This window comes from Quercus lobata, chromosome 1 (assembly GCF_001633185.2).
Source record: "Quercus lobata isolate SW786 chromosome 1, ValleyOak3.0 Primary Assembly, whole genome shotgun sequence".
NCBI lineage: Eukaryota > Viridiplantae > Streptophyta > Magnoliopsida > Fagales > Fagaceae > Quercus > Quercus lobata.
The window spans coordinates 27,924,743-27,996,831 of NC_044904.1; the positions used below are offsets into that span (position 1 = coordinate 27,924,743).

The following is a 72,089-nucleotide window of genomic DNA, read 5'->3' on the forward strand; positions in this document are numbered from 1 at the left end:
CAGTAGCAATGAAAGCAATGAAGTTTCCATCCTCGTCACAATCAGACTCATTATCAGAAATTTCACCATCACTAAGGGTTATAGCCATTGTCTTACCCTTAGACTTCAAATAGGTAGGACATTCAGATTTCATGAGAGCATACTCTTGACATCCAAAACACTAAGGACCCATAGAATTATTAGAAGATTGACCTATTTTTTCTCTAGGTTTATCATTATTGTTAACCTTAGTGGGATCATTCTTCCTAAAGTTTCTAGGTTCAGCAGTGTTCATGCCTCTTGTCTTTCTGTTACTATTCCTGAGAAAGTTTCTAAAATTCTTGGCAATGTAAGCAATCTCTGTAGCAGAGAGCTCATCATCAAATCTACCAACTTCAACATCATCAACTGACTTAAGAGCCATTGATTTGGATTTGTTCGTTTTAGGTAGGTCTAACTCATAAGATTGTAGATATCCTATAAGTTCATCAACAAGGATAGAGTCCACATCCTTGCTTTCAGTAATGGTAGTCACCTTGGGTCTAAAGTCTTCAATTAAAGATCTAAGAATCTTCCTAACAATTTTAGGTTGATCATATATTTCACCCAAGTTAAAAGCAGAATTAACAATATCATTCAATTTAGCTTAGAATTCATCAAAAGATTCATCATCAGACACCCAAATGCTTTCAAATTTAGAAGTCAATTACTGCAATTTATTGATTTTGACAGCCTTTGTATCTTCATTACCTTCATGTACAGTCTGGAGGATATTCCAAACAATATGAGCAACCTCAACATTAGAGATTCTCTTAAATTCCTCCATAGAAACAGCGTTAAAGTTTGCATTCATAGCCTTGCTATTGAAGCGGCTGCTTCTTTTTGAGAAGTTTCCCACTTACTAACAGAAGTAGTGGGCTTCTCCCATCCGTATTTAACGGAGTTCTAGACTCTCTCATCAATCGATTTCAGGAATGCTTTCATCCTTACTTTCAATTAAGCATAATTATTTCCATCAAAGTGAGGAAAAATAACTAGAGATTGTCCGTGTTCCATGACAACATAGGGGTCAAGGATCAACTCAGTGATCAAAATATCAACAACAAGAAAGCAACCCGCTCTGATACCACTTGATGGTTTTTAGACCCCTTAAAACACAATTGAATTAACCTAGGTAATTAGCCAAGTTGTTACTTAGTCCAATTTAACAAATCTAGGTTATCACAATTACAGAGATCATATCATACAAAGTAGCAGAAAGATAAATAATACAAAGATATGATCACCTAGAAAACCAAATCGGTAAAAACCTGGGGAGAATTTGACCTAGCTATCCTCAAGGTAAACTTCAATCCACTATCTTGAAAGAATCGAAATTCATACAATAAGACGTACAAGCCCCCACGCTCGGCTTCTTATTACTACCTACCAGTAGAACTTACTGACACAGCCACGTGCAAGCTCTGAATCCATAGACTCCTTCTTTCTTGGATTCACCACTAGATACAAGCACACCCGCTTGTGTTTATTTAAGCTTCAATGGCAGCAACCGAGTTGATCATCAAGGTGTAGATAAAATCTCCTCCTTGAAAACCCTAAGTTTGTGTAAAGGAAAGATCCTCTAAATCTCACAAGAGATTTACACAAACAGCAATATGAGCAACACTAAAACGTGGTTAGGGTTTCCTTTTATACTTAGAACAAATTAGAAAACCCTAAACGTTTTAAACAACTAAGGTTGAGTTGGAAATTTACAGAAAAACGCATTCTGCTCGAGATTCGATTGATCGAGCCAGGCCGAAATGCACAGTAACTTCTGCATTAGCTCGATTCCAACTTTACATAAAAGATACAACTTTAAGCAAGACAAAACACTTCTGAACATATTGTTTTGATCATGGTTTGCCAATAATACAAATTAGAGTTCTAAATACATAAATACCTAAGTCTTTAGAACCTAACAGTTTAGTTGGTTCTTGTTAATATCAAGTTCAAGTTTGATATTAACATGCTGGTCATAATCACAAATTCAAGTATCAGGTTTGGGTTGTGATAACTGCTCTTACTTCATGCACCTTTTTTCAAGTTCAGTATCAGTTAAATCAACTTCTAGACAAAAACAAAGAATACGTTGTTGCTAAACATCAAAATTTGTTGAGTTCTTCCAATTTTCTATTTGTAGCAAGCCTTTTCCTTCTCCTTCTAAAGAGGCAGCCAAATCCTCCAAATTCCAACAATAGTGTTTAGCTGTTTGAACTTCAAAAAATAAGCTTCTAGGGTTTAATGATTGCCTTGGTTGTTTTAATGAGTTGGCATGCTCTTTGCAAGGATAACTCTGTCTAGGGTTTAAAAAGTAGGCATGGCAAGTGCTTGAGGAAATTTCTGATAGAATTTTTAATAGGGATTTCTCAATTCAATTATTTATATGATAACTAAAAATATGTCATCATAGCCAACTAATAAGTTGCTATTAGTAACAACTTGGGGTCAAATGAATTATCAATGGCTTTTTCATTACCTCATATATTTATTAAAAATGTTACTAATATTAAAATGTAGCAGGTTTGAGAAAAAAAATAATTGGAAAAAATATTTTATGATCTTAATTCCAAATCCAAATTTAGGTATTCCAACAATGGAATTTCAAATAATGAATTTTAAATCCTTCGTTGTATAAAAAGACTAAAACAAGGAATTTTAAAATTGATGGATTTCAAATCAAGGCATTTAAATCCATTGATTTAAAATCCAAATCCAAATGTTACCATCTAAACACAACCCTAATTTTTTTTGTAGGAATTTCAAAATAAAACTTAAAAAATATAAAATCATAAGGTTTAGGTCAACACTAGGGCACTAAGTTGTGGTACTAACTACTAAATATATTAGTTAAGACAACCTCCCACACCCATGCGTAAGTGCATGTGTGTGTATACAAGATAGTTTTTTTTAAATAACTTATCATATTTTATATTTCAATTAGTATACAACAACTTAATGACAAAAGAAAATTTATAAGTTCCACCGAGACTTAGGGGGGGGGGGAGAGAGAGAGAGAGAGAGAAGTAAGTGGAGTGATTATATAAATTTTTTTTGTCATTTTGGTCTTGCAAATAAAGGTTGTATGGGGCATTTTGGTCATTTGCTAGATTTCAAGGGTCTTTTAGTCATTTTATTGGTTTCTAAAGGTAATTTGGTCATTTTTTAGGTTTCGGGGGCATTTTGGTAATTTTTTAGGTTTCGGGGGCATTACCATCATTTTTTAGGGTTTAGGGGTATTTTGGTAATTTTCTGGTTTCGGGGACGTTACCATCATTTTAGGGTTTAGGGGTATTTTGGTAATTTTTTAGGTTTCGGAGGCATTACAGTCATTTTCTTAGGTTTTAAGGGTTTTTCAATCATTTTGTAGGTTTCAGCCTTCAAGGTCATTTCGGTCATTTTTAGGTTTCACGGTTATTTCTGTCATTTTGTAAGTTCTAAGGGTATTTTAGTAATTTTAAGGGTTTCAAGGGGGTATTTTGGTCATTTTATAAGTTTCAAGAGTATTTTGGTTATTTTTTAGGTTTCAAGTGCATTACAATTATTTTTTAGGTCCTAAAGGTATTTCAATCACTTTTTAGGTTACAATGTCATTTTAGTCATTTTTTAGGTTTCAAGGTCATTTTTTAGGTTCTAAGAGTATTTTGGTCATTTTTTAGGTTTTAGGGTCATTTCAGTCATTTTTAAGGTTCTATGAGTATTTCGGTCATTTTTTAGGTTTCAGGTGCATTACAGTCGTTTTTTAGGTTCTAAGAGTATTTTAGTCACTTTTTAGGTTACAAGGTCATTTCGAACTTTTTTTAGATTTCAGGGTCATTTAGGTCATTTCAGTCATTTTCTAGGTTCTAAGGGTACATCAGTCATTTTATAGGTTTTAGGAGTATCATAGTAATTTTTGAGAGTTTCGGCTGCGGGGGTATTTTTGTCACATATGATGTTGGTACTGTCCAATATGACAATGAAATCATCAAATGTGAGAAAAAAATAAGGAAAGCATTGAATGTGATAAAAGTACGGTCATATGAGATATTGGTAATGCCCAATGTGACAATGAAATTGTCAAATGTGAGGAAAAAAAATAGGGTACCACCGAATGTGACAAAAGTACTGTTAGATGTGATGTTGGTACGGCTTAATGTGATAATGGAACTATCAAATGTTAAAAAAAAAAAATAAAAAAAAATAAAAAAAATGGAAACCACCAAATGTGACAAAATAGCAATCACATGTAATGTTGGAACTATACAATGTGAGAAAGGAACTGACAAATGCGAGAAAAAAAAATAAAAGAACCATTAAATATAACAAAAGTATAGTCACATGTGATGTTGATACTATACAATGTAAAGATGAGACTGTTAAAAGTGAAGGAAAAAAAAAAAAAAGCCACCAAATGTGACAAAAGTATTGTTAAGTATAATGTTGAAACTGTACAATGTGAGAATAAAACCGTCAAATATAAGTAAAAATAAATGTACTACCAAATGCGACAAAAAAACTGTCACATGTGATATTAGAACCGCACAATGTGAGGATAAAACTGTCAAATGTTAGAGAAAAAAATTAAGGGAATCACCGAATGTGACCAAAGAACTGTCACATGTGATGTTGAAACTACACAATGTGGAGATAAAATCGTCAAATGTGAGAAAAAAGTAAGAGAACCACCTAATGTGACCAAAGAACAGTCACATGTGACAAAAATAGAGCAGATGCAATATTAGTACTGCTTAATATGACAATGGAACCATCAAATTTGAGAAAAAAAAAAAAAAAAAAAAAAACCACTATATGTGACAAAAAAATTGTCAAATGTGATATTAGAATTGCACAATGTGATAATAGAACCGGCAGATGTGAGAAAAAAAATAAGAGAACCACTAAATGTTATAAAAGAATTGTTCAATTTGATATTGGAACTGCACAATATGAGAATAGAACCATCAAAATGTGAGAAAAAAGTAAGAGAACCATCAAATGTGAGAAAAGAATTGTCACATGTGACGTTGAAACTGCACAATATGAGGATGAAACAGTCAAATATGAGAAAAAAGAAACCTAGTATAGTAAGTTGACTACTAGTAGGTACTGTAGAATTACCCATAAACTAATACATCAACAAAATTAATTTATAAAACTATTAGTTGTAGACAAGATTATTGTGCAAGTTATAATCATGTCAAGATATAAAAAAGAACTTGAAATACTTGTATATCTGTCCATTCTTTCAGTTCTTTGTTCCCACTTAGTTCTTTCCTTTCGTTAGTATTTTTTTTTTTTTTTTTAGTATTTCCTATTAAATCGAACTTTCCTACATAATCGCTTACAAATACATGCAAATTGTTAAGAGCTGGCAATAATGTAATGACAATAAACAAAGTTTAGTTGAACATAATACTTCGCCTTATCTAAATTTAACTTTATTTCATATCCTTTCATTAACCTGGAAAAGATTCATTGGATTCTTAGAGAGGGGTGGCTCTACATAGAGAGTCTAGGGTGATCACAGGATCACCCTAACTTAGAAAAAAAAAAAAAACAATTACTATGTATAAATTTTAGAAATTTATGATTTTTTTATCATTAAAAAATCTTTGTAACCACCCTAAATTTTTTTAAGCCCAACATAATTAAATTTTAGACAAAATTTGGCAACAAACTTAGTTGTAGACTAAGCCTGCAACTCTATTCAATATTTTTTTAATTAAATGTGAATTTTAACAAATCCACCATTTAATTACATTTTCTTTTTAAATCCTTAATTTAATGAATCAAATGGTAAATAACATCCAATTCGCATGAAATTTTGACATGTTTTAAGAACATCGATTTAGTGACAATGTGTAACAATGTTAAGTCATTTAGTGAGCGTGACTAAAACTAAGTTTGTAGTCAAATTTTGTTCTTAAACTTTGGTCCCTCTAATAATACATTAAGTCCCTGCAAATAAAAATAAAAAGTCCAAGAAAAATTTTATTTAACTAAACTTTTGAATAGATGTAGTTTGCAACATTGATAATGAGACTATCATATAACAATTTCAAAATAAATAAATAAATAATTGTTGAAGGAAATTGTAAGATTTTAGTTATTTTCTTGTGTGTGTGTTTTTTGTCCATGTATATTCTTTTTTTATTAGATTTTGTATAATTTAAGTTTCTTAATGACCACCTTTAAAAAAATTCCTGAAACCGCCACTGATCTTAGAACATGCTTTTGTCTTACTGCATTTTTTGAAAATTGTTTTTCACATCGAAGTTCATAACTTCATCATGGTTTCTGTGAAATTTAACTAGCATCCTCATCCAATGCTAGAAAAAATCTACTTCAATGAAATTTACCCATCACTAAAATCACTTTTTTATTTATCAGTAATAACTTATCATGTAAAATTTATTTGTTATGAAAATGTTAGAAGTGTAGTATTTCTTTTAATTATCAGATAACTTGTAAGCCTAGCAGAGTTCTAATGGAACAAAATCTAAAATAGAGTAAATTTCATGGAGAACTACTACTTGATCCAAGGGTTTATGAAGACTGGTTGGTAGATTGCTATACCTTACTATTACCAAATCTGACATAACATACTTAGTACATAAACTTAGCCAATTTATGTCTAAGCCTAGAAAGCCCCCTTTAGATGCAGCTTATAAAGTTCGGCAATATATCAAAGTGATCAAGTTATTTTATACTCCTACTGTAACAACTCAAGGAAAAACGCTAGCCACATTTGCGCTATACCTCAAAAGAACTAGTCACAATTGAGATTTCTTGTAGTTGTAAATAAAGTCCAGATCTACCCAGTAAATACCCGATGTGGGACTCATCACACACCCACACACATCACACAATCAATCAAATTGGGGTATCACAATCTCCCTCACTTAAATCCATAATGTTCTCATTAAGGCCCACTTTTTGGGGTACTGTCTCTCAATCCACATGGGATTGCTAGGCCGGCTTTGATACCATATGTAACGATCCAAGGAAAAGCGCTAGTCACATCTGCGCTATACCTCAAAAGGACTAATCACAATTGAGGTTCCTTGTAGTTATTAATAAAACTCAGATCTATCCAGTAAATACTCAATATGGGATTCATTACACACCCACACACATCATACAATCAATCAAATTGGGGTATCACACCTACACATACACAATTGGCAGACTTGCTTACAAAAGCACTCAATGCTCTACAACTTGCTAATTTACTTACCAAGACGAGCATCATTAACATTCACAATTCTAGCTCTCATCTTGAGGGAGAGCGTGAAAATGCTCGAGATCAGAAGAAGAAAAAGAAGCAAATGCAGAAGTAGCGAGTTAAACAACAGAAAAGATGGTTAAACTACAAGTAGTCTAGATAAGCTATTCTTTATATGCCGTAAATTACACACGTGTATATGACACGTGCAGTAACTAACTCCCTCTGATATTTTGGTAGTATGTTTTTCACTTTCTGCTACTGATATATAGATGGTGAATTCCACTTTGTTGACTTTGACTTTTCAATCGGTCACTTGAACACGGAAGCTTTCAAGCAGAGACAAAGCAGGCAAGGTTGGCGCTTCGGTCAAGGGGCTAGCTAGCGTCCCACCTTCCTGTCTTGACTGGTAGGCACAATCGCTTGAGTCTAGTTCTTGAGTTCTAGGTCTTCTAGCTATTAGCGCTGGTATTTCTCCTTCTGGTAAATAGGATCTTGTACAGTCTTAATCTATTCAATAATATCTAAAAGTATCTCAATCTTTCTCTCTAGTTTTCTCTCTAGCTTTCAGACTTTCCTCTCCAGGTTTACAAATCTTACAGAATGGCTCAGCCCGATAACAGTAGATGGTCTCTTCAGGGCATGACCGCTCTTGTTACCGGTGGAAGCAAAGGAATAGGGTCCCTACTTTCTTTCCCTTGTGTTCCCTTTGTTGCTATTGTTTTTAACTAGAAAGCTTCATCAATAACTTATTCTTACTACTTATTCTTGCTAATATTTTCAATCATAATACTTTCATGCTAGTAGCTCTCCTTTATGCATGATAGTATAATATGTATCGTCAGTTCAATTATATCAAGTGATTCACCTCATAATAGTATATTTATTCAAAAGAAGCTTAAGCAATGTTCTCAACAAGTTGATTCGCGAAAACAATTGATCCCCTTTTATTATTTTGTGATTAGGCATGCTATTGTGGAGGAACTAGCAGGTTTTGGAGCAATTGTGCATACATGCTCTCGAAACGAAGTCGACCTTAATGAGTGTTTATGTGAATGGAGAAAGAAGGGTCTCCAAGTCACTGGCTCAGTGTGCGATGTATCCTCTAGAGCTGAAAGAGAGAATCTAATTAGCACTGCCTTTAATCTCTTTAATGGGAAACTTAACATCCTTGTAAGTCACCCCTTGGTTACGCTTATTTTTTGGTTAATCCCTCCCTTAAGGTTGTATTTCGGCACATATTTTTATGTATGCATTTGCATAACAATTTTGAAATAGTGATGCAAATAAGCTTTTAAAAAACAAATTATCCAGAAATTTATTTATTATGTCAATTTATTAATAACACTAGCTTTTACTAGCATTTTTTACATATTTCCTAATCGGTGCTGTTGTTCTATGATTGCATGGATATAGATAAACAATGTGGGGACAAACAAAACAAAACCGACCTTGGAGTATACGGCCCAAGATTTCTCATTTATCATGGCGACAAATTTTGAATCAGCTTTTCACTTGAGCCAACTTGCCCATCCTCTATTGAAAGCTTCGTCGGCAGGAAGCATTGTCTTTGTGTCTTCAGTTTGTGGGGTCGTATCAGTCAGTGTGGGCTCCATATACGGAGCAAGTAAAGGTAATCTAAGCTTGTCCCATCATTTATTGGATTGTATTAAAACCACTTTGAGCTACAATATTGAAGGTCTTTATAAGTATGCAGGGGCAATGAATCAGCTGACTAAAAATTTGGCATGCGAGTGGGCAAAAGATAATATAAGGACCAATTGTGTTGCCCCTTGGTACATCAACACCCCTTTAGTCCAACCTGTAATGACCTTTTCATCACACCCTTGTGCTTTATTTTTTTTTTATTTTTTTTTTTATTTTTTAGATATAGTAGAATTTTAATCTATCAACGTATCAAAATTAATTACTAGCTTACTAAATTATGTCATTATTATTATTTTCCTTTTTTATTGTAGTATAGGGATGATGAAAACTTTTTCAATGCTGTTATCTCTCGAACACCTATGGGACGCGTTGGAGAGCCCAAAGAGGTGTCTTCCTTGGTAGCATTCCTATGCCTACCGGCGGCCTCGTACATGACCGGGCAGACTATATGCGTTGATGGAGGTACGACGGTGAATGGCTTCATGTTCCCATAAGCATATATGGTTCAAAATTAGCACAAACAAATGCCAGTTTCCGTACTTTGTAATATTGCATAATAAGGCAATTTCAATTTAATCTCTTTTGCGTGTCCCTAATTAGTTTTGTTACATTAATAAACTATTATACTATTGCGTGCATAGATATGAGTCTTTTAGCAAGTGAAATTGATTTATTTCATGTTTTAGTTAATGTTGAAGGGTGGTTATTTTTGTGATCATAACACGTAGCACTCTGCTACTTGTTGGACCATTTGATTTGGATTCGTGAGGGGGATCTTAGGTTGCGTTTGAATTTTGAGAAACATAGCTTATTTTTCTTTTTAGCCTATTTTTACTCTTAAAGTGGATCCCATTTCACTGTTAAGTGAGTCACATTGCTCCAAAAATCAAGTTTTAGCTTTTTTCTACATACTTTTATCAAAATAAGCAGTTTTCAGTTTTCAGTTTCAGCAAAATAAGCGGTTCCCAAACAAACCAATAATCTTAAATTTCTTCCTTGCTAGGTGCTTCAAGTAGGTTCCTATTTTGTTCTCTAATAAAACTATGGTTGGTATTAGTGAACGTACGATAATCATGGTTAAGCAATGTAGGGAAAGTAACATGAAAAACCATTGGTTTTTTCTTTTTACACTAAAAGCTAAAGATTACTATTAGCTTTGAGATGGGTATTTGAAGAACAAATCCAATCTTGGGAATTCGTCTTTGTCTGGCCCCTTTTTCACTTAGCAGACGGCCTCAACTTGGCCTCGAGTATTCGTGTAATTCTAATTTCAAGCTTTACTTTTGAGTGGCCAAAACCCATGTCTTCTAACCTAAGTGATTAGGCCTTTGGCAGTTTTTTGGATCCGAATAAGTGAAGTTTATTTTTCTAGGCTTGTTGTGATAAGCATAAAAAAATTAAAAAATTAAAAAAAAAAAAAAAAAAACCATATAAATTCATATCAGCCTCAAACCGTGGACATGACACATTATTTTAAATTTTAGATGAGATATTATTAGATACAATTTTAAATTTATAATATTTAATTTAAACCATTAAATTGACCCATTTCAAATAGAGAGAATTTTTTACAAGAAGCACTTTCACTTCTATAAGTAAAGCGTACTCGTGTTTTTTGTTATTTGTAATTTTGTATATGTAATTGGAATAAATGACTCTTTGTTGTCCATCTTTATCTATTTCTCAAAAACACACATTAAGAAAGAAAAATTAAAGGTATTTTGACAAATTTTTACTTGACATAGTCAAATTAAAATCAATCGTAAATATATCAAACTTCATACTTTACATTGTATCCATTTTTTTTTCTTTTTTCTTAATAGACGTTGTGTCCATAATTTTAACTGTAGAGATTTCAAAACTTCATTCACATCTCAGTTAAACTTATTTTGAATAGAAAAATTATTATACAATGGAATTTTTAAAAAGTTTTGAAATACAACATGCATAAAGCTAATTATTTATTCAATTGAAGTGTATTTTTCGTTCTTAAAGTTTGGGGTTGTTTTCATTTTGACCCTTAATGATTCAAAAAGTTTCATCTTGACCCTAAAGGTTTGTTTCTATTTTTAAAAAGAGTTCTTTTAGTTCAACAAACAAACTCACAACTTTTACCACAACTCTTTTACGTGGCATACTGTGACTAATTAAATGTTACTTTCACATGAATTTACTACTTTTTTACTACCGATCACATTCAGCCACATGGAGAATCGTGACAAAAATTGTTCATTTTTTCGCAGTACTACATAAAAATTAGAAAATTCTGTTTGTGCTTACGCCAAAAACTAAACACCCCATAATTGAAATTCAAGAACCTAACAAAAAAAATTCAAAATCAAACAAAATCTATTACTAAGAAGCTTGAAAATAACGTACCCTTAAGTTTGCACGAGGCATCTACTGTGCTGTGGTGCATATGGGTTGGGCTTCTAGGGCGGCCACCTTAAAACTCCCGTTGCTTTCAAATTGTTGATATGGGCCCTTTATTTGGAACAATGGGTTCAACTCAAAAGGCCTAGTGGTGCGAGTGGGGCGATGAGTCCTAGACTCCTAGAGGTTATGGTCATCGGAGAGAATCTTGACCCTTTTTTATTTTTTTATTTTTCCTGATGTCAAGGTCAGCTACATCATTCAGTGATCCGAGACACTTGAAATTATGTTTTCAATTATAATTTTTACCATTTCATATATATATATATATAAAAGTAAAGTATAGAGAAAATTCAATTAAATTTTAAAATTAAAATCCAATTTTACACAATGTGTCTAAATTTATGTGGGATCACATCACAATTATCCACTTAAGTTTATGCCATGTGAGTTAATATCTATATATATATATATATATATATATATTTTTTAATAGGTAAACATGAGAAAAAATCCAATTGGGTTTTAAATTGGATTATAATTATTGTCTAATTTTGCGACATGTGTCCTATTTAAGGTTTTTTTTTTTTTTTTTTTAGGCGAGTTAATATGGTGCAAAAGACAAAGGGTCTAATATGAATAAATAAAAATCATCAAAAACTTTTTTAAAAAAAGTAAGCTCATGTGACATGTCTATCCAAAGAAATTAAAATAAAAAAAAATGAGAGAGAGAGAGAGAGAGAGAGAGAGAGAGAGAGTATAATTTGAATCCATATGTGTGTGTAATTGTAATTTTTTTTTTGTTAATTGTACCATGCATATGCACAAATTATATACTAATATATATATAAATAGGTCAAACTTAGAAAAAGTTTTATTAGAATTTGAAATTGGAATCAAATTTTGCGTTATGTGTCTTGTTAGGACATATGTGATTCAATGTGAAGAACATATGTCAACATTTTATGTAATTGGCTAATCCTTTGACAAAACGCACTTTACTTTTAATTGGGCAGATCTAAGATGTGTTTAGTACTTCAAGAAACAAGGTTTCAAATTCAAGTATTAAAGTCATGTAAGTCTGTCCAAGAATAAAGTGAAAAGTGCAGGATTTTAAAACTCGACAACTAGCATTTATCAAAGTTTAAAAGCTGCTAAAGCTCGTGGCTCGAGAGCTAGCTCAATAGATGGCTATCTATCGAGGTTTATGAAACTCGATTTTTATGAGTTGTTTTTTATTAATTCGTGAGTATGTGTTTAGGTCTACTTTTCTCACAATCCCAAACATATATAATGATTATATTAAGGACCGTCAAAGGTTACACACAGTTGCACAAGTGTGAAGCAAAATCTTGTTCATAGAAATTGTGACTGGAGATAGAATTTGCCCTAGTTCATCTTTCTCTTAAAGAAGCTGCTGTGTTTGTATACCATAGGGTTTTGTGACCAAGGACCTTCTTGATCTTCATCGTGTGATGAACTAAAGAACTTTGCAGCAAACATTCTTCTAAAGTTGGTGATTAAGTCGCATATTGGGATCCGCACAATTTGTTAGCCACGTATTGGGAGACGTGCATTGAAAGAAGAGATTGTCACAATAGAACAAGTCTAATTGGGTATTGGGGTAAGGGTTCAACTGTAGGTTAGTATAAAGTACTAAGATTCTTTTACTTATAACCTCTTATTTTGATAATAGTAGATTCTAGGGAATGGTGACCTTAAAATCACCCGGTGGGGTTTTTATCGTGTAGGTTTTTCCCATTCGTAAACAAATCACTGTTTCAATTTATTTTCCGTTGCATATTTAGTTTAATTAGTGATTTGTTTGTATTACCACACATCTTGCACGTTAATTTGATTAATTAATAAACTTGGCTAATTAATCAATTAATTCATCACAATGAGTCAATACATTCTTGGCCTATCAAGTGGTATCAGAGCGCAAGCACACTCTGATTAGGCTTAATTTTTGCTGTGTGATCCATTGACCCCTGTTTGTCATGGATAGAAGACAGTCTCTTATTATACCTCCTTTATTTTATAGCACTAACTATGCATACCAGAAAGTACGCATGAGAGATTTCTTGCAGTCTTTAGATGAGAAAGTGTGGCAAGTTGTGGAGATAGCCTGGACTAAGCCTACGGAAGCGCGGACTGATACGAATGATGCTAAGATCAAGGAAGCAAACTTTAACAGTAGGGCACTGAATGCTCTATTCAATGCAGTCACTAATGAGGAATTCAAGAAGATATCCTCTACTGAAACTGCTAAGGAAGCATAAACCATTCTCCAAACAACTTATGAAGGAACTAAGGCTGTCAAGGATTCAAAACTTCAGAGGCTTACTATGAGCTTTGAAGAGATCAAGATGGAGGAGGATGAGTCGTTTGATGAGTTTTATGCCAAGTTCAAGGAATTAGTAAACTCTTAGGGAAACCATTCCTGAACCTAAGATTGTGAGAAAGGTGCTCAAATCTCTACCCGAAAGATTCCATGCCAAGATCACCGTGATTGAGGAATCAAAGGATATTAACAAAATTCCTTTGACAGAGTTAGTTGGCAATCTGCAGACCTATGAGTTGGGTTTAACAAGGATCAAGAAATCGAGCAAGAGCAAGAGCATGGCATTGATGACCAAAAGCAGTGATATGATGAGTTTTCAGATGATGAAGATTCTAAAATGAAGTCCTACATTACAAGGCAATTCAAGAAGTTCATGAAAAATGCCGATGGGAATGGCTTCGGCAAGGACCGTAAGCAATCCAGTTCCTCACAGTTCAAGAGCCAAAATAAAGGGAAAAATGATGCTAGGGGTAGTGGTCAGTACACTATTCCCTCAGGACCAAAGTCCTTTAGGTGTCAATGTTTCAGTTATATGAAACAAGAGTACCCTACTTATCTCAAGACCATCGGAAAAAGAAAGGCACTTGCTGCTACCTTAAGTGACACTGAGCCTGAGGATGACTCCGATAATGAGGATGATGGAATCCTAAATGCCTTCACTGCAACTGTAAATCCTACTGATTGGATTGTTGAAAATGTGAATGAAGAAAAGGAATTGGTGGAGTCTAAGTTTGAGAAGATGGATGAACAAGATGACATCTACACAGCCTATGCAAAGTTATAAAAGGTCTCCGAAAAAGCATGAGAAGTTGTATAGGTTGATCACCAAGAAGCTTAGTGATGTGAAGCTTGAGTGAGAAGAAATATCTGCAAAGTTTAATGAAACCAATCAGACTATTGGAGCACTGAGATTTGAGAATAATTTTTTGGCCGAAAAGACTAAGAAGTTTGAGGTAGAGGGCAATATGGTGACCTAAAGGACAATGACGATGGAAAGGTTCAACCCTAATGCACACCCATCAGCCCAACAGTAGCAGGCCCCGGGTAAAGATTAACATCCTCCAATCACCCGAACCCATAAAAGGCAACACACTGCAAACCCTTCTCGAGTACAAGAAGAAGCCCCCACGAGGACTCCCCCGGTTGCCGCGATGAGTGGTGTGGTTATTCGGGAGCCCGTCGGCGAAGCTCACTTTACCCAGCAACTTGAATCCAACATGGCGTCTTCCTCCACATACTTGGCAGTAGGATAGCAGACCATTTTTAGGCTCAAGAATGAGCCCCTACCCGTGACTGCTAGTTTGAGAAACTGGGCTTAGGGTGAGGCTGCCCGAGTTGCTTGAAGCTTGGGCTAGGGCCTGCAGCTTCCAGAAGACATGCACTTCTTCTTGGGTGGTGTAAATGAATCCTTGTCCTCCCGTCTTCAGTGGCACACTATAGCGGTAATGCACTTTAGTTTTCTTTTGTTTCACAGGTAATTGTTTATACTTTTCTTTCACACGTGCTGACACATTGTTATTACAGACAGCATAACTAGCTTGCATGCTCGAGGACTGGCTAAAAGAGGCCATCGAGGATGCCGACCAAAAGCGAGCTTTGAAAGACGTTGCAGTGGCCACGGCAAAGGACAATGGTAAGGCGGCCGAGGATGCTGCAAAAGAGTGAGGGAAGCTGAAAAGGCCCAGGCATTGGCCGAGCAGAGCCTAGCAAAGGCAAGTGAGAAACGGGGGGGGGGGGGGGAGATGGAGCTTAAGCTAGCCGAGACGAAGAGCCTAAGTCTAGCACAGGCCACTGAGATAGCGGAGCTAAAGGTAGTCGTTGCAGCGGCTAAGGACAAATGGTACAATGCAGGCTTCACAGACACCGAAAATTCTGTGGAGCCCATCATTTACCAATCGCGGTGCCATGGGTTCAATGAAGGGTTAGTGGTTGCTTTATAAGCGATGGGGGTGAAAAATGATTCACCATTGAGAAACCCCGAGCAAATACCATAACCCGAGCCTTCTCTCCCCACAGTTCAAAATCCTACAGACGCTGAGGAAGAAGGAGACACCCCTAGCATGAGGGTGCTAGTGGTGGCAATTGACTCTCACGTGGAGTTAGTTGATCTCGAGATTACTAGCAACCCTAATGCCCTGCCGCACAATGTCCCATCCTCAACTCCAGATCCTGCCCTTCAACCCAACGAAGATGTCCAAGCCGAGCAAGGTGCTGACACTGCTCCCTGCCAACCTGATGATCCTGCCATTTAAAAGATTTTACTTATTCCTTTATCTGTTTTTATGGAAATTTCGTTTGATTCGTCTATGGTCACTGGGATGTGGTGACAGAACATTTGCCTTACTTCATCTTATGCCTATATTATTTAGCTTTTATATTCATTTTGGTTGATTTGCCTATGGTCACTGGGATGTGGTGATAGAACACTTTGTTTTAAATCTGTGGACAACTTTATTGATGTTTGCCACGATGAATGGTTTTTATTAATATATTTAAAGCTGAGCTACTTCAGCTATGTTTTTCTTTGCTTAACTAAATTATAAGGCTATTTTAAAAGGCAATCAAGGTTAACAGGCTTATGCTTTTAGATTAAATAAAGGTCAAGATTAGGTTTCCACCTATTCGTTCATGAGGGTTATACCGGGAATGGGTTTGTATACTCAGAAAAATAGACTAGGTTTCCACTACTTGGTGACAAAGATCGAATCGGGGACAGGCTTCTATCCTTAGATAAAATAGAGTTAGGTTTTTACCTGCCGGGTGATAAGGATCAAACTGAGGACTGGCTTCTGTCCTTAGATAAAATAGAGACTAGGTTTCCACCTCCCCGGTGATAAGGATCAAATCGAGGGTAGGCTTATGTCCTTAGATAAAATAGAGACTAGGTTTCCACCTGCCTGGTGATAAGGATCGAATCGGGGACAGGCTTCTGTCCTTAGATAAAATAGAAACTAGGTTTCTACCTGCCCAGTGATAGGGATCGAACCGAGGACTGGCTTCTGTCCTTAGATAAAATTGTGACTAGTCAACAAATTAATAATGCCAATGCTGAGAATGTGGATACACATGCATTCATATACATTGTTCACATATTCCATTGCATTCAACCCGAGTTACTACATTCCAACGGTCAGTGGTAAAATTTTTTCAAATTGTATATATTCCATAGCCGAGGAAGTGGTCTTGCATCCAAATCCTCCAGATAGTAAGCTCCTACTCCAACAATGGTAGTAATTCTATATGGCCCCTCCCAAGTTGGGGCTAATTTTCTCGTGCCAGCGTCCATCGCGTTTCCTACTACTTTCCGTAGCACCAAGTCCTCAACGCTAAATTCCCTCCTCTTCACATCCCTATTATACTGCCAGGCAAGCTTCTGTTGATACTCAGCTAGCCGTACAATCACTAATTCTTGTCATTCCTCTAACAGCTCTAGCTACTTCACCATTAATTCACCAATCTTGGTAGGGACAAATCCTGTAACCCAAGCACTACATTGGTTTAACTCGGCTTATATGACTACTTCCACTCCATACGTTAGAGAAAATAGAGTTTCTCCTGTGGAACTTCTAGGGGTTGTACAGTATGCTCACAAAACGTTGGGTAGCTCCTCAGCCCACCTACCCTTGATGCCCGCCAATCTTTTCTTTAATCCGTTTACAATCGCTTTGTTGGTGGCTTCAACTTGGCCATTACTTTGCGAATCTGTCAGGTGGAATGCCTGTTCTTGATATCGAGATCGCTATAGAACTTGCGAAAGGCTTTGCTATCAAATTACAACCCGTTATCAAATACCAAGGAATCTGGTACTTCAAATCTCGTTACTATATTCCTCTACACAAACTTCTTAATATCTACATCCTGGATATTAGCCAATGTCTTAGCCTCCGCCCACGTAGTGAAGCAGTCCACGGCCACTAGAACAAACCTGAGATTGCCTGTTGCCCAGAGGAACAGACCAACAATGTCCAGCCCCTACTGCGTAAAAGGCCATGGGCTACTGACGGGATTCAAACTTCCCGCTGGCTAATGGATCAACGAGGCGTGCTTTTGACACTGTTTACACTTCTGCACATATTCAACAACATCCTTCTACATCCAGGGCCACCAAAATCCCTAGGTCATTGCTCAGTGTGCCAATAAGCGTCCCCTAACATGACTACCGCACACCCCCTCATGGAGTTCACTCAAGAGCTCATTAACTTTATCTGGGTGCAAGCATAGAAGATACGGCCCCCCAAAAGACCTATGTTACAGCTTACGATCCGCTGACAACCAATTTCGAGCAGCTACCTTGCGCACTTTGCCCGCTTCTTTTTCATCATCCGGCATTCGATCATCGGCCAAAAAGTCAATGATTGGGTCCATCCAGCACAGCTCGGGTATTGCTATCACTGAAACACCTACCCTTGCGTTAATACTTAGTTCTGCCACCAACTCTACTTTAATAACCGAGGTACCTCCTCGGTCAGTGATGACGCTAAAGTGGCTAGAGAGTCTACGTGTCGATTCTGCCCCCTAGCCACTTGAACCACCTTTGGCTTCAAAAACTGGTTCATAACTTGCCTTACCAACCGCAAGTACTCCATTATCTGGGGATTCCTAGCTTCAAAACTACCTTGCACCTGATTAACCACCAACTGGGAATTCGAATAAGCCTCAACTTTCCAAGCATCCATATCTAGAACAGCCCTCAATCTAGCAAGCAAGGCATCATACTCGGTTTTGTTGTTGGAAGCCCTAAAACCCAACCTAAAAGAATGTCCCAATCTTATCCCTTCTGGGGTAATGATGACAATTCCAGACCCAGCCCCCATTGCGCTAGATGCGCCGTCCATAAATACCTTCCACGGGTGAACCTCCTTATGGCAAACCACCTCCATCTCCCTCATCGAGGAAAATTCTACAACAAAATTGGCGAGAACCGAGCCCTTCACCAAACTTCTAGGTCTGTATCTAATGTCGAAAGAGCCTAGATGAGTTCCCCAGTTACCTATTTTGCCCGTGAAGTTGGATCTCTTCAACAATGACTGCAAAGGATACTAGGTTAATACATAGATGGTGTGAGCTTGGAAATAATGAAGCAACTTCCATGTAGCATGTACTAGTGCTAATACCAACTTCTCTAGAGGCAAATACCTCATCTCAGCACCAACCAAGGTTTTGCTAACATAATAGATTGACTATTGCACTCCTTGATCCCTCAATAGCATGACACTTACGGCATGCTCAGACACCGAGTGATATATGAATAAATCCTCTCTGAGTTCTCGGGCTATCAACATAGGCGCCCGTACCAAATATTCCTTCAAATCCTGAAAGGCTTTCTCACACTCTTTGTTCCATTGGAATCCCTTCCAATTCTTTAAAAGTTGGTAAAATGGATGACATCGATCAGCAAACTTGGAAATAAACTGATTGAGGGCAGCTAGCATTCCGATCAACACTTGAACCTCCTTTGGATTGCTCAGAGGCTTAAGGCTTTCTACAGCTTCAATCTGATCGGGATTAACTCTATTCCTCGATTAGTGATCATATACCCTAAGAACTTGCCAGCCCCTACTCTGAAAGCATACTTGTCAGCATTGAGGTGCAACTTGTATCACCGGAGCACTTCAAACACCTCTTTAAGATCATCAATATGTTACGCCTCCCATTTGCTTTTAACCACCATATGGTCAATGTACACCTCCACCGTACGCCTAATCTTATTTCTAAACATCCTTATCATCATTCGTTGATAAGTAACCCCAGTATTCTTTAGCCCAAACAGCATTACGATATAGTGGTAATTAGCATCAAGGGAGATGAACGCCGTCTTCTCTTGATCCTCGATGGCTAGGGCAATTTGATGATAACCCTGGAAAGTACCTAGAAAGCTCATCCTCAAATGCCCGTACGTGGCATCCACTAATTGATCGATCTTCGACATAGGGAATGGGTCTTTTGGGCATGCTCGGTTCAAATCAGTAAAATCAACACAAACCCTCCATTTGCCATTCTTCTTCTTTACTACCACACCAAAAAAAAAAAAAAAAAAAAAACCTCCTTTGTTGCCCATACCTCCTTCAACCTCTTACTTGACGGCTTCAACGTGCTCCTTAGCCGATTTCCTTAGTTTCTTCTTTTTAGGAGGGAACAATGGGTCCACGTTAAGCTTGTGAACTATGAACACAAGGTCTACCCCGAGCACCTCATACAGGCTCCAAGCAAATACGTCCACATTCCGTATAAGAAATAGCAACATCCCCACCCTATCTTCATCCTTCATACTTGCTCCTATCTGGAAACTCCTATCATTGTTCGGCAATATCCTTACTCATATTAAGTCCTCGGCATAACTAGTCCCCCTTCGCTCCTGGGGTTCCTATAATTGCTATAAGGGTACCTCCTTGGCTAGTTCCTTTTGTTTGATCTCTCAATTTATAGCTGCCACCAAACACTGCTTAGCCACTTGTTGGTTTCCCCTTACTATAGCAATACCTTACTCGATTCAGAATTTAATCTTTACATGCAGGGTGGACAAGACAGCCTTCATTACATGAATCCATGGCCTTCCAAGGATTGTCGTATATGGAGAAAACGAAGCGACCACTATAAATGTCACTATTACTTCCTTACCTTCCATATATACGGGAAACGAAATCTATCCCTCTAGGACCACCATCTAGCCATCAAACCCCATCAGGGATGTGTCGTACTCAGAGAGATCCTCTTTCTTCAGGTCAAGCACTCTGAACAGATCGGGGTACATCACTTCAGCACCACTCCCCTAATCTATCAGAACCCTCTTCCCTATAAAACCATTTATCTGGGCTCTAAGCACCAAAGCATCATTATGCGATTGAATCGTTCCTTCTAGATCGTCGTCATTGAAGGCAATGGGCTCTCGAGTGTACTTCAAATTTTTCTTAGGAGGTTGTCTGCCCGAGCAACCTTCTACCAAAACCACGGCTAGTATCCCTCTCCTCTTGGATACCATGGTATACCTTAATGCCACGTGGATGACCTCTATCACTCCCACTGGGGGTGGGAGAGCATTACCCCTAGGTCGAGTACCCTGCCCGGCCTTCTGATTTCTAAGGTCCACCACAAACTTTTTCAAATACCCCACATTTACCAACTGCTCTAAATGATCTTTTAGCATCTTGCATTGTTCAGTGGTACGCCCCTTATTTCTATGGTAAGTATAGTACAGGTTCTGATTTCTCCTCAACAGGTCACCTCCCATCTTGTTCGGCTACCGACAGTATGGCTCGTTTTTATTCGATTCATGATCCTGTGCACCAACTCCTTCAACGTCACATTCACTTCCCCCACCTGTGTGCCTAGTTCTTGAATTTTCAAATCCTTCCAGGGCCTTGACAGAAAACCCCCTTGCCGAGAATGATTTGTAAACGGAGCCTTGCTTTTGTTCTGCTACTGGTCATCCTCCAATCTTTTATACTCTTTGATACACCTCATCAGCTGCCTCATATCCTCAGAAGGCCTCCTCGTCAATGAGTCTCGCAATTCAGAGTCCTTGGGCAATCCCAATCGAAAAGTTCTTGCTGCGATTTTTTCATTGTCTCCACCAATCTCGTTGTACAACTCCTAGTATGGACTAGTGTAGCTGTGAAGGGTTTTCCCGACTCCTATTTTCATAGATAGCAGCGCGTCCATTAGTTGTGGCACTCGACTGCAGGTCATAAACCGAGCACCGAACTCTTGTATCAACTTGGCAAAACTATGAATCGAGCCTTTCCTTAATCTATTGAACCATCTCAAAGCGGTGGGCCCAACACTCGAAGGAAATACCTTGCACATAAACGCATCGTTGTAAGTGTGCAAAGATATCATCTGAATATAATGACTTACATGCTCCATCGGATCCGTTTTCCCATCATAAGAGTTAAATGGAGGTTGCATAAATCTCTTCAGAATAGGAGCCTGTTCAATGTCCCTCGAGAATGGCAATCGAGCAGCACTGCGTAATGCTCGGCTCATAGCATCCATAGTGGCATTCCAAGGTCATCGCTCTTCTGGGGAAACTGAGTCCCAGTCTGCGTACTCTCGTGACCAATCCCGATGTCGGTAGGAATGGAATCGATGGGACCCTTCTCCATAGCGACTCCCCACACTAGCTGACCCTTATTCACGCTCCTTGTGATCCCATCTCCTACGCCTACCTTTTGCTTCCAACTCCAAATCTCTTACCAACCTATGCAAATGTTCAAGTTCCTCGTCCATCCTATTGAAATGCTCACACCTCGATGCACTTGATATCGTACGGTGTGTTTGAAACGACCCTTCTCCAAGGCCAGACTGCTCTTCCTCTTGCTTATGCTCCCTATCTTCATGCCTCTTCTGCCTTCTCTCTTGTGAAGTGGATCCCCAAGAAGACCTCTCGGTACCACTTTCAGCATAACTCCCTGATTGACCTTCATACATTTTCCCTATGCGAGTCTTAGCAGAACCATAGCTACATAGGAGATCCCCATAGACGGCGCCAATTGTGCGTACCCAAACTTCGCTTGATGGGTCGAGCTTAGAATGGGCTTACAATTTACTTGTATTAGTGGGCATAGTGTTTCCTGCTAAGGGTTGTTTCAGGCCAAGTGACCTGGTGGCACCCTTTATCCCCCATGAATTCTCGCTTTTCCCTTCCTGAGTGACACTCCCACTCTGTGTTACTCTTTCCCCTGGCAATCCTAGCTCTCTCTCTCTCTCTCTAGTTTTTTCTCCAACCCCCTTTCCATACACAATTCTTTTATTTATAGCTTGAGGTTTGTGGGAGTTTCATGATTACATTCTGATCTCACTTTTATGGGTGGGATTTGATGTGATTATTCCCGACATAGAATCTATCTCGTTCGGAATGGTGATGGTGATAGTGGCTTTGGAACTGATTTCCGCCTCCAAATGATTGCCAGGCCGCAATACTCCCCACGGCAATATTAAGCCACAATGAAGGTACGTTGTGCTTGGCATACACAATCCCGAACAGACAATGAATGGTTGGATAAGGACTTACTAATCATGCACTTAGGATGGATATGGACTCACTCTGAGATTTAAGCCCAGCTTTGATTCTTGAGAATGTTTGGGCGGAGGCCCGTTGAGCCCGAGGCCATACCCCGTACACTAGTAATTATAATGTACGACCATGAGTAACTCAGGGTGTGCAATAATAATTAGCATTTTAAATTTGAGTAATGCCACGAACACAATATTTTCATAATAATTTCACAAAAAAATTTATGTGGCAAGTTGTTACTAGTTCTAATCAAAACTCACTACTAAAATTACCTTTTTGCCTATCAATTACAACTAGTAAACACGAAATTTGAGTTTGTAAACATGAAATTTCCCAATTGCAAAAAATCAAACAATTGAAAAGAAATATGGTTTGCAAATATAAATTTGTATTGATGAATAATGAGTACAATCTCTATTTCAATTCTTTTACAAAAGAATACCTTCTGATTCTATCTTCTTTGAACTTGACTCAAACAAGAGATCTTGACTTTGGTTGGAAGATGGATTGAACGGTCTTCACAACAAATCTCTAGCTTTGACCTTATTTAGAGGTTTATTGTTCTTCAAATCTTCGAATGTGAAGGCTCTAGGGTTGAAGTTTTTCGAGGCTTTAGAGGCTTGATTCGTTGAGCTTCAATGATTTGAGTTTGTTGAGGTTTATGGAGGCTTTTTAGCTTAATTCCAATAGAACTTCAAAGAACTCGAACAAGAGATCTTCTTGGCTTTGGTTGGAAGATGAATTGAACAGTCTTCTCAATGAATCTCTAGCCTTAAGCTTGTTAGAGATTTGCTGTTCTTCAATTTCTTCAAAGATTCTTGAGACAAAATTTCTCCAGAGCTTGGACCCCTTCAAAACTTGGTGTTGAAAATGAGAGGGGATGTCCTCTATTTATAGTGATTTTAGAGGATAAGCTCCACTTTGAATTAATATACTTGAAAGTATGTAGTAAACTTTTGATCAGCCTAAATTCTTGTTAGAGATAATTATCTCTATTTATCTATTTTGATAAATATCATATTTTGATAAAGATAAATAATTATCTCTATTTAATTTATTTGAATAAAGATAATTACCTATCAATTTTGAATAGAAAATTTATCTTTATTTTATTTATTTATAAAGAAAATTATCCATAAATTTTGAATAGGAAATTTATCTATACCTTGTAGGCCAAATGACTCATGGCAAATTTCAATATGTTAATGTAATATCAATTTGAATGACACATGTCATCATTTGATTTAATTAATTTAATGATATTAATTCAAAATTTGCCACTAAATTTTGATGTGGCATTTTATAATTGGCTTAAAATTTTACCTCCTACAAGGATAATTATGGCTTAATTTTTGTTGTTGATCAAAAGACTGCATTTTCAATAAATTATTCAATTCTCGTGGAGGAGCATTTCAAAGATGCTTAATGCTGCTCCCATATCTAATAATATGATCATGTCGACTCATGCGTTCTACAAGATTGGACCACAACCTAAAATTTGGACGCGCAGGTGGATATTGTTGGGTCCAAGATTCGCTTTAGTAAATTGGTACGAATTCTACTCACTTTTACTTAGCTGATCAATCACTGAAAAGGGGACCCACAAGTGTGCTGTATGCTACTTAATTTGGTAGTGATATTGGGACCCGGTAAGGCATTTTGGTCTACGGATCTACCAAGGGGAGGCGCTAGCTTGGACTAATGACATTGAAAATTGAAATAGACAAGAAACTCAAGAAAGTGATTATTTTTACTATAGAAGATAATGAATGATAGGGATAAATCCCAAGGTAGACGGATCCAATTAATAGAGTTAGTCATAAGTGATGGTATTGTCAAAAGAGACGGTCTAGATGACCTAACAGTCAATGAACTGGTAGAGGAAATCGTGTCTCGAAAAAAAAGGCAGAGAGACGGATAGACTCTTTGAAGTGGACGGACTCAAGTAAGATGGACAAATTCTTCGTAGTGGACCGATTCCAACGAGACAGATGAGTGCAAGGGAGACGGGTAGCAAAGCCACGTATCACTTACGTGGCCCAAGTGTTCTCCAAGAAACCTAATATGGAAATGTCTTGCATCTCACGTTCAACCGTAATCAGAGGAATCCCTACAAGGAAAAAATCCCACAATATATGAAGCACTGAAGAGGATTTTCTCTACAAGGAAATACATTCTCCATCAAAAAACGGAGGTCAGCTCTATACTACTATAAAAACCCCCCCAAATCCTTCACAAATCGATGTACGCTTAATTTTTTCAACTCTGTCACTCTAAAGTTATAGAAATTCTCTCTAATTTAACATTCGGAGGATATTTGGCCGATACCACATTGGTACTCTCTGTAAGGTTTTCTTTATTTTTGTTTCATAAGTTTTGTCTAGAGCATGTGAGGATTGCGCAACTTATTGGTGATTTTTGCATCATTAATGAAAAACTGATTTTTTTTTTTTAAGCTAAACATAATGAAAAATTGAAAATGATTTATAGTCTAAATCTCATAACTAAAATAATTTTTGGGTAAAATTTAAAAACAACCCTGAACTTTAGGTTAAAATTAAATTGCCCTAGATTTTCAAAAAAATTAAATTAAATTGCCCTCATGAGCTTCTAATTTAAAATTAGAAATCCTTGAACTTTAAGAAATACTCAAATTGATCATTTTGTCTTCTTCTATTTGCGAAACAGCATAACAAAAATAAGTGTTTCAAGTAAATTTTAGTTTCTACAGGTTTTTTGTTAAAACATTATCCCTATATGTAATTAGGGGGAAAAATGAAGAATAATTTCATTCAATAATATCAATTATATATGAACCAAATCAGAATATTAACTAAGTAAAATATATCAACTATATGGTGCGCAAAATTGTCAATCTGACAAACGACCTACCAGTTTATTTGAACAAGTTGGCAAGTGCTGAAATCAAATTTCAAATTAAAAAAAAAAAAAAAAAAGAGGCTTGGAAGCCCAAAAAAACCTACTACCCATTAATAATGAAAAGAGAATGACGTTTACGCAAAAACGAACCTCCTTCTCTTCTCTTCCCGTCTCCTTCAAATTCAATAGCTCCTTTTGGTTCTTTGACTTTAATTTTTTAATAAACTTCGGCTCTTTTTGTTTAGCATCGTTTTAAATGCTTGCTAAATATGGCAAAATTCTAATCAAACAAACAAGCACCTTCCTTACTGGCTGCTTTAATAATTCATTGCTAACATATAAGATGCCAAAGAATTCATAGTTTATTTACGTGCACTTCTAAGGAACTTTACCAGAATAGATATTATATACCTAATCAAAACTCTATTTTGATTTTAAGATATGATCCTTTTCCATGAATCTTAACAACGTTTTTATAAACTAATACACCCCCCACCGCCCCCAACCCAAAAAAAAAAAAAAAAAAAAAGGTACTGTACCCATTTATATCTGAGCCGTTAATTTATTATGGTTTTGATCTTGTCCATTGATTTAATTTTAAAAGTTTTTGGTTACCAATTAACCAGGTTTTGTATATAAACAAAAAATTAAAACATCTTTTTCTCCTTTTCAGCCTTTTCTCTTGTCTTATGTTTGCTCCTCTACCTCTCTACTTCGTTTGCTCATTGCTCTGTTTTCCTCTTTAAACAAAACCCTCAAATCGTTGATACCACATCTGCGGTGCACCCAACAAACACTCAAAGCCCGGCGCACCCACAACCTCAAATCGGAGGCGCTTCTTCTCATCCAATCCACTCGTCAGCGCCACTCTCTAGCTTATTATCTTCCAATCCATATTCAAATCGGCAGCGCTTCATCTCTTCTCGGACGACTCGACGACACTTCTTCTCTTCCATTCTAAATCAGCAGCGCCACCCACAATCTTCATATTTTCTCTTTACATATGATTAACGCTGATATGGGTTTATATTATTTCTCTAAACTTTGTGGGTCTATGATATTATTGTTTTGTTTGAGTTTTTATGATATTATTGTTTTGTTTGGGTTTATGATATTATTGTTTTGATATGGGTTTATGATATTATATATTTGACAAATTAATCTTTACACCGAAGGGCTTGATAGTCCACCATTGATTGCTTGGATCACTACTACCATGTGAAACGAAATTGTAATAAGGTTGCCGATGCTTTGGTAAAGAAATCCCGGGTTGGGCTAGAATTAGAACATCAAGTTTGGGTTGAAGACTAACTTGGGGACATTATCCCCCTTGCTCTGTTTGATTAGTTATCTTATGTTTTAATAAAAGTATCGGCCTGTCTCACAAACTGGTTTCTCAAAAAAAAAAAAAAAAAAAAAAATCTTTACACTTTCGAGTTTGGGATGTGAGACATAGGAACCCTTATCCATAAGTTGGGATAAGATTAGATTTGGTTGGGAGTGTGGGGAGGACACGATACTATGAACCTACGGACTTAGGAGATTTTTTTTTTTCAACTACCTTGTTAGTAAGAACACCAATTTCAGTGTTGGTTTGTGCTATATTTTAGAGTTGGTTTCCAATTTTAGAGTTGGTTTCTCTAAAATTTAGAATTTGAAAGAAGCCTGGTGAGTTTGCTCAGAGTTTCACAGATATTTTATCTGGATGATGTTCACCATAAATTGAATTTGTAATAAAAACAGCCTTCCTAATTAGATCATCTTCTGTATCAAAATTGTGTCCCTCTTTTAGCATTAGTTTCTAATTTCTACTTTCTAGCAATGTGGCTCTACATAGAGCCAGTTGGTACCAAAGGCAAGGATTCAACTAGGAATTAGTCAGTAACAAAGCGATCTCTCAACTTGAGTAACGAATAGTTGGTCCCCCAGCTCCAAAGCATTTGTACATTACCGCAAAAGTTGTAGAGCAGCACTGCACCTAGAGTAAGAGAATGTAGCAAGAGGCAAAAACCAAAACCCACTTGTTTGTTCGACAAAGATATAGCAACTCTGACACCTTTACCTCAACAACAATTACAGAGTACAGGGTAAGGTCATCTCCAATTCTGAATAGCAACAACAAACGTTGCATAGATAGTTTCAGGTTCAGCCCAGTGATTACTTTCAAATTAGGATTAGCTAACTATTTTTCTTTTTTCTTTTTTAGTCTAATGACTGAAAAATCAGGTTAACATTATTTCTCATTGACAGTTATTTTAGCTTTGGTTTTTCCTAGGTGAGGTGAGGTACTCTGAATCAAGATGATACTGAATAAACAACTAACCATCATGATTGGCTCAATCCCCCTTTCTAAATTAAAAATCCAACTACCTGCAACACTTGCTTAATCAAAAAATTATGTCACATCATCTTCAGTCTGGAGCAAACTTGAAGGCTTAATAAATTGCATGGTTCATCTTAGCGACATATATTATTATTTGGCTGTGTAATGGCAACTCTTTTCACTTCATCCTAGTTCTACCCCACAGGTTCTTTATATAGAACATCTTTAAAGAATGTGTAAAATCATAACTTTCAAAATTAAAACATCTTTAAGCAACATGTTTTCTGTTACAAGTGTACAAAAAGGTGGGCTGAAACCAAAAAAGACAAAATAAAAGGAAGGAACATGTATTTCCTAAACGTAAAGGAAGGGTATGTTATGACTCCTGTAAAGCAGTTCCACCAATTGCCGAGTGAAGTAGTGCAAAATTACAGAACCATTACTATCAGAGACCTTTCTCTTCTGCTTAAGTATGTCGTGTGAAAATTAGAACTAGTGATGCTATCTCGAGAAGCCCAATCACTTGTCCAAGTCGGCTTCTAAAATTTTCCAACTATCCCTTGTTTGTTTGTGTGATAAATATAAGTTGATATATCTTTTAAATTTTTCATCAGATAGGGGCTCTTAAGGCTATTGGAGTCAGTGAAGTGGTTTTGGCTATCAATTACCAACCAGAGGTAAGGAATATGGCCTTTCTTCTTACTACCATTATTTGTTGGTTCTGCAGGTAATGTTGAACTTCTTGAAGGATTTTGAAACAAAGCTTGGGATCAAGATCACATGCTCACAAGAGACTGAGCCACTCGGCACTGTCGGTCCTCTTGCTCTTGCTAGGGACAAACTACTAGATGATTCTGGTGAGCCATTTTTTGTTCTCAACAATGATGTATTAGTGAATATCCTCTTAAGGAAATGATTGCATTCCACAAGTCCCATGGAGGAGAAGCTTCAATAATGGTGACCAAGGTAACACTCTAAATATATCTTACTTGAAGACATTGTGAAACATGTGGGGAAAGGTGATAACAAATAATTTCTTCTTATGGTGTGGTGGTTATGGAACAATCTACTGGAAAAGTCGAGAAATTTGTAGAGAAGCCAAAATTATTTGTTGGTAACAAAATAAATGCTGGAATTTACTTGTTGAACCCCTCAGTTCCTGATCGAATTGAACTGAGGCCCACCTCAATTGAGAAAGAGGTCTTCCCAAAAATTGCAGCAGAGAACAAGCTCTATGCTATGGTGCTACCAGGGTTTTGGATGGACATTGGACAACCGAGGGATTACATTACAGGGCTGAGACTGGACCTAGACTCATTGAGAAAGAATTCTCAATCAAAGTTGGCCAATGGCCCCCACATTGTGGGAAATGTTATAGTGGATGAGACTGCCAAAATTGGCGAGGGACGTCTGATTGGGCCCGATGTTGCCATTGGCCTCGGTTGTATTGTTGAGTCAGGAGTTAGGCTTTCTCGCTGCACGGTAATGCAGGGAGTCCGCATCAAGAAGCATGCTTGCATTTCCAACAGCATGTTTGTTCTATTTTTATTCATTTCTCTTCTTTGTAAAAGTTAGTGTCTTCAAATCTGAGTGATGTGAGTTAAATTATTGGAAGGGTCAGTGTTTTTTTTATTGAATGGCATAAAATGCACATTGGTGTGACTTGTATCTTAGAAGTGTATATATAGAAATAAATTATTTGTTTCTCCAGCTTTGTGTAACTTATCAAGATGAATATTCTATGAATATTTTGTTTTTAATAACATTTTTAATCAAATGGTTTATGCAATGTTCGTATTCTGTGATACTTTATCCCAGTGTTGGACTGTTGGTAGCATAGGTTCTAAATTCTTTATTCATCTCAATCATAATGACAATAAATATTTTACAGGGTGGACCTATACAGATTTCTATTTGGGCAAAACTTAGATACAGTACTTTTAGGTCGTACGTTGAGCAAGGCTAGATCGTACGTTGAGCAAGATTAATTTTGATCAGAAATGGGTGGTTCCAAGATTAAACAGAGGTGGTGGATTAGTATTATTTTGGAAAAATTCTATTAGCATTGAGGTTGTTGATTCTCATAGGTATTTTATTGATACGATTATCAATGGGAATACTGAGAATGCATGGCGATTCACCGGCTTTTATGGAGAGCCCGAAACTCACCGGAGGAGTGAAGCATGGAGTAAGTTGAGAAGCTTAAATTCCAGAACAAACATTCCTTGGATTTGTGGTGGAGATTTTAATGAAATTGTTCGTCAAGAGGAGAAGTTGGGTGGGGCACCTAGAGATCATAATCAAATGCAACTATTTCGAGATGTGATCGATGAATGTAGTTTCATGGACTTGGGATATGTGGGGCCGAAGTTCACATGGGCAAAACACTATGTTGATGGGCATTCCATAAGAGTAAGATTGGATCGATGCATGGCTACAAATTCTTGGTTTCAAAAATTTCCAGGAACTAGGGTTCATCGTCTTAGTTGTATGTCATCGGATCATTCTCCTCTTTTGATTAATTTGTCGGGATTGCCTGAACCTAAGAAGAAGAGGTGTTTTAGATTTGAAGAAATGTGGTTATCGGATCCTTCTTGTGGTGAAACAGTGGAGGAAGTGTGGTGTAATACAAGGGATCTAAATCCAAGTCTAGCTATTCTGGAAAAAGTGGCTAAATATGAGAAAGCATTAACTTGGTGGAACAAGCACAACTTTGGGCACGTAAGGAGGGAATTAGAGACCAAAAAGAGACAACTAGCTTTGGCCGAGATTGAAGCTATGAAGAGTGGGAATAATTTTCGGATTAGAAGCTTAAGAATGGAGATTAATGTGTTGCAAGACCGGGATTCAAGGATGTGGTGTCAAAGATCGAGGGTTTTGTGGCTAAGCAAAGGAGATAACAATACAGCTTTCTTTCACAGTAAGGCTACAAAGAGGCTTAGGAAGAATTTGATTCGAGGAATAAGAGATGGGAATGGAGCTTGGGTGACCGATCAAGATAATATTGGAAATATGATGGAGAGTTACTATAAAGAACTCTTCTCATCCTCCAATCCGAATCTAGAAGATGATTCTCTTGAGAAAATTCCATGTATGGTGACCGATGAGATGAATGGAGTTCTGATGAAGGAATTTACAGAACTGGAAGTAAAGGAAGCCTTGAATCAGATGGCACCTCTAAAAGCGCCGGGTCCAGATGGCATGCCTCCATTGTTCTATCAACATTTTTGGTCTACGATGCAGCATGATGTTACTTCAGCCATTCTCTCATGGTTGAACTCAGGTATCCTTCCCGAACCCATCAACCATACACTTATTACTCTTGTGCCAAAAATAGAAAATCCTGAACATGTGTCTGATTTTCGCCCTATTAGTCTTTGTAATGTCCTTTATAAGATTTATTCTAAGGTTTTAGCAAATAGGTTGAAGAAATTCTTACCTTCCTTAATTACGGAACATCAATCTGCTTTTGCAAAGGAAAGACTTATTTCAGACAATATTATGGTTGCATTTGAGACCCTGCATCATATGAAGCAACATAATTCAGGAAAACATGGCTTTATGGCTATTAAATTAGACATGAGTAAAGCCTATGATTGGGTGGAGTGGGTGTATTTGGAGAAGCTCATGGAGAAAATGGGTTTTTGTGCTAGATGGGTAGCTCTTATGATGAGTTGTGTGAAGACGGTGTCGTACTCTATCATGGTGAATGGGGAGCCCATTGGAATGATCCATCCTGAAAGAGGAATTAGACAAGGAGACCCCTTATCTCCTTTCCTTTTCCTTTTATGCACGGAAGGCCTTCATACTCTCATCAAACACTCGGCGAGGAATGGGGATATTAAGGGTTTTTCCTTGTGCAAACGAGGCCCTAAACTAACCCACTTGTTTTTTGCAGACGATAGCCTACTTTTTTGCAGGTCAATCACTGAGGATTGTAATAATGTTCTGAAGTTATTGGGTGAATATGAATCTTGGTCAGGCCAAAAAATCAACAAAGACAAGACCGCAATCTTCTTTAGCAAGTCCACCACGGATGAAGCAAAATCAAGCATAAAGAATCTCTTTCAAGTTCAAGAAGTAAAGTCTTATGAGAAATATTTGGGGCTTCCCTCCTTTGTGGGTAGGGGGAAAAAGGCTAGCTTCAACTATATAAAAGAGAGGGTTTGGAGAAAACTTCAAGGTTGGGAGGGTAAATTGTTGTCACAAGCCGGGAGAGAGGTCCTTGTCAAATCCGTGATCCAAGCTATCCCTACCTATGCTATGGGTTGCTTTAAATTACCTTTGGGACTTTGTGAAGACATTGAGGCAATGATAAAGAAGTTTTGGTGGGGGCAAAGAGGCAATAGAAGGAAAATTCATTGGATCCGGTGGAGTGAATTAACTAAGTCCAAAATGGTAAGCGGTATGGGTTTTCGAGACTTAGCTCATTTTAATGATGCTCTTTTGGCGAAACAAGCGTGGCGACTCTTGCATAATAAGGAAACTCTCTTCTACAAAGTCTTTAAGGCGAAGTTTTTCCCAAACCACTCTCTTCTAGAAGCTAAGGAATCCAATTCTGGGTCTTACGCTTGGAAGAGTATCTTACAAGGCCGTGATGTCATCCTAGATGGGGCGTGTTGGAGGGTGGGGAATGGAAAATCAATAAAGATTTGGCAACATCATTGGCTGCCCCGGAAACATCCTACTAAGGTGCTCTCCCCTTTGGTGGAATCAATGGAAGAAGCCACAGTGGAGTGCTTAATTGATAAGAGCACTAGAACGTGGAATGCAACAATGGTGGATGGGATTTTTGCACCACAAGAAGCGGAAGAAATAAAAAATATTCCGTTGGCTAGAAAAGAATCGGAGGACACACTATATTGGCCTTGGGAGCAAGATGGAAGATATAGTTGCAAAACGGGCTATAGATTTTTGAAGGAAGATGAAGTGGGTTTTCCGGTAGCGGAGAATCAAGACCATGAAAAAGAGCTTTGGAAGAAGATATGGGCTCTTGAATGTCCTAATAAAATAAGAAATCTAATTTGGAGGGCATGCCGTAACTCACTCCCCTCAAAAAGCAACCTTTTGCGTCGGAAAATTATTACCGAGCAAAGGTGTGATCGGTGCAAGGAAGAAAATGAAGACATTGTGCATGCGGTATGGATCTGTAAGGGTTTGGATGAAGTGTGGAAAATGGATAATATTTGGAGTTTTAGAAACCAAAGGAGCTTCTCTAGTTTTTCTAAACTACTGATCTGGGTATTTGAGAACAACAAGAACCCGGTTCAGTTTGCCTTCATCATTTGGTCCATCTGGCAGCAAAGGAACCAAATTCGAACCCAGCAAGCATTCCGGCCATTACTTCAGCTGTTCCAGTTTGCTCATGACAGTTATTTGGAGTTTAAAGCCCTAAAATCAGCTCCGGTTCCTAGCAGGATGAAGAGGAAAGTCCGGTGGAAACCACCTGACCTGGGCTCATACAAGATCAACTTCGACGGAGCTATTTTTGCTGGGGAAAAGTGCTCCGGTCTGGGAGTCATGGTTCGTGACAAGGAGGGACTGGTTATTGCAGCCATGGCCACTCGTGTCCCTCAACTCCTTCAGGCGATAGAGATTGAAGCTTTGGCTGCCAACAAAGCTCTTGAGTTTGCACAGGAGATGGGCCTATCTGATGTGGTACTGGAGGGTGATTCTTCCCTGGTAATGGCAGCATTGAGCTCTAAAGATCCTGGTTTGGCCCCGTATGGTTTGCTATTGCAAGACACTCTATCATTATCTTCAGCTTTTTCAAAATTATCCTACTCTCATACTAAGAGGGAGGGTAACACAGTTGCACACAACTTGGCTCAGTTAGCAGTTAATTTACCAAATTGTGTAATATGGATGGAAGATGTTCCACCTAATGTACTATCCTTTTACCAAGCTGATTTAGCTGGTATTTCCTAATTAGAAGCATTCCTTTGTGATTTCTCAAAAAAAAAAAAAGGTACTGTTCCTTAGATACCCCTTTTAAAATTCTGCCACCTGTCCAGCCATTTAAGTTTGCAAATGGCGTTAAGTTGGTCATTCGTATTTTTCTTTTTTACTTTTCTTGTTCTGCTGAAACCCAATCTGCCATGAAAAAAACAAGAAAAACCTTAAATCTCTCTCTCTCTCTCCAGAGAAAAAGAAAAGTTTTGCTAAAAGAAATCCTCTATGGACGATTCCACCTGTTCAAATGTCACCCATTCAATCAGCTTTGAGAACCCTAACCCCACTATCTTCCTCTTCCTCTTCGTCTTCATTTTCGCAACTGAAGCGGTAGCACAGAGCTGTCAAGAACTAACACGCGAAGGTGAAGCAGCAGCACGAAGCAACAACACATAGTGTCTCTTAAACTTGAACTAACACACGGAGCTGTTAAGAACAATCTATTCAGATAAGCTCATACCCAGTAGATCTAAGTCAAATTTTGCGCTTTTAGACTTGGTTTAGTTGAAGGCCGGGTTGATTTGGATTTGGAATTTGTGAACTGGGTTTGTGGGATTTATGAATTTTTTTTTTAAAGAAAAAAGAGAGAATTTTGTATTATAAATAGAAAAGAAGTATACAATGGGACCCTGGACTTAGCAACAACGTCCAACCCAAAAAAGATGAAACCATAAAACAGTGGTCTTACAAGAACAGAATAAACAAAATGCAGACTAAAAATTTTGGGTTTTTTTTTTTTTTGGATATGTAGGTTTTGGATGCTCTAGCATTGTAGGATGATTTGTATCTCAATATTATAGATTAGGTGTGAGAAATTGGGGTTTGGAGTTTTCTGGAATTTTGAATGGCTTTCACAGGAGAAAAGAAGAAGAAGAAGAAGCAGAAGAAGAAGAAGAAGAGGAGGAAGATACGGTTGGTTAATGCCGTTTACAAACTTAAGTGACTGGACACGTGGCAGAATTTTAAAAGGAGTACCTAAGGTACTGTATCTAAGTTTTGCCCTTTCTATTTATCATCTTTTGTCTGATTTGCTGAATAGTAATGCTTTCTTGACATATGCAACACAGGGTGAAGAACCTTTTTTTTTTTTTTTTTTTTTTTTTTTAAGTTTTTTTTGGTGGATAGAGACACAAGGTGAAGAACAAGTATGCGTTTGAGCAAGGCATTTTTTTTATTAAAAACAAGAAAATTAAAAGTTATGTGACAGTTTTTTGTAATGCAATGTATCAAATACGCACTCATAAAATTGCTTGTTTGAGTGGGACAAGTTTGTCATGCATTCTTTTTCCTGCATAGCTTTTACAAGCTTAAGGAAAACATGGTGATCCTAATATCAATGGGATACAAAGCAAAAATGAAGTAGATGTTTTGTTTCAAATAATATGTATAAAATGTATAGCTCAATGACATGTTTGGTATTTCAAAATTTCAACAAAAACATCCAAGATTCATCTCCTCTCTCCCCCACCTAAAATGTCTTTTTTTAAAAGATATAGTTCAGAGCTGAAATTATGGTATAATTTGCTACCATGAATTTAACAGTATCCAACTTCAAAAGCAGCTTCCCAGTCATGTACTTGCAATCCAAAAAATTTTTACAGTGGTCAACCAATTAATTGTAATTGAAAAACCAAATAAAAAATTCATTTTCTAAATCAAAAATATTTTGATCCAAATGTTTCATCCAAGTATATAAGACTATAAGTAATAAATTTACCCAGATACTCAAATAATGATCCCTATATAGATATAAAACTAACAATACTAGTCCTGGAATACAGAATTAGAATATCAAAATACATTGTCCAAAATGCTCATGGGGGTAAAACTCGCCTCAAAACAGCCAGAGCCCAATTACATGGCATATCTACCAAACAACGAAAGAATAAAAACACAAACCTATTAAACCCCTTGACTGATATATCCAAATCTATTAACACTACACTGTAACAGCATACCTTAGGAATGTGCTTGAAAGTGGGTTTTGCTGAAACAGCTGCTAAATAAACAAGAATGTGATAAAACATTAGAGCCATAGTCTTATATTGGAGGTTGTGAAGTAAGTCAGTCATCAAATCTAGTGCTCCAGGTATATAAGCACTAGCTAAAATGAAAAACAGAAAACATTAGACAAGCAAAAAGGAAGTGACTACATCAATTATCTCATATGTTCATGTCATAGTTCCATAAAACATATTGTTCTGGTTAGCAGCTGAAAAAAGAAAAAAATAAATAAAAACAGAACCTAGAACAGAAAATTTCTAACCATTAAGCCACATGACTAGGAACTCAGGGTTTGCTTCTAAGATCAATACTCAAAGAGTTTTTCATATTAGAAAACATAAAGCAGGCAACTAAAAAGAACCAGTGATAACAAGATGAACTTAATACCAACTCCAATCCAGTAACTCTATTCCAAAAACTAACAATGTGATAACAATAACCAAAAATGAAGTTTTCCTTTTACTGTGAGCCTGTAACTTGTCCCTATTTTATTTCCCAACTACTACACAACAAACAGTCAAACACTGATATTTTCTCTAATCTCTAGAGACTCTACTCTCTCTCCTATCTATATAATATAGTCACACAAAGTCACGATTCACAAAGACAAACATAGACTCATCAGTAAGATAGTCACAAAGCCTAAAAGCCAAAAAAAAATAACACAAGCACAGATTCCTCTTCAGTAAAAACACAAACACCACAAGCATAGATTCTGAGATTTTGAAGGATAGATTAAATACTTGAGTGTGAAGGCTGGAGCAGATCAAAGCCAGCAGCGCCGTCACGGCGAGATGGGTGTTGCGTTGTGGGTGTGGCCGTGTGGGTGTAGCATGGGTCTGAGAGATAGGTCTCGTCGCTCTCGCATGGTGGCAGCGTCACGGCATGGGCAGCGGCAAAGTCTCTCACTCTGAGTCTCTCGCCTCTCACTTTGTCTTTTGGCCTAAGTATGTGTTTAAATACAGCTTATTTTGCTAAAAACTAAAAATAATAAAAAAATAATTTTTTCTTTTCTATTTATTATTGTTTAGTACTGTTCATTGGCCTAAATTCACTGTTCATGGCCAATGAACAATACATAACACGCTGGTTAAAAAAAAAAAAGGCTTGAGACACGGATGCACAAACGCGGACGCCCAATACAATTGGACCTTAAACTCTTCTTTTTTTTTTCTTTTTTTCTTTTTTACATGTGGGCTGGCTGGCTAGGACGTTGGGTTAATGGTTTACAATTTCAGAGGGGCCCAAGCTTTTTGTACGGGGGCCAAGTCCTTTTTAAAAAAAATAAAAAAAATAAAAAATTTAACCTATTTAAAAAAAAAAAAAAAAATTTGGGCCAGAGTGGCCCAAGCCCCTACCTGTGTATGTCCCTGGACTTGCAAAACCAAAAGGAAAACAAAAACAAAACAAGATTAATAACAATTCAACAATACAAAAGCCAAACGGCAAAAAACTCAGATGGAAAACTAAAGAATAAGGATGAGACATACTGAGATTTTAGTGACGAGAAATGGTAGAGACTTCAAACAAAAGGGCAGAGAAAGAGAGGAAAATCAGTGGTTGTTATCACCGACATTGAAGAAAAGAAGATTTAGGATGAACTAGGGTTTTTCTTGGGCGTAGGATCTTGTGAGCTGTTCAGCTTATGGACCGAAAATTGAAAATTCAAAAAAATAAAATTGCAGGCGTGAAGGATTCGAACAAAAGTTGCTCGGTAAAAAATATAACGACTTGCCACCATGTTGATTCAAACAAAGTATAGAGATGAAAATTGACCTTTTAACAGCCAATTATGTTCAAATTACACGTTCCAACATTTTATAGGAACAAATACAAAATGGCTTTAGAATGACAAGTTTGTATAAATTTTGCAAAACCCAGAGAGAGAGAGAGAGAGAGATAAGTGCTTTGAGGCACCGATAAGTCTTCAACAATGAAAACATTTCATTGCTATTAGGGCTCTCTCAGACTTAGCTAGTAGAGGCTCTGGTGACTCAAATGAGGCTCACACTTATCATTGTGGTCGATATGCTAAACTCTCAATGACAAAATAATTTTGATAATTTTTTTAAAAAAAGACTGGGTTGTTCGTTTTTGGTAAAATCGGTCAATTGTGCTTAATTGTTTTTAGCTTTTCTATTGGTAATTTTTGTTATTGTGGAAATTTTTTAGGATGTTTATTTTGTTTTAGATGGGTCTAAATATAATAATAATTTTATGAAACAAAACTGCATAGACACTTTAGTTGGGGTGGTTATACTCGTGTCAGACACAGTCATTTGACACTTCCGCACATGTGGATCTAATGAAAATGCCTAAAAAATATAAAACCTGGTATAGTAGCCTTGATTGATGACTATTTCATACTAGATCTGTAGTTTTAATTCAAGTGTTTACTGAAAAGTTTAAAATTGTCAACAATCTTTGTATTGGATTTTTTGCATAACTTGCTAATTGTATAGTCACCCTATTTCCAACCTTAGACACCACAATAAACACACAACTGTGATTAAGTTGTAGATGTTGCATAAGAACAATTAGAGAGCACACAAGGTTATACATCTTCGGTTTTATAGTATATATTGATGATGCATAGAAAATCAGTAGGCTAAATGCTTCGGGTTTCAATGGGCTTGAGATTGTTTGACAGGCCTGAAAAGAAAGAAGCACAAGATCAAAGGTGACTGGGGTGAACTAGCCAAGAACCCTTTGATGCTTAAGTTAGTTTTCTCTCTTGAAATCAGGAATTCCAACTCTATAAGTGGTGAAAAACTTACTTTGATTTCATATGGTTGAGTCCTTTTATAGTGAGATTTGGAGTGGTTACTTGTTTAGTAACTTCCTCAACATGGATGGAAGTTAGAAGGTTTAGACTTAATTTCTACAACTGTCATCAGAAGTTAAGAACTTAGTGGGAAGTTAGAGCAATGAATAAGAATTTTGCTCCTACTTCAGAATAGCAGAACGTGGTCTAAATCATAAGCTTTTGGATATAGATTTACTCCGAAAATTTCTAAGTGTTTAACGGTCGTCCAGGTGACTCCATGCTAGATGACCTTCTTACACTTGGATGACCTTTCTGGTCTTGAACGACACTATGGACAAATTGGAGATAGTCTAATTTTTGGTTCACCATCATATATAAATAATAAAAATATAAACATCAAGAAAATGACCTCAACTATGTTATTTTATAGGGAGGTATGCCCTTGAATGTGATGAAAGCTACCGAGGGAGATACGTAGGAAGTTAATTGGTATATTCAAATATTTGTGGAAGAAACCGAGATAATTCCAGCTGATTTTTTTTGTGAACAAGAGTAATTATTGTGGTTAGGCTAATTTCATGGGATGCTTCTTTTTTTCTTTTTCTTTTTTTGGTTTTCGATTTTAGGTCTAAATTTTTTAATAACTTTAAAAAATTACTATTGTGATGAGTGGTTATTAGTAAGTAAAAAAGTGACCTTAGTGATAAGCCTAAATGTAAAATTATGGTCAAATGTGATATTGATAGTGCTTACTATGACAATTGAACTATCAATTGTAAGGAAAAAAATAGGGTACCATCGAATGTAATAAAAGTACGGTCAGAAGTAATATGGGTACTACCCTATGTAATAATGGAACAGACAAATTTGAGAATAAAAAAATAGGGTATCACTAAATGTGATAAAAATAGAGTCAGATGTGATGTTGGTGTTACTTAATGTGACAATGGAACCATCAAATGTGAGAAAAAAGTAAGAGAACCACCAAATGTGAGAAACAACTGTCACATGTGATGTTGGAACTATACAATGTGAGAATGGAACTGTCAAATGTGAGGGAAAAAAAGTAAAGGAACCACCAAATGTAAGAAAAGAACTATCACATGTGATATTGGAACTGCATAATGTGAGGATAAAACCGTCAAATGTAAAAAAAAAAAAAAAGAGTAAAGGAATCACCAAATGTGAGAAAAGAATTGTCACATGTAACAAAAATAGAACAGACTCGATGTTGGTACTGCTTAATATAGCAATGAAACCATCAAATTTGAGGAAAAAAATAAATGAACCACTATATGTAATAAAAAAACTGTCAAATGTAATATTAGAACTGCACAATGTGAGGATGGAACTATCAAATGTGAGAAAAAAGTTAGAGAACCACCCAACGTAAGAAAAGAACTATCACATGTAATGTTGGAATTGCACAATGTGATGATAGAATCGTTAAATGTGAGAAAAAAAATAAGGGAACCATCAAATGTGACAAAAGAACTGACACATATGATGTTGGAATTGCACAATATGATGATGGAACCGTCAAATGTGAGAAAAAAAAATAAGAGAACCACCAAATATGAGAAAAGAACTATCATATTTGATACTGGAACTACATAATGCAAAGATGAAACCATCAAATGTGAGAAAAAAGTAAGGGGACTATCAAATGTGAGAAAAAAACTGTTACATGTGATGTTGGAACTGCACAATGTAAAGATGGAACCGTCAAATGTGAGAAAAAAAGTAAGGGAACCACCAAATGTGAGAAAAAAATTGTCACATGTGATGTTGGAACTGCACAACGTGAGGATGAAACCGTTAAATGTGAGAAAAAAGTAAGGGAACCATCCAACGTGAGAAAAAAACTGTCACATGTGATATTGGAACTGAACAATGTGAAGATGGAACCGTCAAATGTGAGAAAAAGTGAGAGAACCACCAAATATGACAAAAAAATTACACATATGATGTTGGAATTGCATAACGTGAGAATGGAACCATTAAATGTGAGAAAAAGTAAGAGAACCACAAAATATGAGAAAAGAACTGTCACATTTGATGTTGGAACTGCGTAATATGGGGATGAAACCGTCAAATGTGAAAAAAAAGTAAGGAAACCGCGAAATGTGAGAAAAGAACTATTACATGTGATGTTAGAACTGCAAAATGTGAGGATGGAACCGTCAAATGTAAGAAAAAAAGTAAGGGAACCACCAAATGTGAGAAAAAAACTATCACATGTGATGTTGGAACTGCACAACGAGAGGATGAAATCGTCAAATGTGAAAAAAAAAAAGTAAGGGAACCACCAACGTGAGAAAAAAAACTGTCACATGTGATATTGGAACTACACAATGTGAGGATAAAACCGTCAAATATGAGAAAAAAGTAAGGGCACAATCCAATGTGATAAAAGAACTGTCATATGTGATGTTAGAATCGCATAATGTAGGGATGAAACTGTCAAATATGAGAAAAAGTACTGAAACTACTAAATATGAGAAAAAAACTCACATGTGATGTTGGAACTATAAAATGTGAGGATGGAACCATTAAATGTGAGAAAAAGTAAGGGAACTACCTAATGTGAGAAAAGAACTATCACATGTGATGATGGAACTGCACAATGTGAGGATAGAACCGTCAAGTATGAGAAAAAAGTAAAGAAACCACCTAATGTGACAAAAGAACTGTCATATGTGATATTGAAGCCGCATAAAGTGAGGATGGAACTATCAAGTGTGAGAAAAAGGTAAGAAAACCACCCAATATGACGAAAGAACTGTCATGTGTAACGTTGGAACCGCACAATGTGAGGATGGAACCATCAAATGTAAGAAAAAAAGTAAGGAAACTACCAAATGTGAGAAAAGAACTGTCACATGTGATGTTAGAACTGCACAACAGGAGGATGGAACTGTCAAATTTGAGAAAAAAATAAGGGAACCACCAAATGTGAGAAAAAACTGTCAAATGTAATGTTGGAACTACACAATATGAGAATGGAACCATCAAGTGTGAGAAAAAAGTAAGGAAACCACTCAATGTGATAAAAGAATTGTCATATGTGATGTTGGAAACGCACAATATAAGGATGGAACTATCAAATGTGAGAAAAAAAAAGTAATAAAACCATCAAATGTGAGAAAAGAACTGTTATATGTGATGTTAGAACTGTACAATGTGAAAATAAAACTTTAGAACTGTACAATGTGAGGATGAAACTGTCAAATGTGAGAAAAAAGTAAGGGAACTACCAAATGTGAAAAAAGAACTGTCACTTATGATGTTAGAACTTGAAAGTTCAATTAGTGTATAAAAAACCCTTGAACGTTTAGACCCCCAATTACAAATAACCAATTCAAGTTTTATGACAAACAACTAGTGTGCAGAAAATGAACAAAACCTATAAACAGAATTGGTAAACAATCTAAACCAATTAAAATCACAACCCACAGCAGATAATAAAAGGCAAAGATAAAAGGGAAGGAAGATGCAAACACAAGGACAACACATAATGTGTTATCGAAAAGGAAATCGAAACCCTTGACGTAAAACCTCTCCGCCACCCTCTAAGCGATAAGTAATCCACTAGAAAATGTAGTTGGGATACATGAACAGCAATAGACCCTCCAAACCTAATCTACCTAGTGTACCTAAGCCCTCCAAGTTTCTTGCTCCAACGAGGTTGTGTCGAACCTATTTCTTTTCTAACTTCCCGGATTCCGCTACTTGACCATAGTATCAACTAATATAGATTGGTTCCTTCCTAACTGCTTCCCAGAACACCAAACAGCCCTCTCACAGTAATGGATATGGTGAGAAAAGGTTTTGGTAAAAGACCTCTCAAGGGTTTAACAATACAGAGGAAGAGAGTTGAGGAATTTGAAAAGACTCTTATGTAAAGATTGTAGATGAATCAATCTTGTTTTACTCTAGGGTTTCTCTCTCAAAATTCTCTCTAGAAGCTCTCTTTCTTTTGTGGGTATAAGGAGTATTATACTGAGATAAGAATGGAATGTGACGAGTCAGGTTTTTCAAAACAAGGCTGGCTTGCGGCTTGGCCTCGCAGCTTGACTGAGTCGCGAGATCCAGCCGCGAGATAACAGAACGGCCAGTTGTCCTATTTTGTCTTATAGTGCTCCAACTAGCATGACGCTTCAACTTCTGGCATGCTTGGCACGTATGCTGCTTCTGGTGGCTTGAAGCCGCGAGTCACCCAAGAGATCAAGTCGCGAGGCTCTGTTTTCTTGCACACTCTTGAGCATTTCAACACTCTATCTCACTCACTACCCTTACAACAATCCCACTTAAATACAGGGTTACTAAATGTTGAAATACAAGCAAATTTGACACAGAATAAAGTCAACAAGATGGTTGATTAAATTCAACCTTACAATCTCCCCCTTTGGCTATTCCGTGACAAAACCTAAAACAGACTCTAGACTTAACATATGAGTTGGGAACAGTTGAGCAAAACTCACTCACACCTAACTCTAGAAACTGTGAAACTCTTGAATCATATGAACATGAAACTCCTGAAACACAACAATACAACATGATCATTGTATGCAGAAAAGCATGAAATGCATATAAAGCAAGCAATATGTGATCAAGCAAAGATGGAGTTTAGAAATAAACCACGGCTTGATCAACAAAGCAATCACTACAAGGTAGTGACCACAATACTCATTCACACTTGGAATGAACACTTGAAGAAACAAGCTAACAAGCTCAATGCAAGTCACTTGCATGCCCAACACTCAACCAATGCACAATACACTAAGTATATGCATCTAGGAACAATCCTACAAGAGTACAAGAGTGACAGTACTTAACAAGAAAATGCATGACATTTAGTTAACAATACTGATTTAACAAAGTATAAAAGGCTGCATAAAGCATGGTACAAACCATAAAGCCTACAGATTAAAGAACATAAATCCTAAAAGCTTATAGAAGCAACATGGGTACAAACACATAATAAACTGAATAACAACTTAAAGTAAAGTATTGAAACTGCTTGCTAAAACACTCCCCCTTAGGTAATTTTCTCCCCCTCTAATCAAACTCCCCCTTTCATTGCATTCCCCTCCCTTATGACAGCATCTCCCCCTTTTTGTCATGGAATAGCTACACATCCTCTTCTAGCTTTATTTAAATCTAATCCAATTGAGTTTGAAGTGAGGTAAACTTCACATCCCATCGAGTGCTGTGATGGTGTAAAGTAAATGTGAGTGCGGACATCTTGGTATTCAACTCGTGGACAGATGATACAATGTGATCAAGTTTTTCGTCAAGGGAGAGAGTGCTGAAATGCGAGCCACTGTGAGATGTGGAAGTTTTCGGTTTGGCTCTCTTCTGACTATGACCAATGCTTGTGTTGAATGTACGCATGTTGACTGGATTCGGTTTTAGGCAAGGAGATTCATCTGCTGTTAGATAAATTCCTTTGAGCTTTAAGATCCTTGAAATGAGACAGCAAAAAGGAACACATATTCAGGACTCAGTTCATAGAACCGTTTTGCGCAGAACATGAAAGATGTGAGCACAGATGTCAATCTCTACATCAGAGATTAGGTCATGAAGAAACAAGGCACGTTCGAGGTTCATATACCCAGTGCTGGATAGGGGGTACAAATTGTGAAACATCATAATTGTAAGCACTCTCAGTTTCGGAGGAAGAGAGGAAACGCTAACTGAGTTTCCATTGGATGAGAATTCCAAGTCTTGTCCAAGACCCTCCTTAAGGAGTTCCTCATCAGGACAAAGATCATCATAAACCGGTGAGTGTCTAAGCATTGGTCGGTTGATGTAAAGGATCTCTGCCAAATATGCAGGAAAGACTGAAAAGTTCTTTCTCCTAACCCAGCACTTGAGTTCTTCTCCTTCCACAATCGCATTGGCATAAAATTCCTTTACCAAATTCTCATAAGCTTCATCCAGATCAGAGAGAAGGTAATTCCAATCTTTGTGAGCAAACCATTTTGGAATGTCAATGTCATGAAGTGATGATTGGTCAACAGGTCTTTCTAGTAAAGGTGTAGCATTTCAGAAATAATTCTCATAACACTGAAAGGCAGCATAGGATCTGAAGTTGTTGGGATCGAACACTCTTGATGAAGAACGAAACCCTTTTGTTTGAGGTGAGTAGTCATCGACATCAATGACAGGTTCCTTTCATTTGGAACTACCTCCTTTCACAGCTGCTTTCTTGAATGGAGACATTTCAAGTCTGTATCATTTAATAGAGGAAAAGAAAGAACACAATCCAACAGACATTATTAGCAGAGGGTTAGTTTCAAACTAGGGATTATGAAGATAACCCTAACAGCTGGATGGAAATGACCAGAAAATAACAATGAGGGACAATAATGACCCAATGTTGCCACAATAAAGAGTGGATCAGATTAAAACCACAAAAAAATAAGAACATCAGACACTCAAATAACCAAACACGGTTAAGAGAAATACGAATACCAAATAGAACACAAAATCCATGACGAAAAGGCAATAACTGTGAAAAATAAAGAGTAGAGGACAAAACCCATACCTTTCCTTGAAGATTGAGAGAATGGTAACAAAATGGTGGAAGAATTTGAAGATTACCACAGTGATGTTGAAATATTGAAAGTAAGACCAAAAAGTGAACAGTCACAGAACGCAACACAAGCAAATGAAGACCTTTTTTAAGAATAGTGTTGAAAATGAGCTCATTTTGCAAAACACGCAATTTTCGCGGCTGAGGTAAGTCGCTAGATAGTTGCCAAGATTACCCGCCAAAACACTTCAAATTGAAAATTTGAAAAAATTTTCTAAGTGTTTTTCGCTACTAGAAGTCTCACTCGCGAGGGAGTCACGAGCTGAGCCGCAAAAATCTCTGTGTACCCCTCGCGACTGGACCTTCCACTCGCGAACAAGTCGCCAAACCTGACCCGCGAGCTCGCAACTGTGGAATGCGACTTGACTTACCCGCGACTGAGTCGCCAAAACAGGGCAACACTATTTTTTGAAATTTTCAGTATTTGAAGAACAAAGTACTTTCCAAAAACACCTAAAACACTCAAAAATCTTTTTGTGTTTGAATCAACAAATATTGAGCATGTGAAAACACATTTTATCAAGTATAATCACATAAATGAATATGGCATTCATTGAACATAAACTTGTATGTTGTGTGTGGGTATCAACAATGAGATAGTCCTTAGTCTAACGTGAAGTTTCAATGATCAATTCAACCAAGGCATACACAATTAGCAATAGATCATGTGACCCATCTCAATTACAAAAGTATGCTTCTATGACCTACCACATGACTTGATTACATAATTTGGAGCTTTACATTTGACTCCATTTTCAATCATAACATTTGATCTTTTTGATCCTTTTGAGACAGTGACCTCTCATTGTGAGAGTGATATTTGATATTTCACCTTGATGAGAAAGCCTTTGGCTTTTTGAATAATCATTCACTATAATTATTGGTCCCTTTCCCTTTTTCCTAATCGAATACTAATATGTGCGACAGGCTTTTACAGCTCAATATCTCTTTTCATTTGGAGATTTACATTTGGTGAGCTCCTTTTAACAAAAACAAAAATAAAGAGTGGGAGGATATATAGGCACAAGTCTATGCATGTCTCAAGATCAACATAACCATTCACTAATCATTCATGACAAGTTTGAAGATCTATTTACAACAATCACATAGATTTCAAGATTTCTTCCACAGTAATAAGAGTGCAAAGAAACAAGCTACGCTCGTAAATGCATAAAGCCATTGGCACAAAGGTACAAGACAAAACAAGTTTTGAGACAAAACTCAACAAAGTCGACCAAACTTTTTGATTTTATACTTTTATATGGTTTTTGGATTTTTGACACATAAGAAAGAAAATATTGATCAAAAGAAACAATGTAAAAACAACAAAAACAAACAAAGCAGTTAACATCCAACAGAATCATGCTATACAAAATGCCAACAAAGTAGTGTGTGCCCCAACAAAAAAACTAACACATTGTAAATATGTGAAGCACACATCACACAAGAGATTCAAGGAATTGTACTAACACCAATAGTCTTACGGAGGGATTCAAACCGTGAACCATCGACAGGCTTGGTGAAGATGTCCGCCTTTTGATTGTTAGTGTGTATGAATTCAAGGCACACAACTCTTTTCTCTACCAAATCTCGAATGAAATGGTAACGTATCTCTATGTGTTTAGATTTTGAATGCTGGACAGGGTTCTTAGATAGATTGATGGCACTGGTGTTGTCACAGAAGACACACATCGTCTCTTGAGGAATTCCATAGTCATGGAGTAATTTCTTCATCCAAAGAAGCTGGGTGCAGCAACTTCCAACGGCTATGTACTCTGCTTCAGCAGTAGAGAGAGACACGGAATTTTATTTCTTGCTCATCCACGAGACAAGATTATTACCAAGGTAGAAGCAGCCTCCTAAAGTACTCTTCTAATCGTCCACACTACCAGCCCAGTCAACATCTGAATACTCGGCAAGACAAGCATTTGAGTCATTTGAATACCACAGACCATAGTCTGAAGTTCCATTGATATATCGAATAATTCCCTGAACCGCAGTCAGGTGTGATTCCTTTAGATTAGCTTGATATCTGGCACAAACACCAATGCTGAATGCAATGTCCGATCTACTAGCTGTAAGATAGAGTAAACTTTCAATGATACTCCTATATAAGGTAGGACTCACTTCCACTCTAGAAGAATCAACATTCATTTTAATAGACGAGCTCATGGGAGTGGAGGCATGTTTTTTGGAATCTAGTCCAAACTTCTTAACAATGTTTCTAGCATACTTTTCTTGTGAAACGAATATACCTTCCTTCTGTTGTTTGACTTGAAAGCCTAAGAAACATGTGAGTTCCCCCACCATACTCATCTCAAATTCTTTCTTCATTTCCTTAGAGAATTCAATAGCTCGATCTTCAAAGGTAGCCCCAAACACTATGTCATCAACATATACTTGTGCCACAAGGAGATAATCTTCATCATTTTTGACAAACATAGTCCGGTCGGCATATCCCCTTTTGAATCCTCTATCTAGGAGGTAATGTGTAAGCCGATTATACCAAGCTCTAGGCGCTTGTTTTAAGCCATAAAGGGCTTTCTTCAATCTCAACACATGATCAGGAAAGTGAGGATCCTCAAAACCTTTTGGTTTCTCAACAAACACTTCTTCATTCAGGTATCCATTTAGAAATGCACATTTTACATCCATTTGATAGAGTTTGAAGTTCATAGTGCATGCAATGGACATGAGAATTCGAATAGACTCAAGTCTTGCCACAGGAGCGAAGGATTCATCAAAGTCTACTCCTTTTACTTGAGTGTATCCTTGAGCTACTAACCGAGATTTATTCCGTATTATCTCTCCATCTTCATCGGTTTTGTTTTTGAATATCCATTTCGTGCCTATGACATGAACATTTTCAAGCCTTGGAGCAAGTTCCCAGACATCATTCCTCACAAAGTAATTCAGCTTTTCATGCATTGACTCAACCCAATTCTCATCTTAAAGAGCCTCTTCTACCTTTTTGGCTTAAATTGAGCAAGGTAGCAATGATATGTTACATGATTGGCCAAAAGGATGTTTCCTTTTTTGAGGCGAAGACCTTCATCTAGAGACCCTATGATGTTGCTTTCCGGATGGTTCTTAATCACTCTTGATGATGGCTTCTTTGATGTGGAGACTTCATCACTCCGTGAGATGGGAGGATGGACTTCTGGAGGAGTGAGAGGACTTGATGTTCTAGACATTGATCTTGTTTCCATTCTTGGGTTCATGGGAGTTGATTCTTCTTCCGGTGTAGATCCTTCAACTTCTATATCAAGAGCTTCGACCTCAACATCGGGTTCTTTGGTGCTCAGCCCTTCTCCATCATCAATCATTTCTACCTTTGTTAAGGCATCATCAATCTTGACATTGATGGACTCCATCACTGTCTTAGTTCTCTTGTTAAAAACTCTATACGCCTGGCTAGTAGTAGAGTACCCAAGGAAAATACCTTCATCGCTTTTTGCATCAAATTTCCCAAGATTCTCCCGATCATTTAGGATATAACACTTGCTTCCAAACACTCGGAAATACTTTACTCTGGGCTTCTTTCCATTCCAAATCTCATAGGCGATCTTCTTTGTTCCTACTGGGAAAAATATTCTATTGCCAATGTGACACGAGGTGTTCATAGCTTCTCCCCAAAACTTTTGAGGTATTTGCTTGTTAAGTAACATGACTCTTGTCATTTCCTGAATCACCCGATTCTTTCTCTCTACTACTCCATTTTGTTGAGGCGTTTTGGGAGTTGAAAATTCCTTTTTGATTCCATTCTTTTCACAGAAAGACTCAAATCTTACATTCTCAAATTCTTTCCCATGATCACTTCTTATCTTGGCAATAGAGACCCCTTTCTCATTTTGTAGTTTCTTGCAAAGAATTTCCAACCTTTCATATGCTTCTGATTTTTCTCTAAGAAATTCAACCCAAGTGTATCTTGAGTAATCATCCACAATGACCATAATGTACCTCTTTCCTCCTAGGCTTTCAGTTCTAGTAGGCCCCGTTAGATCAACATGAAGTAACTCTAAACACCAAGAAGTAGCAATCACATTCACCTTGTGATGACTTGCCTTTGTTTGCTTTCCCATTTGGTATGCACCACAAATAGTCTTCTTCACCTTTCCAAACTTAGGAAGTCTCTCAACTGCTTCAAGTTTAGACACTTTAGCTACTTGTTTGAAATTCGCATGCCCAAATCTGTGATGCCAAAGTTCCAACATGTCAACACGAGCACTTCTACACGAAATGGGTGCTGTAGGAACTACTCCATAGCAGTTGTCTATAGTCTGATTTCCCTCCAAGACTTGAATCCCTTCTTCATTGATGATTAAGCATCCCTTCTTAGAGAATTGGACAAGGAAATCCTCATCACATATTTGAGTGATACTCAGCAGATTTGCCTTCAGCCCTTTGATGTATAAAACATCTTTCAACAGAGGTAATCCAGGTATCTCGATAATCCCTTTACCGAGAACTTGAACATGACTTCCATCACCAAAAGTCACATAGTCACCAACCTTCTCTTTAAGTGTCTTAAACAGTGATTTATCCCCTGTCATGTGATGAGAACACCCGTTGTCAAGATACCACGAGCATGAATTAAATACCTTCAATGAGGTATGCACAAATAAGCTCACATGAGATAAACATTCTTGACCTTCAAACATAATTTTGTCTTCAGTTTTCATGCTTCTGTTAGATTTACATTTCATTTTCAGATTATTAATCATCTCACGCAACATTCTATTTTTTCTTTTGTACTTCTTAATCAAAGATTTAGATTCAAATATGCTATTATTGAAGATGTGATTCTCATTTTCAAAATATTTCAATATGTGAACAAATATCCTCGCATGTTTCTTAGTTTTTAATAGCTCTAAGAGTTCATTGTTAGGACACCCTTCAAACATACTCATAGAGTCATTTTCATAAACACTTCAACTACAATTCAGCATGACCCTTTCCATAACAGCATCTATAACAAAGGGGTCAAGGATCGCACTTAGGTAATTAAACCACAACAAGTGCACCCACTCTAATACCAATTGAAAGTTCAATTAGTATATAAAACACCTTTGAACGTTTAGACCCCCAATTACAAAATAACCAATTCAAGCTTTATGACAAACAACTAATGTGCGGAAAATAAACAAAAGTTATAAAAAGAATTGGTAAACAATCTAAGCCAATTAAAATCACAACCCACAGCAGATAATAAAAGGCAAAGATAAAAGGGAAGGAAGATGCAAACACAAGGACAACATACGATGTGTTATCGAAGAGGAAACCGAAGCCCTTGGCGTAAAACCTCTCTGCCGCCCTCCAAGCGGTAAGTAATCCACTAGAAAATGTAGTTGGGATACATGAACAGCAATAGACCATTCAAGCCTAATCCACCCAGTGTACCTAAGCCCTCCAAGCTTCTTGCTCCAACGAGATTGTGCCAAACCTATTTTTTTTCTAGCTTCCTAGATTCTGCTACTTGACCATAGCATCAACCAATGTAGATTGGTTCCTTCTTAACTGCTTCCCAGAACACCAAACAGCCCTCTCATAGTAATGGATATGGTGAGAAAAGGTTTTGGTAAAAGATCTCTCAAGGGTTTAACAATGGAGAGAAAGAGAGTTAAGGAATTTGAAGAGACTCTTATGTAAAGATTGTAGATGAATCAATCTTGTTTTACTCTAGGATTTCTCTCTCAAAATTCTCTCTAGAAGCTCTCTTTCTTTTGTGGGTATAAGGGGTATTTATACGGGGTGAGAATGGAATGTAAAAAGTCAGGTTTTTCAAAACAAGGCTGGCTTGCGGCTTGGCCTCACGGCTTGACTGAGTCGCAAGATCCAGTCGCTAGATAACAGAATGGCCAGTTGTCCTATTTTGTCCTGTAGTGCTCCAGCTAGCATGACGCTTCAACTTCTGGCATGCTTGGCACGTGTACTACTTTTGGCGGCTTGAAACCGCAAGTCACCCACGAGATCAAGTCACGAGGCTCTGTTTTCTTGCACACTCTTGAGCATTTCAACACTCTATCTCACTCACTACCCTTACAACAATCCCACCTAAATACAGAGTTACTAAATGCTGAAATACAAGCAAATTTGGCACAAAATAAAGCCAACAAGATGGTTGATTAAATTCAACCTTACAGAATTGCACAATGTGAAGATGAAACCATAAAATGTGAGAAAAAAGTAACCTGGTATAGCAAGTTACTAACTAGTGAGTGCCGTACCCCTTTTTTTGGGGTACCGTAGAATTACTCCATAAACAAAATTAATTTATAAAACTTTTAGTAGTAGACAAGATCATTGTGCAAGTTATAATCAATGTTAAGATATAAAAAATAACTTGAAATACTTGTATATCTGTCCATTCTTTCAGTTCTCTGTTCCCACTCAGTTCTTTCCTTTCGTCAATATTTATTTTTTCTTAGTATTTCCTATTAAATCGAACTTCCCTACATAATCGCTTACAAATACACGCAAAAGATCTCATTTGTTAAGAGCTGGCAATAATGTAATGACAATAAACAGAGTTTAGTTGAACATAATACTTCGCCTAATCTAAATTTAACTTTATTTCATATCCTTTCATTAACCTGAAAAAGATTCATTGGATTCTTAGACCGGGGTGGCTCTATAGAGAGTTTAGGATGATCACAGGACCACCCTAACCTAGAAAAAAAAAACAATTACCATGTATAAATTTTAAAAATTTATGATTTTTTTATCATTAAAAAAATTTTGTAACCACCCCAATTTTTTTTAAGGCCCAACATAATTAAATTTTGGACAAAATTTGATAACAAACTTGATTGTAGACTAAGGCTACAACTCTATTCAATATTTTTTTTATTAAATGTGAATTTTAACAAATTCACCATTTAATTTCTTCTTTAAATCCTCCATACTTGCAAAATTTCAAAAAGATAAAAGATCAATATTTATGTTGTCAATCAACTATTTAAATTTTAAGTTTTTGCAGTCTAAAATTATACATAAAAAATAATTTAATGGGTCGAATGGTAAATAACATCCAATTGGCATGAAATTTTGACATATTTTAAGAATATAGAGAACATGCAATTCATCGATTAGATTTTCAAAATTTTGTTCTTAAACTTTGGTCCCTTTAATAACATATTAAGTCCTTGCAAATAAAAATAAAGAGTCCAAGAAAATTTTTATTTAACTAAACTTTTGAAGAGATGTAGTTTGTAACATTGATAATGAGACTATCATATAATGATTTCAAAATAAATAAATAAATAATTGTAGAAGGAAATTATAAGATTTTATTTATTTGCATGTATGTGTTTTTGTCTATATATATTCTTTTTTTATTAAATTTTGTATAATTTAAGTTTCTTAATAATCACTCTTACAAAAATGCTTGAAACCGCTACTATTCATAGAACATGCTTTTGTCTTACTGTATTTGTACGTTGACGTTTATAACCTCCTCATGGTTTCTACGAAATTTAACTAGCATCCTCCTCCGATGCTAGAAAAAATCTGTTTCAGTGAAATTTACCCCTGTGCAGCATATTGTCAATCACGTCCATATGCTGACAAGAGAATATCATTAACAGAATTGAAAATATTTTTCATGCGACTTGAGATCAAAACCGTATGATCATGTCTTCCTCATCATTCATATCAACACTTGCCGATCAATGGACAAATTAAGCTAAGAAATATTGCTTGGACAACCAAATACCAAGTTGGATTTAATTTGAACCCATTACTAAAATCACTTTTTTATCTATCAGTAGTAACTTATCATCTACAATTTATTTGTTATGAAAATATTATAGGTGTAGTATTTCTTTTAATTATCAGATAGCTTGTAAGCCTAGTAGAGTTCCAATGGAACAAAATCTAAAACTGAGTAAATTTCACGGAGAACTACTACTTGATCCAGGGGTTTATAGAAGACTGGTTGGTAGATTGTTATACCTTACTATTACCAAACTTGACATAACATACTCAAAATATAAACTTAGCCAATTTATGTCTAAGCCTAGAAAACCCCATTTAGATGCAACTTATAAAGTTTTGCAATATATCAAAGGTTGTCCTGGTCAAGGGATTTTGCTATCTTCCATATCATATTTTCATTTGAAAGCCTTTACAGATGCTCAATGGGCAGCATGTATTGACACCAGAAGATCAACTACTAGTTATTGTGTTTTCTTGGGAGAGTCTCTGATTTCATGAAAGTCTAAAAAACAATCCATAGTTTCTAGATCATCTGCAAAGGTAGAATACAGAGCTATGGTTGTGATTGTGTGTGAAATTACTTGGCTGTTAGCATTATTAAAGGATCTTAAAGTCTATCATCCACAACCAGCATAGCTCTTCTGTGATAATCAAGCAGTAATGTATATTGGAGAGAACCCTGTATTCCATGAAAGAACTAAATATATCAAGGTAGACTATCATTTAGTTAAAGCTAAGGTACAAGACAAAGTGATCAAGTTATTTTATACTACTACACATACACAATTGGCAGACTTGCTTACAAAAGCACTTAGTGCTCAACGGCTTGCTACTTTACTTACCAAGATGAGCATCATTAACATTCACAGTTCTAGCTCTCATCTTGTGCGGGAGTGTGAAAATGATCGAGATCAGAAGAAGAAAAAGAAGCAAATGCAGAAGTAGCAAGTTAAACGACAGAAAAGTTGGTTAAACTACAAGTAGTCTAGATAAGCTATTCTTTATCTGTCGTAAATAACACACGTGTATATGACACGTGCAGTAACAAACTCCCTGATATTTTGGTAGTTTGTTTTTCACTTTCTGCTACTAATATATAGATATAGGATCTTGTACGGTCTTAATCAATTCAATAAAATCTAAAAGTTTCGAGCTTTCCTCTCTAGGTTTACAAATCTTACAGAATGGCTCAGCCCGATAACAGTAGGTGGTCTCTTCAGGGCATGACCGCTCTTGTTACCGGTGGAAGCAAAGGAATAGGGTCCCTACTTTCTTTCCCTTTTGTGTTCCCTTTTTTGCTATTGTTTTTAACTAGAAAGCTTCATCAATAACTTATTCTTACTACTTATTCTTGCAAATATTTTCAATCATAATACTTTCATGCTAGTAGCTCTCCTTTATGCATGATAGTATGATATGTATCGTCAGTTCAATTATATTAAGTGATTCACCTCATAATAGTATATTCATTCAAAAGAAGCTCAAGCAATGTTCTCAACGCGTTGATTCGCTAAAAAAATTGATCCCCTTTTATTACTTTGTGATTAATTAGGCATGCTATTGTGGAGGAACTAGCAGGTTTTGGAGCAACTGTCCATACATGCTCTCGAAACGAAGTCGACCTTAACGAATGTTTAAGTGAATGCAGAAAGAAGGGTCTCCAAGTCACTGGTTCAGTGTGCGATGTATCCTCTAGAGCTGAGAGAGAGAATCTAATTAGCACTGCCTCTAATCTCTTTAATGGGAAACTTAACATCCTTGTAAGTCACCCCTTGGTTATGCTTATTTTTTGGTTAATCCCTCCCTTAAGGTTGTACTTCAGCACATATTTTTATGTATGCATTTGCATAACTATTTTGAAATAGTGATGCAAATAAGCTTTTAAAAAACAAATCATCCAGAAATTTATTTATTATGTCAATTTATTAATAACACTAGCTTTTATTAGCATTTTTTATATATTTCCTAATCGGTGCTATTGTTCAATAATTGCATGGATATAGATAAACAATGTGGGGACAAACAAAACAAAACCGACCTTGGAGTATACGGCCCAAGATTTCTCTTTTATCATGGCCACAAATTTTGAATCAGCTTATCACATGAGCCAACTTGCCCATCCTCTATTGAAAGCTTCGTCAGCAGGAAGCATTGTCTTTGTGTCTTCAGTTTGTGGGGCCATATCAATCAGTACTGGTTCCATATATGGAGCAAGTAAAGGTAACTTAAGCTTGTCTCATCATTTTTTGGATTATATTATTACTACTTTGAGCTACAATATTGAAGGTCTTTATAAGTATGCAGGGGCAATGAATCAGCTGACAAAAAATTTGGCATGCGAGTGGGCAAAAGATAATATAAGGACCAATTGTGTTGCGCCTTGGTTCATGAAGACCCCTTTATCCCAACCTGTAATGACCTTTTCATCACACCCGTGTGCTTTTTTCTTTTTCTTTTTCTTTTTTAAGAAACGGTAAAATTTTAACCTATCAATGTATCGAAATTAATTACTAGCTTATTAAATTATGTCATAATTATTATTTTCCTTTTCTATTGTAGTATTTGGATGATGAAAACTTTTTCAATGCTATTATCTCTCGAACACCTATGGAACGCGTTGGAGAGCCCAAAGAGGTGTCTTCCTTGGTAGCATTCCTATGCCTACCGGCGGCCTCATACATAACGGGGCAGACTATATGCGTTGATGGAGGTATGACAGTGAATGGCTTCACGTTCCCATAAGCATATATGGTTCAAAATTACCGCAAACAAATGCCGGTTTCCGTACTTTGTAGTATTGCATAATAAGGCAATTTCAATTTGATCTCTTTTGCGTGTCCCTAATTAGTTTTGTTACATTATGATGTATGCATGTAATCACCAATAAACTATTACACTATTGCGTGCATAGATATGAGTCTTTTGGCAAGTGAAATTGATTTATTTCATGTTTTAGTTTATGTTGAAGGATAGTTATTTTTGTGATCATAACACGTAGCACCCTGCTACTGGTTGGACCATTCGATTTGGATTTGTGAAAGGGAACTTAGGTTGCATTTTGGATTTGAGAAAAACTTAGCTTATTTTTTTTTTTAGCTTATTTTTGCTCCTAAAGTGGGTCTCATTTCACTGTTAAGTGGATCACATTACTCCAAAAGTCAGCTTTTTTCTACATACTTTCATCAAAATAAGTGGTTTTCAATTTTTAGTTTCATCAAAATAAGCGGTTCTCAAACGGACCCTTAATCTTAAATATCTTCCTTGTCAAGTGCTTCAATTAGGTTACCATTTTGTTCTCTAATAAAACTATGGTTGGTATTAGTGAACGATAATCATGGTTAAGCAATGTAGGGAAAGTAACAGGAAAAACCATTAGTTTACTTTTTTAGTTTTTAAACTAAAAGCTAAAGATTACTATTAGCTCTGAGATTGGTATTTGAAGAACAAATCCAATCTTGGGAATTCGTATTTGTCTAGCCCATTTTTCACCTAGTGGATGGCCTCAATTTGGCCTTCAGTATTCGTGTAATTCTAATTTCAAGCTTTACTTAGAGTGGCCAAAACCCATTTCTTTTAACCTAAGTGAACCTAAGTTTTTTGGACCCGAAGAAGTGAAGTTTATTTTTCTAGGCTTGTTGTGAACTTGTGATAAGCTATAAATATATATATATATATATATATATTTTTTTTTTATATGAGCCTCAAACTGTGTACATTACATCATGTTATTTTAAATTTTAGATGACATATTATTAGACACAATTTTAAATTTATAATATTTAATTTAAACCATTAAATTGGTCCATTTCAAATGGAGAGAATTTCTTACACGAAGCACTTTCACTTTTGTAAGTTAACTGTACCCATGTGTTTTTTTGTTTTTTGTAATTTTGTTTATATAATTGGAATATATGACTCTTTGGTGTCCACCTTTATCCATTTCTCAAAAACGCAAATTATGAAAGAAAAAAAAAGTATTTTGAAAAATTTTTAAAAGAAAAAATTGAATATATATATGGGGTAAAATAGTCAAATTAAAATATATCTTAAATATATCAAACTTCATACTTTACATTGTATCCATTTTTTTTCTTTTTTCTTAATAGACGTTGTATCCATATTTTTAACTGTAGAAACTTTCAAAACTTCATTCACATCACAGTTAAACTTATTTTGAATAGAAAAATTATTATACAATGGAATTTTAAAAAAGTATTAAAACACAACATGCATAAAGCTAATTATTTATTCAGTTGAAGTGTATTTTTCCTTCTTAAAGTTTTAGGTTTTTTCATTTTGACCCTTAATGATTCAAAATGTTTCATTTTGGCCCTAAAAATGTTTGTTTTTGTTTTTAAAAAAGAGTTCTTTTAGTACAACAAACAAACTCACAACTTCTTCCATGACGCTTTTACGTGGCATACTGTGACTAATTGCATGTCACTTTCACATGAATTCACTACTTTTTCTCAACCGATCATAATCAGTCACATGGAGAATTATAGCAAAATTTGTGCATTTTTTCGCGGTACTACATAAAAATTAGAAAATTCTGTTTGTATAAAAATTAGAAAATTCTGTTTGTGCTTACTCCAAAAACTAAACACCCCATAATTGAAATTCCAGAACCTTACAAACAAAATTCAAAATCAAACAAAATCTATTACTAAGAAGCTCAAAAATAACGTACCCTTAAGTTTGCACGAGTCTCTACTGTGCTATAGTGCATATGGGTTGGGCTTCTAGGGCGGCCTCTTGAAAATGCCCGTTGCTTTCAAATTGTTGATATGGGCCCTATATTTGGAACAATGGGTACAACTCAAAAGGCCTAATGGTGCGAGTGGGGCGATGAGTCCTACACTCCTAGGACTAGAAACCGAAGCTATATATATATATATATATATAGAGAGAGAGAGAGAGAGAGAGAGAGAGAGAGAGAGAGAGAGAGAGAGGAGAGAGAGAGAGAGAGAGAGAGAGAGAGAGAGAGAGAGAGAGAGTTCAATTAAAATTTAAAATTAAAATCCAATTTTACACCATGTGTCTAAATTTATGTGGGATCACACCATAATAATCCACTTAAATTTGTGCCATATGTCTAATTAAGTTTTTTAATCTTTGTGCCAAGTGATTTAATATCTACATATATATTTTTGTAATAGGTAAACCTGAGAAAAAATCCAATTAGGTTTTAAATTGGATTCCAATTGTTGTCTAATTTTGCACCATGTGTTCTACTTAAGGGTTTTTTTTTTTTTTTAGGCAATTTAATGTGGTGCAAAAGACAAAGGGTCTAATATAAATAATCATCAAAAACTCAATATAAAAAAAAGTAAACTCATGTGTATATCCAAAAGAAATTAAAATAAAATATATAAAAGAGAGAGAGAGTATAATTTGAATCCATATATGTGTGTAATTGTAATTTTTTTAAGTGTACCGTGCATATGCACGGGTTATACATTAGTATATATTAATAGGAAAAACTTAGAAAATATTCCATTAGAATTTGAAATTAGAATCCAATTCTGTACCATGTGTCTAAATTTATATGGGAACCACATTATAATTATCCACTTAAGTTTGTGCCATGTGTTTGCTTAAGTTTTTTAATCATTATGCCAACTGAGTTAATGAGTGCAAAATAATAAGAATCTAATATTAATGAACTATAAAATAAAATAAAATAATAATCACATATACTCAGTAAAAATCATCACAAAACAAAGATCACCACACATTTTATTTTTGAAAAAATTAAAAAAAAAATGATCGTAAGTAGTATTAAATTTAGGTAAAAATTTTAATATTTAACTAATTATGTTTGCTTTAAAAAAATAATTTAACTAATTATTTATATTTTATGATAAAAACTATGTTTAATTTTAAATGTATCTATATGTATGCATGTGTTACATGCTTTTTTTTCTAATAATTTGACTAATTATTTATATTTTTATAATAAAAATTGTGTATAATTTTAAATGCATCCTTGTGTTTGCATGGGTTACATGCTAATATATATTAATAGGTAAAAGTTAGATAAAATCTAATTAGATTATACAATTGAAGTCCAATTTTTGCGTCATGTGACCTAAATTATTTATTTTTAGAGAGAGTTTTATTTCTTAATTTTAGAGTCAAATGTATGACTACATCATAAATATCCATCCAAGTGAGTTATTACGCACAAAAACCAAAGAGTTTAGAATTAATGAACATAAAAAAAATTAAATAGACAATTTACATTTTCTACCTAATAATATTCTTACAAGACTTTTTAAAGAGTTAAAAATATATATAAAAATGATTATCAATAATATTTAAATTATATATTTAAGAATTATATGATGCATCTTAATGTATATCTTTTAAGTATATCTATATATATGCATGGGGTTACAAGCTAGTCTATATATATATATATATAGAGAGAGAGAGAAAGTAAACTGATGAGCATTTTCTTTTTCTTATACTATTTCTATTCAAATATTTTGAATGCAAAGATCTTGAACCTAAAATATTGTAATTGAGCCGAACGATCCCATGCACCCATCCCTATTCAATTTAGGAGATATTATTGTACCGATCTATTCTTAATATTTTGTGTTGTATTTAGTAGAATTTCAAGTACAATGGTTGTGAATTGATATTTTATATGTAGTATCTAATAGTGATTTTCAAAATTATATATATAATAGCAATGTAATGAAAAACTTGACATAACTAATACCATAAAAATTACAAGGAAAAACCATTTTAATACCTCTAAAGCTAACATCAATAGCACCACTTCAATTTTACATTCTCATGCATAAGCATGGGTTACATACTAGTGTGTATATATATATATATATATATACCACAAAAGGAAGCTAGCACAACGTTGAAGGTAGAAGCATAGTTATAATAGATGAAAATAGTTAGAACCAGTCAAGAAGGCGGTAGCAATAGATATAATTAGAATAGTTTTAAAGCAAATATTAAGGCGGTAGAACCAGCCAAGCAGTATATAAAAACAATTCAAAGTAATATAAATAAAAGTATTATTGAAAATACTTGAAGCACTTACAGTAGTAGTAGTAGTTACAGGTTAACAAGTACAAGGCTTGGGAATTAGTTCTAGTTACAAGCTTTGTATGCAAGAAGCAAGTGAGAGTTCTAGAGGAGAATCCTAAAGGGAATTCTGAAGTCTAGAGGTTTCTCAAGTAGTGAAGTTTTTCAATTTGTAGAACTTGATTTGCAATAAGGGACATCCCCCCTTATATAGTCAGAAAAAGCATTTTTAAATAGTGAACTGTAATAGTGAATGGTAACGGACAGCAGGAGCAAAATCCGGAGCTTTATCAAAAGAACCGGTTCAAACAGTTTGGCTTTTACACCAAAAGCAGTTTTGGCATTTTGCCAAAAAGTAGCAGCAAATTATTGTGGGGAACAAGCAGAGCAACAATCAGAGCTTTTACCCTGGGCAAACAATGCAGCAATTTGGCCGTTGTACAGGCCAGACAATCAGTGGAGCATCAATCAACAAAATTGGCCTTTGTGCAAGCTAGACAAACAGTAGAGCATCATCACTTTGGCCTTTGTGCAGGCTAGACAAACAATAGAGCATCAATTATCTCCTAGGTCAGGAGTGTCATCAACATCATGACCAAATAGTTCCTGGTCATAAGGGTAATAGGGGCTATCAGCAACAGATGCTTCAAAAGATGTTTTGGAACCTTTACTTTTTGAATCACGATTAGCGATTGCTTCCTCAGCGCACTTGAAAAAAGCAAACAAAGCATCAAGGTTTTTGCGTAAGTCATCAAGAGGGGAACTCTTCTTTTTAGACTTAACATTTTTAATAGAGGAGGTGGTGGGTGCATCAGTTTGAACAGGTGATTAAGCTAGCGAATAGTCTTTAGCAGCAAGGGAATTAGCATAGGGTGAAAATTCTCTGGTAATAATGGCAACAATGCTCTGGGTATGGGGAAATTTATCCCACCATTTGACATACCAATGACGAGCTAGAACATCACCTTCTTTTTCATATTGCCATTTTAAAATCCAAGGGATCTTATGGCATTTAACAAAATGGAGCAGAGCAGGGAACTTAGCACCATGAGCATCAACTTTGAATGCTCGTGAGAAACACTTAAAAGCATTAAGTAATGGTTCTAGAAATATTTCAGCAATAAGGCCAAATTGAGTCCACCAATGATTGAACCAAATAGGCAAATAAGCATTGAAATGTATATCAAAATTAACAAACCAGGAATGAGAAATGTTTTCATTCTAGTGTAGCATGAATCTAGACCAAGCAGTGATATAATCATGATATGAATAGGGAATGGGAGAAGATGGCATCCTTTTGGTGGAACTAGGGGAAGGGCCCCATTTTCCTTTAGGAATGATATTAGTCAGGAAAACACTGTGATAAATAATTTTGGAGGGATCATTTTTATCAGGTATAGTTCTAAAAATAATGGATTTTTCATGACGCAAGAGATCGGAATAATACTATAAATTCTTTTCTCCATGCTCAAGAATCTAATGGAAGTTTGGAGGGAAGTAACTTTTAGCAAGCTGGAGAGGATCAGCAATTGATGCCCGATTGGGTTCAATGGAAAACAAGTTTTGGAAATACTATTTTTTGACATATTGGGAAACATTGGAATTTCTGGGGAAAACAGTCCTAATGGGTTGGTTAACAGGGGTTAAAGCATAAGGATCATAGGATGAAGCTAGAATAGTGGAGTAGTTAGGCTTAGGGATGGTTCCTAAGGTGGTAAATCGGTTGGCCACTTCCAAGGGAGAAACAAGTTCTTTTTTGACAATTTGCTTGGAAGTTTTAGTAGCGTGTTTATCTTTGGATCTTCTACTTGCTATTGTGGCACTGCAGAAATTCACGGGTAAGGAAATCAGGAATAGCATTTTGAGAGCTTTTACTATATTCAATATCAATATCAAAAACACTTAATATAGCTTGCCATCTAGCAAAAATATGTTTTGACGCAATATTTTCAACATCCTTTTCAAGAACATATTTAGCACTTTTACAATCAATTCTTAACAAAAACTTTTGGTTTAATGAATCACTTTAAAATTTTGAAATACATAGTACTATAGATAAAATTTCCTTTTTAATAGTACTATAGTTTAACTGTGCAGTATTCCAGACACCAGAATAGAATCAAACAGTTTGTTCAGATAAGTCTGGGGAAACTCTTTCTTTTAGAATACCTCTGTAACCAATGTTAGAGGCATCAGTCTCAACAATTTTGAACACATTGGCAGTAGGAATACCAAGACAAGGTAGAGTTTTAACATGGGAATTGATCCATTTGACAAGGGAAGTATGAATATCAATCCAAGGAGGAGGATTGCTTTGTAAACGATCAAAGAGGGGTTTACAATGCTTTCTCAAATCCTTGTAAAAATCAGCAACATAGTTAAGAGATCCAAGGAATCTCTGTTGTAAGGACACAATTCCTTTGCGGCCCAATAATGATGTTGGGCTCGCATATGAAAGATCCCTCACAATATGATTTGTAGAGAGTGGGCTTGAAAAGCTAGCCGTTGGTCACGGGGCGATGCCCGGTCTTCGTTTTAGAGGAATTCGTGTAGAAAAAGGATTTGGGCTTGAACATTTAAGCCCTACGGCGTCGAATCCTATGGGATGGGTCTCCTCGGACTTGATCCGAGGACCATTAAGGTCTTACCCCGGTTACCCGACGATGGGTTTTTTCTGTCATCTCAGGTGTTGTTTAGGTGTTCTCACCCATGTAGTCTCTCTTTTTTGGAGGTGGGATGGGCCCCCTTTCAGATTTACTGACTTTCTTCTTTTATACTCGTCTGCGTTAACTGTCCTTCGTCCACGTGTAGGGTCAACCTTTACAAGACTGATATTTGTCCCATCAGTCTAATCCCAGAATTGTCGGGGATGATTGATAAGGCTGAAGAATACGGCTCTGCTAGGTGCAGAGTCTTATCTGGGAAGGGTCATAAGGGTAACTTTCCCAAGATATTTTAGGTCTCTTTTCAAGTTTAGTCCAATACCAATTTTACCCCTTTATTCCGGTGGGATTTTGGATCTGCCGAGGACTGAACTGTCCTCGGCTGTATTCCAAAACAGTCTTGTGCTCTATGTTATCGGGCTTGGGCCATAGCTCTCCTCGGCTTGGGCCTTCGGACTCTCCACGAGCAAATGGGCCTGGCCCATAGATTATTGGGCCCTACAATAGCCCCTCAAAACCCGGCTGTCCAACCTCCCGGTTGGAAAGGGGGGTTTTGGCAATGCCGAGCCTTTATTACTGCTCCTTTAATTTAGCCTTCCATTAACGCTGACGGTTTCTCCACCTGCCCAGAAGATATATCGGCTTACAAGGCGCTCCCTTTAATTTGCTCGTGACTCGCTCCTGCCGTTTGGCTGTCCAAGACGCGCCTTTAATGACATTCCCTTTACGAGACTTTATTTACGTCCGACGGCTCATTTGATGAGGTGGGGAAGTGGAACGGACACATCTTTATTCTTCAGATTCTTTTGGAAACCTGAATGAATTTAATACCTTCCGTTTTGTCCTTCCTATAAGAAGGCAAGTAGGAAGCCATCACTTTTGTGCAGACACCCCTCTATCTTTCTGAGATCTGAAACCCTCATCCTTCCTTAGCGTTCACTTAACCCAATTGTTATACACCCAATCAGAATACGTTTACCATAACGAGTGATGAAGGAACCATACCCCTCCTCAAAGCACCGTGTTCTAATAAAACTTGAAATGGCTCGGTCAGGGCAAGGGTGGCGAAGACTTAAGATTCGTCTCACCTTCCCTTCAGCCAAAATCCGAAGCAGGGACTCATCACGTCCAACTTTCGGCGTGACTGAGTTGAGATCTCCCATCATCATAACCAACCGCTCTCTTATGAGCTCACCTAATATGGCCCCAGCGTGTTAGGAGTCAGGACCGAGGCAGGGACTAAGTGTCTTTGCTTCTTCCTCTCTTCGTTCACTGGTGGCCCTCTCCGCTTCCCTTTCTTAGTCTTCCCAGCACCAGATCCATTCTGGTGCTTTCTCTTCTCCCTTTTTTGCTCATTTTCTTTCTTTTCATCTCTTCTCTCTTCTTCTCCTCCTTCTTTACTCATGTCCTCCATCTTCCTCATTCATCTCCTCCATCTTTTTCCAAAGAAGGTTCTTATCGTAATATGAGCAATATTGGGGCAGAGATTGGAGAGACTTTGAAGACGAGTTTAAAAAACGCCTGACTGTTTACTTATCTGTACTGCGGATGTTATCGTTGCTTAGGCAGTTCACATTTTGTATAGGCTTGTTTGAGCCCCCTTTTGTACGTTGTAATAATTTTTCGTATTAATAAAAATTGTTGTTATTTTATTTCGCATGTTCTGTCTCTATGCTCTTTTTTTTTTTTTAATTTACAAACGCTGCTCGGCACAATAATATAGCATTTGAATCGATGACAAATAAGGCCAAAATACTTGCTGATAAAAAGATGTCACCATAACTTTAACAGAGTTGCTTGACATAGCAATGTGTACCTGTGAATAACGATACTTGCCCGAAACAATGCTGGGATTAGAACTGGATGCTCTATGCGATGTAGGAAGTAATCATTCAAAGACATATCATCCGCCAAAATGAATAGCCCCCTTAGGCTACCGAATAGTGGAGTGTCCCACCATCATCCTAACACTTTTATCGGCCTTAACATTTTACAGTATTTGAGCCGGGGACTTTCCCATCCGAGCAGTTGGTTACCCCATAGGCTTGAGTCCAAGGACCATGCAAGGCCTTGGTTTTGTATAAAACTTGTAATTTCTTTTTTTTACTCGGTTTCCCCATAGGCTTGAGTCCGAGGACCATGCAAGGCCTTGGTTCTGTCCAAAACTTGTAAGGTTTATTTTTTGTACTTGGTTTCCCCATAGGCTTGAGTCCGAGGACCATGCAAGGCCTTGGTTCTGTCCAAAACTCGTAAGGTTTATTTTTTGTACTTGGTTTCCCCATAGGCTTGAGTCCGAGGACCATGCAAGGCCTTGGTTCTGTCCAAAACTTGTAAGGTTTATTTTTTGTACTTGGTTTCCCCATAAGCTTGAGTCCGAGGACCATGCAAGGCCTTGGTTCTGTCCAAAACTTGTAAAGTTTATTTTTTGTACTTGGTTTCCCCATAGGCTTGAGTCCGAGGACCATGCAAGGCCTTGGTTCTGTCCAAAACTTGTAAGGTTTATTTTTTGTACTTGGTTTCCCCATAGGCTTGAGTCCGAGGACCATGCAAGGCCTTGGTTCTATCCAAAACTTGTAAGGTTTATTTTTCGACAATAAGCCCCTATGCCAGGGCAGAAATAGGTGGCTTGAGGCCGGAAGCCCCTAGAGATGCCCACGCCCTTGGCACTGCAAGGCGTAGCCCCTAGCAGAAGTTTATGCCGGAGCAGCAACTGTATGTCGCCGGAGACGGAGGAAACCCCAAGAATTTCTACTTGCTAGAGAGTTGACTCCAACGCCACCTTTGCCAACGCGCAAGCTTTCCCCACAGACGGCGCCAATTATAAGGACACAATTCCTTTGCGGCCCAATAATGATGTTGGGCTCGCATATGAAAGATCCCGCATATGAAAGATCCCTCACAATATGATTTGTAGAGAGTGGGCTTGAAAAGCTAGCCATTGGTCACGGGGCGATACCCGGTCTTGGTTTTAGAGGAATTCGTGTAGAAAAAGGATTTGGGCTTGAACATTTAAGCCCTACGACGTCGAATCCTATGGGATGGGTCTCCTCGGACTTGATCCGAGGACCATTAAGGTCTTACCCCAGTTACCCGACAATGGGTTTTTTCTGTCATCTCAGGTGTTGTTTAGGTGTTCTCACCCATGTAGTCTCTCTTTTTTGGAGGTGGGATGGGCCCCCTTTCAGATTTACTTACTTTCTTCTTTTATACTCGTCTGCGTTAACTGTCTTTCGTCCACGTGTAGGGTCAACCTTTACAAGACTGATATTTGTCCCATCAGTCTAATCCCAGAATTGTCGGGGATGATTGATAAGGCTGAAGAATACGGCTCTACTAGGTGCAGAGTCTTATCTGGGAAGGGTCATAAGGGTAACTTTCCCAAGATATTTTAGGTCTCTTTTCAAGTTTAGTCCAATACCAGTTTTACCCCTTTATTCCGGTGGGATTTTGGATCTGCCGAGGACTGAACTGTCCTCGACTGTATTCTAAAACAGTCTTGTGCTTTATGTTATCGGGCTTGGGCCATAGCTCTCCTCGGCTTGGGCCTTCGGACTCTCCACGAGCAAATGGGCCTGGCCCATAGATTATTGGGCCCCACATCTGTAATTGACTTTTATCAGTGATGACATTAGGAAATTTATCAACAAACTGAATAGGTCTATCAATAGGACGGATTTGTCCTTCAAAAATGTCATAGCCAAGAAAACGAACTTTTGTTCGGAACAGTTTGATTTTCTTAGCAAAAAGAACAAGACCATTTCTTTTGATGGTTTTTAGAAACGAATACAAATGTTTCTAGTGTTCATCAATAGAGTTGGAGTAAACAAGAACATCATCAATATAGACAATGGTGAAGTGAATGAAAGGATTGAAAATATCATTCATAATATTTTGGAACTCACTAGGGGCATTCTTAAGACCAAAAGGCATAACATTCCACTCATAATGCCCAAAAGGAGTGGTAAAAGCAGTTTTTTACTTATCATTCTCACTAATTTGGACTTGCCAAAATCTATACTTCATATCAAACTTCAGACCTCATATCAAACTTGGAGAATGCCACAACTTCACCCAACCTATGAACCAAGTCATTCTTGTTGGGTATAGGATACCTAATCCATTCTAAGACTTTGTTCAGGGGCTTATAATTGATAACTAGGTGAGGGGTTACTCTCTTAATCTCAGCATTTTTTTGAAGATAGAAAGCAACACATGACCAGGGAGACTTGCTGTTTCTAATCAAATTCTTTTTAAGCAAATCATGAATTTCAGTTTTGCAAAATTCAACAGTTTCAGCATTCATCTAAATGGGGCGAGTTTTGGTGGGAATGTTCTTCTCGTCAAAGCCTTTGACATAAGGTAGGTTAACAATATTTTTCTTCCTATGCCAAAAAGCATTAGGAATATCAGAGGAAACATCATCAATCAAAATTTTTTGAAAACTGTCAGTTTTTTATTGTAACAATTTATCAGAAAGCTATTCAGCAATTTTCTTGTATCTAACTTCTTGCTTAAAGAAGTTGAGATATTTGGTTTTAGCATGAATCAGATTTAAGGCATCAGCAGTATCGATTTCAAACTTTGAAGCAAATTTGAATTTTACTTTCTGTCCAAAAGGATCAATAGTAATTCCATCATGTTCAACAAGAAAGGGATACAAAGCATTGATAAATGGCAAACCAAGTATCACCTTATCAGTCATGTTTTTAACAAGTATAGAAGGTATCTTGAAACAAAAAATATCATGGCAAACATGAGCATTGTTCAATTCATATTTAATTTTCATTTGAGTATCATTAGCAGAAATCAACTTTTCAGTAGATTTTTCAAATATTTGGAAGGAATCAACTCTTCCTGGATACTGTTCATATCCACACCAGAATCAGTCATGGCAATAACATCAAAGCAATAATCATGGGAAACAAAAATTTTAACACTTGTAAACCATTTTGGAGGAAGCATTTTGTTAACAAGATTAAGTTGAGCTTTATCAAAAACATCAACAATACTTGTACTAGAAAGAGGAGTCTCTTGACTGGATTCGTCTCCATCTTTGAGCTCATCTTGCTCATTATCAGACTGATGTTTATCAAGGTTTTTATCAATTCTTAATAACAAAAATTCTTGTTTAAGATTAACATTATTAGCTTTAACGGTTTTTTACTCATTTTTTAGTTCAATTATTTCTTGTTTAACAACATTGATCTCATGTTGAAGATCATTAACAATTAATTCTTTGGATTTCTTTTTATTAAATCTTTCCAAAATTTCTTCAAAGCTTATCTTTGATTTCAGTTTTTTAGTATTTTCTTCTTTGGTTAAGTTTTTCTTTAACTTATCCAAATATTCTTTTTGCAATTCAGGATTTTCAATCTGACCTATTAATTTGATTAACAAGCTTTCGTTTTCTTCACTTTTAGTGAGAACATTAACAAATTTAATAACATTACAATAGGAATCTTTGCAACCAATTTTAAAATTAGGTGTACCAGAAGATCCATCAGCAGATTGATAACAAGAATCAAATGAGGAAGAAAAATCCTCTTCCAAGGAATTAGACGAGACGTTTGATTCAAGGATTCGGAATAGATCTTCTTGATCATCATCATTAATATTTCACATGTTAAACTTGTTTTCTAACTTACCAGAATTTTGTTTGCAATTTTTACTAAAGTGTCCAGGTTTACCACAGTTAAAGCATTTGCCTTTACCTGATTTCTGTTTATCATATCTTTTAGCAACATGTTTCTTTTTAGCATAGAAATCATTAGGTTTAACAAAGTTGGTTCTATATCTTTTATGTTTTCTTATGGCTACAATCTTTGTGAATTTTATCATGTTTTTTACCCTTTTGCCTGGAAGGAGCAATAGGGGGCAAACCATATTATTTACAGAAATTACGCATTTCATATTTAGCTTTTCTTTTGTTTTTTAATTGGTGTTTTAGTAGTTTTTCATCATTGCACATATTAATACCAAGTTTTTTAATAGTGCTGAGAATATCACCATATGTTAAATTAACATAATCAATAAAATCATTTTTACCAATTAATTCTTGTTTTACCTTATGAGCAAAGATAGGAGGCAGACCATCAATAAACTTCTTTTTCCAATAAGGTTTGTAGTAGTCTTTCCAAAGCATAACTCTAGAAAGGAAAACATTTTGATACCATCTGTAATCAGACATAGAAGGGCATCTCAAATTGTTTAGATAATTAGAAATTGGAGATGAAACATTAGAGGGGGTAGCAACAAAATGTTTGAGAAAAGTATAGATTAAGGTATTGACACCATCAGGAATACCTCGACCAATACTTTCATCAAAAATAGGAAAACCTTAATCATTCTTTTTAACAGCAATTTTAATAGATTCTCTGGAATCTTCTGTGAGATATGAGTCCCACCATCCATGAAGAGTGCCAAAAAAACCAGTAACAAGGAGGTCAACAATTTCAGGGTGGTCAAGATTATGGTTATTCATATAATCAATTCCAACCATAGACATATGACCTATTTTATTAATGATTTCTTGTTCAAACAAACCATCAATATTTCATTCATAAAGTTTATTAGCATAATCAGAAAATTGATTTTGAAAAGATCTTTCTTCAAACTACATATCAGGAGGAGTAGGTTTTGAATACCAGTTTTTTGTAAAAGACATGGGATTGGTTTTTCCAGCAAATATTTTAATTTCTGGTAATCCATCATCAAAAGAATTTTTAGCAGAAACAGTAGACAATGATTCAAAGTTTGTCTCAAAGATAGGCTCTTTCTCATTTCTTGAAATAGTCCGAGCAGCATTGGTAAAAGTACCCTCAATTTTAACTTTTAAATCAAAAAGCATTTTTTCAACAATGTCAATAGTTTTCGCCTGAGAGGTTTTTAAACTTATTTTTTCTCTTTGACAGGACAAATCAATCAAAGGTTTCTCAAGTTTTACAGAAAGAGTTTTTTCAACAATTTTTTCTTCAATACAGTCAAGTTGTTGACCGATAACATGCAAAGACTCATTAGTAAAATTGTTTTTTTCAATGATACTAATAACAGGGATTTGATCATCAGCAATTTTGAAAGGAGAAGCCTTCACTTCAGTCCTTTTATAGCTTACAAGAACTATCTCAAGGGGCAGATGGCTAGACCTGACAACAGTTTTATCTTCTTTAACAAAATTTGATTTTTTTATTACATTCAAATGATTTTTTGAAACTTCAACTTTTGAAACAAAATAATTTTCAAGGAAATCAAAAAACAGAATATGTTTTTGCAATTGATTCATTTTTTTTCTTTCCACTTCCGTTTAACACGATCCTTTTTAGATTGGGCAAAACTACTTTGGTAATATTTTCTTTTATCTCTGTTTTTAGAAGAAATAAATTCATTAGACAGGGAAACCATATCAATTTCAAAGTTTTTATCAAAAGCATTCAAAACTCTTAATTGACTTTGAAAAACAGGGGTTTCAACAATTTGAAATTCAGAAGCAGATGGAGACACAGATTTAGTCTCTTCTTCTTCTTCATTAGCAGTTCTGCTATATGGAGAGGAAGGTTTAGTTTTAGTAGAGTAGAAAGCAGTGCTAACTTGGGAGTTATCACTTGAAACTCCTTTTAGCTTCAAACCAGGTTTTTCAAAATTCTTTTGAAGAAAATCAATGAGATCTTGATCTCTTTTTGAAATACTTTCAAATCCAGCAAAGGAGTGTCTTCCTTCGTTGTTCGTCAAAGGTTTTTCATCATGAAAACTTATTTTAACAATTCCATCAAGATATTGGTGAATATGAGCAAGGTTTAATTCATCAATAACAGGTTTAGCAGGAAGGGATTCTCGTTCCAACAACCATTCTTTGGAAAGATTGATATCTTGCCATTGAATCATTTTTGGGACTTGAATCTTATCATCAGGGGTAGAACATTGAATCAACATAGTTTTATCAGTAGGATCCTTGATCCTAGCACAAGGATTCAATTGAGAACCCAAAAGTCTATAGTAAATGCAGTAGATAAGAGCAAAAAGCTTACTACCTTCTTCCATGTCATAACCAGATGTCAGAATATTCAAAGTCAAAGCTTTAACAATATTAAGATCATCCAAAGCAAGACAAATATCAGGATAACAGTCAAAGTAAATAGGACCATCATACAAAGAAGCAGTAATCATACCAAGAATGCTATCATTAAATTTCTTAAACCTAGCATCTCTTAAGCACATAAGAACAAAAGCATTAATACATCTTCTTGTAAGTGGTTTAACAGCAACTTGAACAAGACCAATATGCAAATAACTGAGTTTTTTAGCAAGAAAATCATTAATATTTCTTTTAAAAAACAAGCAGCATTTTTCATGAGTTTTAGAGATAGAAAATGTTTGTTCAATAGTTCTAACTCTGTATTGGGAAAAAGCAGTATTTTCAGCCCAACTAGTGTTGTAGATGGGCTTAGTATTAACCTTGGGGATATTCCATTTCTGGAAATCCGGAATCTCATTTTCTTCAACAGTGTGATCTTCTTCATTCACAATATCAGGAGGACAACCAGTCTTGGAGCTAACAGAGAAGTTGGATCTCCACAACCTATCCATACTATCCTAGGTTTAACACTCAATTATCATGTTTTTCTCAATACCGTTGCATTTCGTAACACATACCCTAAGCAACCCTATACTTCTCATGCCCTACATGCCCTCTCTGGCTCAAACGGGCCTTCCTGTTCGGTTCTGGGAATTCACTTTATGTCTAAGATGATGCCAACAACGATAAGAAGGGGACAGAACAAAGGAGTATCAAAGGTTCGAATAGACATAGACAGACAACAAAGACACAACAACACTATTATATATATATAGGCAAAGTTTAGAGAAAGTTTGATTAGAATTTGAAATTAGAATCCAATTTTGAGTCATTTGTCTAAATTTATGTGGAGACCATACCATAATTATCCACTTAAGTTTTTTGTCATGTGTATACTTAAGTTTTTTAATCTTTGTGTCAACTGAGTTAATGAGTGCAAAATATTAAGAATCTAATATTAATGAACTATAAAATAATTTTTTTTTTTAACCAATACCATATACTCAATAGTAATCACCACACAATAAAGATTGCCACACATTCTATCTTGTTAAAAATTAGAAAAAAAAAAAATTTATCATACATAGTATTAAATTTATGTAAGAATTTTAATATATGATTAATTATGTTTACTTTTAAAAAAATAATTTAACTAATAATTTATATTTTTATGATAAAAATTGTGTTTAATTTTAAATGTATCTATATGTATGCATGTGTTACATGCTATTTTTTTTAATAATTTGACTAATTATTTATATTTTTATAATAAAAATTGTGTTTAATTTTAAATATATTCATGCGTTTGCATGGGTTACATGCTAGTAATTATAATGTATGTCGACCGTGAGTAACTCAACGTGTGCAATAATAATTAGCATTTTAAATTTGAGTAATGCTACGCTCATAATATTATTACATTAATTTCACAAAAAAAA

General features: G+C 36.2%; 3 protein-coding genes and 1 pseudogene across 5 annotated transcripts; 3 read left to right on the forward strand and 1 right to left on the reverse strand.

The window, feature by feature from the left end:
• The first annotated feature begins 7,658 nt into the window (after positions 1 to 7,658).
• Positions 7,659 to 9,579, forward strand: LOC115985559 (tropinone reductase homolog At5g06060-like). Of its 2 annotated transcripts, XM_031108500.1 has the most exons (5): positions 7,660 to 7,905; positions 8,191 to 8,398; positions 8,642 to 8,858; positions 8,943 to 9,049; positions 9,205 to 9,579. In XM_031108500.1, exons 1-5 carry the CDS (start codon positions 7,829 to 7,831, stop codon positions 9,385 to 9,387), a joined length of 792 nt encoding a protein of 263 aa, XP_030964360.1. In that variant the 5' UTR covers positions 7,660 to 7,828; the 3' UTR covers positions 9,388 to 9,579. The 2 variants fall into 2 exon arrangements, with proteins under 2 accessions (XP_030964367.1, XP_030964360.1); XM_031108507.1 differs by lacking the exon at positions 8,943 to 9,049 and having other exon boundaries at positions 7,659 to 7,905; positions 9,205 to 9,290.
• Positions 9,580 to 20,379: 10,800 nt separating this feature from the next.
• On the reverse strand, positions 20,380 to 20,838 carry LOC115951904. The gene has a single exon (XM_031069030.1). It carries the CDS (start codon positions 20,836 to 20,838, stop codon positions 20,380 to 20,382), a length of 459 nt encoding a protein of 152 aa, XP_030924890.1.
• A 1,715-nt stretch (positions 20,839 to 22,553) lies between these two features.
• Positions 22,554 to 29,440, forward strand: LOC115951914 (annotated as a pseudogene).
• Positions 29,441 to 53,977: 24,537 nt separating this feature from the next.
• On the forward strand, positions 53,978 to 55,826 carry LOC115985545 (tropinone reductase homolog At5g06060-like). Of its 2 annotated transcripts, none has more exons than XM_031108492.1 (5): positions 53,978 to 54,127; positions 54,419 to 54,626; positions 54,870 to 55,086; positions 55,171 to 55,339; positions 55,426 to 55,826. In XM_031108492.1, exons 1-5 carry the CDS (start codon positions 54,051 to 54,053, stop codon positions 55,514 to 55,516), a joined length of 762 nt encoding a protein of 253 aa, XP_030964352.1. In that variant the 5' UTR covers positions 53,978 to 54,050; the 3' UTR covers positions 55,517 to 55,826. The 2 variants fall into 2 exon arrangements, with proteins under 2 accessions (XP_030964352.1, XP_030964348.1); XM_031108488.1 differs by having other exon boundaries at positions 53,979 to 54,127; positions 55,171 to 55,277.
• The last annotated feature ends 16,263 nt before the right edge of the window (positions 55,827 to 72,089 follow it).

What these genes read in the sequence shown, in the direction of transcription:
- LOC115951904 (XM_031069030.1), bottom strand. Translation starts at nt 20,838, where the DNA reads ATGGGAGGTGACCTGTTGAGGAGAAATCAGAACCTGTACTATACTTAC.
- LOC115985545 (XM_031108488.1), top strand. Translation starts at nt 54,051, where the DNA reads ATGGCTCAGCCCGATAACAGTAGGTGGTCTCTTCAGGGCATGACCGCT. An exon ending in ATGGGAAACTTAACATCCTT is followed by an intron (nt 54,627 to 54,869) that starts GTAAGTCACCCC and finishes GCATGGATATAG; the next exon opens with ATAAACAATGTGGGGACAAA. An exon ending in AGACCCCTTTATCCCAACCT is followed by an intron (nt 55,278 to 55,425) that starts GTAATGACCTTT and finishes TTTCTATTGTAG; the next exon opens with TATTTGGATGATGAAAACTT.
- LOC115985559 (XM_031108500.1), top strand. Translation starts at nt 7,829, where the DNA reads ATGGCTCAGCCCGATAACAGTAGATGGTCTCTTCAGGGCATGACCGCT. An exon ending in GGTGGAAGCAAAGGAATAGG is followed by an intron (nt 7,906 to 8,190) that starts GTCCCTACTTTC and finishes TTTTGTGATTAG; the next exon opens with GCATGCTATTGTGGAGGAAC. An exon ending in ATGGGAAACTTAACATCCTT is followed by an intron (nt 8,399 to 8,641) that starts GTAAGTCACCCC and finishes GCATGGATATAG; the next exon opens with ATAAACAATGTGGGGACAAA.